The sequence below is a fragment of the Arachis hypogaea genome, chromosome 13, assembly GCF_003086295.3.
Source record: "Arachis hypogaea cultivar Tifrunner chromosome 13, arahy.Tifrunner.gnm2.J5K5, whole genome shotgun sequence".
Taxonomy (NCBI): domain Eukaryota; kingdom Viridiplantae; phylum Streptophyta; class Magnoliopsida; order Fabales; family Fabaceae; genus Arachis; species Arachis hypogaea.
Window position 1 is genome coordinate 17049518 of NC_092048.1, and position 61528 is coordinate 17111045.

At 36.0% G+C, this 61528-nt stretch overlaps 2 protein-coding genes across 7 annotated transcripts; one reads left to right on the forward strand and one right to left on the reverse strand.

Annotated features, from left to right (window-relative positions):
- Positions 1-23640: 23640 nt before the first annotated feature.
- LOC112737503 (pentatricopeptide repeat-containing protein At1g73710-like) lies at positions 23641-46849 on the reverse strand. Of its 6 annotated transcripts, none has more exons than XM_072211323.1 (9): positions 43780-46849; positions 43480-43579; positions 43311-43384; positions 42287-42593; positions 42062-42167; positions 41876-41988; positions 41701-41769; positions 41372-41459; positions 23641-24294 (listed from the first exon to the last, which is right to left on the reverse strand). In XM_072211323.1, the coding sequence occupies exon 1, from the start codon at positions 46709-46711 to the stop codon at positions 43802-43804; it is 2910 nt and encodes a 969-aa protein (XP_072067424.1). In that variant the 5' UTR covers positions 46712-46849; the 3' UTR covers positions 23641-24294; positions 41372-41459; positions 41701-41769; positions 41876-41988; positions 42062-42167; positions 42287-42593; positions 43311-43384; positions 43480-43579; positions 43780-43801. The 6 variants fall into 6 exon arrangements, with proteins under 6 accessions (XP_072067424.1, XP_072067425.1, XP_072067427.1 ...); XM_072211324.1 differs by having other exon boundaries at positions 41372-41529; XM_072211326.1 differs by lacking the exon at positions 42287-42593 and having other exon boundaries at positions 41372-41529.
- On the forward strand, positions 41328-42026 carry LOC114924961 (uncharacterized). The gene has a single exon (XM_029291196.1). The coding sequence runs from the start codon at positions 41328-41330 to the stop codon at positions 42024-42026; it is 699 nt and encodes a 232-aa protein (XP_029147029.1).
- Positions 46850-61528: the final 14679 nt, after the last annotated feature.

Consider the following 61528-nt stretch of genomic DNA (forward strand, 5'->3'; position numbering starts at 1 on the left):
GCACATGTGTGCGTTTTTTATCGTTCTGCACATGTGTGTGTTTTTTCGCAAGTTTCGCACATGTGCGTGTTTTTCGCTCTTTTCGCTCGCATCTGTGTGTGTGTGTGTGTTTTTTTTATATTTTCTTTTTCGCCCATTTCGCGCGTGTGCGTACTTTCGCTCGTTTCGCACGTGTGCGTGTCTTCGCTCGTATCGCACGGGAGTGTGTGGTTTTTTTGGTGTTTTTCGCTCGTTTCACACGTGTGTGTGTTTTTTTTGTTTTTCGCATGTTTCGCACATGTTTGTGTGTTTTTAAATTTTAATTTTTTTTTGTATTTTTCACTCGTTTCGCACGTATGCGTGTTTTTCTCTGATTTCGCACGTGTGTGTTTTTCGGCCATTTCGCACGTAAGTCTGTTTTTCGATCGTTTCGCACGTGTGTGAGGTTTTTTTGTGTTTTTCGCTCGTTTCGCACTTGTGTGTGTTTTTTGTTGTTTTTCGCTAATTTTGCACGTGTGGGTTTTTTCGGTCTTTTCCCACGTATGTGTATTTTCGCTCGTTTCGCATGTGTCTGAGGATTTTTTTCGCTGGTTTCGCACTCGTGTGTGTGTTTTTTTGTTTTTTGTTGGTTTCACACGTGTATTTTTTTCTCATTTTGCACATGTGTGCTTTTTTTGTGTTTTAAGCTCGTTTCGCACGTGTGTGTGTGTGTTTTTTTTGTGTTTTCCACTCATTTCGCCAGTGTGCGTATTTTTCGCTTGTTTCACACTTGTGTGTTTGTTTTTTTATTTCTTTTTTTGTGTTTTTCGCTTGTTTTACACGTGCGAAAAGAACGAAAAACACAAAAAAATACACGCACACGTGCGAAACGAGAGAAAAATACACATGTGCGAAACGAACGAAAAATACGCACACGTGCGAAATGCGCAAAAAACCGAAACACGTGAAAAATGAGAGAAAAACACATACGTACGAAACGAGCGAAAAACACGCACACGTGCGAAATGCGCAAAAAATAGAAACACGTGCGAAAAGAGCGAAAAGCACAGAAAACACACGCACGTGCGAAACGAGCCAAACACAAACGCGCAAGACGAGCAAAAACACAAAAAAATACAGACATGCGAAACGAGCGAAATGCACACATATGTGCGATAGGAGCGAAAAAACGCACACGTGCGAAACGAGCAAAAAACACAAAAAAACACACACACGTGCGAAACGAGCGAAAAACACACACGTGTGAAACTAACGAAAAACACAAAAATACCTCACACACATGTGAAACAAGCGAAAAACACGCACACGTGCGAAACCAGAAAAGAAAACAAAAAAATACACACGTGCGAATCGAGCGAAAAACACAAAAAGAAAACAATCACACACGTGCGAAAAGAGCGCAAAACACAAAGAAAAACACACTCACACACGTGCGAAATGAGCCAAAAACACACACGTGCAAAACGAGCGAAAACACAACAAATACACACACATGTGCGAAACGAGCAAAAAAGAGACAAAAAACACACACGTGCGAAACGAGCGAAAAATACACACGTGTGAAACTAACGAAAAACAAAAAAACACACGCACGTGAGAAATGAGCAAAAATCACACATACGTGCGAAACGAGTGTAAAACACGTACACATGTGAAACGCGCGAAAAACACAAGAAAAATACGCACACGTGCAAAACGAGCGGAGAACACGCACATGTGCGAAACCGGTGGAAAACATGCACACGTGCAAAACGTGCGAAAAACACACACGTGAGAAACTAACGAAAAACACAAAAAACACACACCCACACAGACGTGCGAAAAACACAACATAAAACCGCACACACGTGCGAAACTAGCAAAAAACACACATACGTGCGGAACGAGCGAAAAACACGCACACGTGCAAAAGGAGCGAAGAACGGAAAAAAACACACACGTGCAAAATGAGCGAAAAACACACATGTGCGTGTTTTTCGCATGTGTGTGTATGTGTTTTTTTTTTTGTATTTTTCGCTCATACACGCTCGTTTCGCACGTGTGCGCGCATTTTTTTTTGTGTTTCACTCATTTCGCCCGTGTTCATATTTTTCGCTCGGTTCACACTTGTGTGTTTGTTTTTTTATTTATTTTTTTGTGTTTTTCGCTTGTTTCACATGTGCGAGTGTGTGTGTGTGTTTTTCTTTGTGTTTTTCGCTCGTTTCGCACGTGTGTGTGTGTGTGTGTGTTTTTTTCGCTCGTTTTGTACGTGTGTGTTATTTTAATTTTTAATTTTTTGTGTGTTATTCGCTCATTTCGCATGCGTGTGTTTTTTCGTTCATTTCGCACGTGTGTGTTTTTTTATTGTTTTGCATATGTGTTTTTTTCGACTAGTTTCGCACGTGTGCGTGTTTTTCGCTCGTTTCGCACGTGTGTGATTTTCGCTCGTTTCGCTCGCATCTGTGTCTGTGTGTGTTTTTTCATTTTTTTCTTTTTCGCTCGTTTCGCACGTGTGCGTATTTTTCTCTCTTTTCATACGTGTGCGTGCTTTCACTCGTTTCGCACGGGAATGCGTGGCTTTTTTTGTGTTTTTCACTTGTTTCACACGTGTGTGTGTGTGCTTTTTTGTGTTTTTCGCTCGTTTCGCATGTGGGTTTCTGTGTTTTTTAATTTTTAATTTTTTTGTGTTTTACGCTCATTTTGCACGTATGGGTGTTTTTCGCTGATTTCGCACGTGTGGGTTTTTTCGGTCTTTTCCAACGTATGTGTATTTTTGATCGTTTAGCATGTGTATGAGGATTTTTTTTTGTTTTTTCGCTCGTTTCGCACGCGCGTGTGTTTTTTTGTTTTTTGTTAGTTTCACACATGTGTATTTTTTTCGTCTCGCACGTGTGTGTTTTTTTGTGTTTTAAGCTCGTTTCGCACGTGTGTGCGTTTTTTTTTTGTGTTTTCCACACATTTCGCCAGTGTGCGTATTTTTTGCTCGTTTCACACTTGTGTGTTTGTTTTTTTATTTCTTTTTTGTGTTTTTCGCTTGTTTTACACGTGCGAAAAGAGCGAAAAACACAAAAAAAAATACACGCACACGTGCGAAACGAGAGAAAAATACACACGTGCGAAACGAAAAAAATACTCACACGTACGAAATGCGCAAAAAACCGAAACACGTGCGAAACGAGAGAAAAACACACACGTACGAAACAAGCGAAAAACACGCACACGTGCAAAAAGCGCAAAAAACAGAAACACGTGCGAAAAGAGTGAAAAGCACAGAAAACACACGCATGTGCAAAACGAGCCAAACACACACGCGCAAGACGAGCAAAAATAAAAAAAATACACACGTGCAAAACGAGCGAAATGCACACATACGTGCGAAAGGAGCGAAAAAATCGCACACGTGCGAAACGAGCGAGAAACACAAAAAAACACACACGTGTGAAATGAGCGAAAAACACACACGTGTGAAACTATCGAAAAACACAAAAACCTCACACACGTGCGAAACAAGCGAAAAACACGCACACGTGCGAAACCAGAAAAGAAAACAAAAAAATACACACGTACGAAACGAGCGAAAAACACAAAAAAACAATCACACACGTGCGAAAAAAGCGCAAAACACAAAGAAAAACAAACACACGTGCGAAACGAGCCAAAAACCCACGCGTGCAAAATGAGTGAAAACACAAGAAATACACTCACATGTGCGAAACGAGCAAAAAACACACACGTGCGAAACGAGCGAAAAATACACACGTGTGAAACTAACGAAAAACAAAAAAAACACACGCACATGCGAAACGAGCGAAAAACACAAAAAAACCTCACACACGTGCGAAACGAGCGTAAAACACGTACACATGTGAAACGCGCGAAGAACACAAGAAAAATACTCACAGGTGCAAAACAAGCGGAAAACACGCACACGTGCGAAACCAGCGGAAAACATGCACACGTGCGAAACGAGCGAGAAACACATGTGAGAAACTAACGAAAAACACAAAAAACACACACCCACACAGACGTGCGAAACGAGCGAAAAACACAACATAAAACCGCACACACGTGCGAAACTAGCAAAAAACACACATACGTGCGGAACGAGCGAAAAACACGCACACGTGCAAAAGGAGCGAAAAACAGAAAAAACACGCACGTGCGAAATGAGCGAAAAACACACATGTGCGTGTTTTTTGCATGTGTGTGTATGTGTTTTTTTGTATTTTTCGCTCGTACACGCTCGTTTCGCACGTGTGTGCGCGTTTTTTTGTGTTTTCCACTCATTTCGCCCGTGTTCATATTTTTCGCTCGTTTCACACTTTTGTGTTTGTTTTTTTATTTATTTTTTTTGTATTTTTCGCTTGTTTCACACGTGCGAGTGTGTGTGTTTTTCTTTGTGTTTTTCGCTCGTTTCGCACGTGTGTGTGTGTTTTTTTTGCTCGTTTCGTACGTGTGTTATTTTAATTTTTAATTTTTTGTGTGTTATTCGCTCATTTCGCATGCGTGTGTTTTTTCGCTCATTTCGCACGTGTGGGTGTTTTTTATCGTTTTGCATGTGTGTGTTTTTTTCCACTAGTTTCGCACGTGCGCGTGTTTTTTGCTCGTTTCGCACGTGTGTATTTTTCGCTCGTTTCGCTCGCATCTGTGTCTGTGTGTGTTTTTTCTTTTTTTTTTCTTTTTCCCTCGTTTAGCACGTGTGCGTGTTTTTCGCTCGTTTCGTACGTGTGCGTGCTTTCGCTCGTTTCGCACGGGAGTGCGTGGTTTTTTTTTGTGTTTTTCGCTTGTATCACACGTGTGTGTGTGTGTGTGTGTGCTTTTTTGAGTTCTTCGGTCGTTTCGGACGTGGATTTCTGTGTTTTTAATTTTTAATTTTTTTGTGTTTTACGCTCGTTTCTCACGTATGCGTGTTTTTCGCTGATGTCGCACGTGTGGGTTTTTTCGGTCTTTTCCCACGTATGTGTATTTTTGCTCGTTTCGCATGTGTCTGAGGATTTTTTTGTTTTTTCGCTCGTTTCGCACGCGTGTGTGTTTTTTTGTTTTTTGTTAGTTTCACACGTGTATTTTTTTCTCGATTCGCACGTGTGTATTTTTTTTGTGTTTTAAGCTCGTTTCGCACGTGTGTGCATTTTTTTTAGTGTTTTCCACACATTTCGCCAGTGTGCATATTTTTCGCTCGTTTCACACTTGTGTGTTTGTTTTTTTATTTCTTTTTTTGTGTTTTTCGCTTGTTTTACACGTGCGAAAAGAGCGAAAAAAAACAAAAAAAATACAGGCACACGTGCGAAACGAGAGAAAAACACATACGTACGAAACGAGCGAAAAACATGCACGTGCGAAATGCGCAAAAACAGAAACACGTGCGAAAAGAGTGAAAAACACATAAAACACACGCACGTGCGAAACGAGCGAAAAGCACAGAAAACACACACACGTGCGAAACGAGCGAAAAACACAAAAAAACAATCACACACGTGCGAAAAGAGCGCAAAACACAAAGAAAAACACACACGTGCAAAACGAGCCAAAAACACATGCGTGCAAAACGAGCAAAAACACAAGAAATACACACACACAAGTGCGAAACGAGCAAAAAACACACAAAAAACATACACGTGCGAAACGACAGAAAAATACACACGTGTGAAACTAACGAAAAACAAAAAAAAACACACGCACATGCGAAACGAGCGAAAAACACAAAAAAACCTCACACACGTGCGAAACGAGCGTAAAACACGTACATATGTGAAACGCGCGAAGAACACAAGAAAAATACGCACACGTGCAAAACGAGCGGAAAACACGCACACGTGCGAAACCGGCGGAAAACATGCACACGTGCGAAACGAGCGAAAAACACACACGTGAGAAACTAACGAAAAACACAAAAAACACACACCCACACAGACGTGCGAAACGAGCAAAAAACACAACATAAAACCGCACACACGTGCGAAACTAGCAAAACACACACATACGTGCGGAACGAGCGAAAAATACGCACACGTGCAAAAGGAGCGAAGAATGAAAAAAAAACATACACATGCGAAATGAGCGAAAAACACACATGGGCGTGTTTTTCGCATGTGTGTGTATGTGTTTTTTTTTGTATTTTTCGCTCGTACACGCTCGTTTCGCACGTGTGTGCGCGTTTTTTTTGTGTTTTCCACTCATTTCGCCCGTGTTCATATTTTTCGCTCGTTTCACACTTGTGTGTTTGTTTTTTTAATTTTTTTTTGTGTTTTTCGCTTGTTTCACACGTGTGTGTGTGTGTGTTTTTCGCTTGTTTCACACGTGCGAGTGTTTGTGTTTTTTTTTGTGTTTTTCGCTCGTTTTGCACGTGTGTGTGTGTGTGTTTTTCGCTCGTTTCATACGTGTGTTATTTTTATTTTTAATTTTTTGTGTTATTCGCTCATTTCGCATGCGTGTATTTTTTTTGCTCATTTCGCACGTGTGGGTGTTTTTTATCGTTTTGCATGTGTGTGTTTTTTTCACTAGTTTCGCACGTGTGCGTGTTTTTCGCTCGTTTTGCACGTGTGTTTTTCGCTCGTTTCGCTCGCATCTGTGTCTGTGTGTGTTTTTTAATTTTTTCTTTTTCGCTCGTTTCGCACGTGTGCATGTTTTTCGCTCGTTTCGTACGTGTGCGTGCTTACGCTCGTTTCGCACGGGAGTGTGTGGTTTTTTTTTGTGTTTTTCGCTTGTTTCACACGTGTGTGTGCTTTTTTTTGTTCTTCGTTGGCTTTGCACGTGGGTTTCTGTGTTTTTTAATTTTTAATTTTTTTGTGTTTTACGCTCATTTCGCACATATGCGTGTTTTTCGCTGATTTCGCACGTGTGGGTTTTTGCGATCTTTTCCCACGTATGTGTATTTTTGCTCGTTTCGCATGTGTCTGAGGATTTTTTTGTTTTTTTGCCCGTTTCGCACGCATGTGTGTTTTTTTGTTTTTTGTAAGTTTCACACATGTGTATTTTTTTTCGTTTCGCACGTGTGTGTTTTTTTTGTGTGTTTTAAGCTCGTTTCGCACGTGTGTGCGTTTTTTTTTTGTTTTCCACACATTTCGCCAGTGTGCGTATTTTTCGCTCGTTTCACACTTATGTGCGTTTTTTTTTGTTTTCCACACATTTCGCCAGTGTGCGTATTTTTCGCTCGTTTCACACTTGTGTGTTTGTTTTTTTATTTCTTTTTTTGTGTTTTTCGCTTGTTTTGCACGTGCGAAAAGAGCGGAAAACACAAAAAATACTCGCACACGTGCGAAACGAGAGAAAAATACACACGTGCGAAATGAACAAAAAATACTCACACATACGAAATGCGCAAAAAACCGAAACCCGTGCGAAACGATAGAAAAACACATATGTACGAAACAAGCGAAAAACACGCACACGTGTGAAATGCGCAAAAAACAGAAACACGTGCGAAAAGAGCGAAAAGCACAGAAAACACACGCACGTGCGACACGAGCCAAACACACACGCGCAAGACGAGCAAAAACACAAAAAATACACACGTGCGAAACGAGCGAAATGCACACATACGTGCGAAAGGAGCAAAAAAACGCACACGTGCGAAACGAGCGAGAAACACAAAAAAACACACACACGTGCGAAACGGGCAAAAAACACCCACGTGTGTAACTAACGAAAAACACAAAAACCTCACACACGTGCGAAACCAGAAAAGAAAACAATAACACACACGTGCGAAACGAGCGAAAAACACAAAAAAACAATCACACACGTGCGAAAAGAGCGCAAAACACAAAGAAAAACACACACACGTGCGAAACGAGCCAAAAACACACGCGTGCAAAACGAGCAAAAACACAAGAAATACATACACACATGTGCGAAACGAGCAAAAAACACACAAAAAACACACACGTGCGAAATGACAGAAAAATACACACGTGTGAAACTAACGAAAAACAAAAAAAAACACACGCACATGTGCAACGAGCGAAAAACACAAAAAAACCTCACACACGTGCGAAACGAGCGTAAAACACGTACACATGTGAAACGCGCGAAGAACACAAGAAAAATACGCACACGAGCAAAACGAGCGGAAAACACGCACACGTGCGAAACTGGCGGAAAACATGCACACGTGCGAAACGAGCGAAAAACACGCACGTGAGAAACTAACGAAAAACACAAAACACACACCCACACAGACATGCGAAATGAGCGAAAAACACAACATAAAATCGCACACACGTGCGAAACTAGCAAAACACACACATATGTGCGGAACGAGCGAAAAACACGCACACGTGCAAAAGGAGCGAAGAATGAAAAAAAAACATACACGTGCGAAATGAGCGAAAAACACACATGGGCGTGTTTTTCGCATGTGTGTGTATGTTTTTTTTTGTATTTTTCGCTCGTACACGCTCATTTCGCACGTGTGTATGCGTTTTTTTTGTGTTTTCCACTCATTTCGCCCGTGTTCATATTTTTCGCTCGTTTCACACTTGTGTGTTTGTTTTTTTATTTTTTTTGTGTTTTTCGCTTGTTTCACACGTGCGAGTGTTTGTGTTTTTTTTTTGTGTTTTTCGCTCGTCTCACACGTGTGTGTGTTTTTCGCTCGTTTCATACGTGTTATTTGTATTTTTAATTTTTTGTGTTATTCGCTCATTTCGCATGCGTGTTTTTTTCGCTCATTTCGCACGTGTGGGTGTTTTTTATCGTTTTGCATGTGTGTGTTTTTTTCACTAGTTTCGTACGTGTGCGTGTTTTTCGTTCGTTTCGCACGTGTGTTTTTCGCTCGTTTCGCTCGCATCTGTGTCTGTGTGTGTTTTTTAATTTTTTCTTTTTCGCTCGTTTCGCACGTGTGCGTGTTTTTCGCTCGTTTCGTACGTGTGTGTGCTTTCGCTCGTTTCGCACGGGAGTGTGTGGTTTTTTTTGTGTTTTTCGCTTGTTTCACACGGGTGTGTGTGCTTTTTTGTGTTCTTCGCTGGTTTTGCATGTTGGTTTCTGTGTTTTTTAATTTTAATTTTTTTGTGTTTTACGCTCATTTTGCACGTATGCGTGTTTTTCGCTGATTTCGCACGTGTGGGTTTTTTCGGTCTTTTCCCACGTATGTGTATTTTTGCTCGTTTCGCATGTGTCTGAGGATTTTTTTTGTTTTTTTGCCCGTTTCGCACGCATGTGTGTTTTCTTGTTTTTTGTCAGTTTCACACATGTGTATTTTTTTCTCGTTTCGCACGTGTGTGTTTTTTTGTGTTTTAAGCTCGTTTCGCACGTGTGTGTGCGTTTTTTTTTGTTTTCCACAAATTTCGCCAGTGTGCGTATTTTTCGCTCGTTTCACACTTGTGTGTTTGTTTTTTTATTTCTTTTTTTTTTGTGTTTTTCGCTTGTTTTACACGTGCGAAAAGAGCGAAAAACACACAAAAAATACACGCACACGTGCGAAACGAGAGAAAAATACACACATACGAAATGCGCAAAAAACCGAAACCCGTGCGAAACGATAGAAAAACACATACGTACGAAACAAGCAAAAAATACGCACACGTGCGAAATGCACAAAAAATAGAAACACGTGCGAAAAGAGCGAAAAGCACAGAAAACACACGCACGTGCGAAACGAGCCAAACACACACGCGCAAGACGAGCTAAAACACAAAAAAATACACACGTGCGAAACGAGCAAAATGCACACATACGTGCGAAAGAAGCAAAAAAAACGCACACGTGCGAAACGAGCGAGAAACACAAAAAAACACACACACGTGCGAAACGGGCAAAAAACACCCAAGTGTGTAACTAACGAAAAACACAAAAAAACCTCACACACGTGCGAAACAACCGAAAAACACGCACACGTGCGAAACCAGAAAAGAAAACAAAAAAATACACACGTGCGAAACGAGCGAAAAACACAAAAAAAAAAATCACACACGTGCAAAAAGAGCGCAAAACACAAAGAAAAACACACACACGTGTGAAATGAGCCAAAAACACACGCGTGCAAAACGAGCAAAAACACAAGAAATACACACACATGTGTGAAACGAGCAAAAAACACACGTGCGAAACTAGCGAAAAATACACACGTGTGAAACTAACGAAAAAAACACACGCACATGCGAAACGAGCGAAAAACACAAAAAAACCTCACACACGTGCAAAACGAGCGTAAAACACGTACACATGTGAAACGCGCGAAGAACACAAGAAAAATACGCACACGTGCAAAACGAGCGGAAAACACGCACACGTGCGAAACCGGCGGAAAACATGCACACGTGCGAAACGAGCGGAAAATATGCACACATGCGAAACGAGCGAAAAACACACACGTGAGAAACTAACGAAAAACACAAAAAACACACACCCACACAGACGTGCGAAACGAGCGAAAAACACAACAAAAAACCGCACACACGTGCGAAACTAGCAAAAAACACACATACGTACGGAACGAGCGAAAAACACGCACACGTGCAAAAGAAGCGAAGAACGGAAAAAAACACACATGCGAAATGAGCGAAAAAGACACATGTGCGTGTTTTTCGCATGTGTGTGTATGTGTTTTTTTTTTATTTCTCGCTATTACACGCTCGTTTCGCATGTGTGTGCGCGTTTTTTTTGTGTTTTCCACTCATTTCGCCCGTGTTCATATTTTTCGCTCGTTTCACACTTGTGTGTTTGTTTTTTAATTTGTTTTATTGTGTTTTTCGCTTGTTTCACACGTGCGAGTGTGTGTTTTTCTTTGTGTTTTTCGCTCGTTTCGCACGTGTGTGTGTGTTTCTCGCTCATTTCGTACGTGTGTTATTTTAATTTTTAATTTTTTGTGTGTTATTCGCTCATTTTGCATGCGTGTGTTTTTTCGTTCATTTCGCACGTGTGGGTGTTTTTTTATCGTTTTGCATGTGTGTTTTTTTCCACTAGTTTCGCACGTGTGCGTGTTTTTTGCTAGTTTCGCACGTGTATGTTTTTCGCTCGTTTCGCTCGCATCTGTGTCTGTGTGTTTTTTCATTTTTTTCTTTTTCGCTCGTTTCGCACGTGTGCGTGTTTTTCGCTCGTTTCGTACGTGTGCGTGCTTTCGCTCGTTTCGCACGGGAGTGCTTGTTTTTTTTTTTGTGTTTTTCGCTTGTATCACACGTGTGTGTGTGTGTGCTTTTTAGAGTTCTTCGCTCGTTTTGCACGTGAATTTCTGTGTTTTTTAATTTTTAATTTTTTTGTGTTTTACGCTTATTTCTCACGTATGCGTGTTTTTCGTTGATTTCGCACGTGTGGGTTTTTTCGGTCTTTTCCCACGTATGTGTATTTTTGCTCGTTTCGCATGTGTCTGAGGATTTTTTTATTTTTTGCTCATTTTGCACGCGTGTGTTTTTTTGTTTTTTGTTAGTTTCACACGTGTATTTTTTTCTCGTTTCGCACGTGTGTATTTTTTTGTGTTTTAAGCTCTTTTCGCACGTGTGTGCGTTTTTTTTGTGTTTTCCACACATTTCGCCAGTGTGCATATTTTTCGCTCGTTTCACACTTGTGTGTTTGTTTTTTTATTTCTTTTTTTGTGTTTTTCGCTTGTTTTACACGTGTGAAAAGAGCGAAAAATACAAAAAAAATACATGCACACGTGCGAAACGAGAGAAAAATACACACGTGTGAAACTAACGAAAAACAAAAAAACACACGCACATGCGAAACGAGCAAAAATCACACATACGTGCGAAACGAGCGTAAAACACGTACACATGTGAAACGCGCGAAAAACACAAGAAAAACACGCACACGTGCAAAACGAGCAGAGAACACGCACATGTGTGAAACCGGCAGAAAACATGCACACGTGCGAAACGTGCGAAAAACACACACGTGAGAAACTAACGAAAAACACAAAAAACACACACCCACACAGACGTGCGAAACGAGCGAAAAACACAACATAAAACCGCACACACGTGCGAAACTAGCAAAAAATACACATACGTGCGGAACGAGCGAAAAACACGCACATGTGCAAAAGGAGCGAAGAACGGAAAAAAATACACGTGCAAAATGAGCGAAAAACACACATGTGCGTGTTTTTCGCATGTGTGTGTATGTGTTTTTTTTTGTATTTTTCGCTCATACACGCTTGTTTCGCACGTGTGTGCGCGTTTTTTTTTGTTTCACTCATTTCGCCCGTGTTCATATTTTTCGCTCGGTTCACACTTGTGTGTTTGTTTTTTTATTTATTTTTTTGTGTTTTTCGCTTGTTTCACATGTGCGAGTGTGTGTGAGTTTTTCTTTGTGTTTTTCGCTCGTTTTGCACGTGTGTGTGTGTGTTTTTCGCTCGTTTTGTACGTGTGTGTTATTTTAATTTTTAATTTTTTGTGTGTTATTCGCTCATTTCGCATGCGTGTGTTTTTTCGTTCATTTCGCACATGTGTGTGTTTTTTTATTGTTTTGCATATGTGTTTTTTTCGACTAGTTTCGCACGTGTGCGTGTTTTTCGCTCATTTTGCATGTGTGTGTTTTTCGCTCGTTTCGCTCGCATCTGTGTCTGTGTGTGTTTTTTCATTTTTTTCCTTTTTCACTCGTTTCGCACGTGTGCATATTTTTCGCTCGTTTCATACGTGTGCGTGCTTTCACTCGTTTCGCACGGGAATGCGTGGTTTTTTGTGTTTTTCACTCGTTTCACACGTGTGTGTGTGTGTGTGTGCTTTTTTGTGTTTTTCGCTCGTTTCGCACGTGGGTTTCTGTGTTTTTTAATTTTTAATTTTTTTTGTGTTTTACGCTCATTTCGCACGTATGGGTGTTTTTCGCTGATTTCGCACGTGTGGGTTTTTTCGGTCTTTTCCAACGTATGTGTATTCTTGATCGTTTAGCATGTGTCTGAGGATTTTTTTTATTTTTTCGCTCGTTTCGCACGCGCGTGTGTTTTTTTGTTTTTTGTTAGTTTCACACGTGTATCTTTTTCTCGTTTCGCACGTGTGTTTTTTTGTGTTTTAAGCTCGTTTCACACGCGTGTGTGCTTTTTTTTGTTTTCCACACATTTCGCCAGTGTGCGTATTTTTTGCTCGTTTCACACTTGTGTGTTTGTTTTTTATTTCTTTTTTGTGTTTTTCGCTTGTTTTACACGTGCGAAAAGAGCGAAAAACACAAAAAAAAATACACGCATACGTGCGAAACGAGAGAAAAATACACACGTGCGAAACGAGCGAAAAATACGCACACGTGTGAAATGCGCAAAAAATCGAAACACGTGCGAAACGAGAGAAAAACACATACGTACGAAACGAGCGAAAAATACGCACGTGCAAAATGTGCAAAAAATAGAAACATGTGCGAAAAGCACAGAAAACACACGCACCTGCGAAACGAGCCAAACACACACGCACCTGTGAAACGAGCCAAACACACACGCGCAAGACGAGCAAAAACACAAAAAATACACACGTGCGAAACGAGCGAAATGCACACATACGTGCGAAAGGAGCGAAAAAACACACATGTGAGAAACGAGCGAGAAACACACACGTGTAAAACTAACGAAAAACACAAAAAAACCTCAAACACGTGCGAAACAAGCGAAAAACACCTACAAGTGCGAAACCAGAAAAGAAAACAAAAAAATACACATGTGGGAAACGAGCGAAAAATGCAAAAAAACAATCACACACGTGCGAAAAGAACGCAAAACACAAAGAAAAACACACTCACACACGTGCGAAACGAGCCGAAAACACACACCTGCAAAACGAGCGAAAACACAAGAAATACACACACATGTGCGAAATGAGCAAAAACCACAAAAAACACACACGTGCGAAACGAGCGAAAAACACAAAAAACCTCACACACGTGTGAAACGAGCGTAAAACACGTACACATGTGAAATGCGCGAAGAACACAAGAAAAATACGCACACGTGCAAAACGAGCGGAAAACACGCACACGTGTGAAACCAGCGGAAAATATGCACACATGCGAAACGAGCGAAAAACACACACGTGAAAAAGTAACGAAAAACACAAAAAACACACACCCACACAGACGTGCGAAACGAGCGAAAAACACAACATAAAACCGCACACACGTGGGAAACTAGCAAAAAACACACATACGTACGGAACGAGCGAAAAACACGCACACGTGCAAAAGAAGCGAAGAACGGAAAAAAACACACGTGCGAAATGAGCGAAAAAGACACATGTGCGTGTTTTTCGCATGTGTGTGTATGTGTTTTTTTTTATTTTTCGCTCGTACACGCTCGTTTCGCACGTGTGTGCGCGTTTTTTTTGTGTTTTCCACTCATTTCGCCCGTGTTCATATTTTTCGCTCGTTTCACACTTGTGTGTTTGTTTTTTTATTTGTTTTTTTGTGTTTTACGCTTGTTTCACACGTGCGAGTGTGTGTGTTTTTCTTTGTGTTTTTCGCTCGTTTCGCACGTGTGTGTGTGTTTTTCGCTCGTTTCGTACGTGTGTTATTTTAATTTTTAATTTTTTGTGTGTTATTCGCTCAACTTGCATGCGTGTGTTTTTTCGCTCATTTCGCACGTGTGGGTGTTTTTTATCGTTTTGCATGTGTGTGTTTTTTCCACTAGTTTCGCACGTGTGCGTGTTTTTCGTTAGTTTCGCACGTGTGTGTTTTTCGCTCGTTTCGCTCGCATCTGTGTCTCTGTATGTTTTTTCATTTTTTTCCTTTTTCGCTCGTTTCGCACGTGTGCGTATTTTTCGCTCGTTTCATACGTGTGCGTGCTTTCACTCGTTTCGCACGGGAATGCGTGGTTTTTTTTGTGTTTTTCACTTGTTTCATACGTGTGTGTGTGTGTGTGCTTTTTTGTGTTTTTCGCTCGTTTCGCACGTGGGTTTTTGTGTTTTTTAATTTTTAATTTTTTTTTGTGTTTTACGCTCATTTCGCACGTATGGGTGTTTTTCACTGATTTCGCACGTGTGGGTTTTTTCGGTCTTTTCCAACGTATGTGTATTTTTGATCGTTTAGCATGTGTCTGAGGATTTTTTTTATTTTTTCGCTCGTATCGCACGCGCGTGTGTTTTTTTGTTTTTTGTTAGTTTCACACATGTGTATTTTTTTCTCGTTTCGCACGTGTGTTTTTTTGTGTTTTAAGCTCGTTTCACACGTGTGTGTGCTTTTTTTTGTTTTCCACACATTTCGCCAGTGTGCGTATTTTTTGCTCGTTTCACACTTGTGTGTTTGTTTTTTTATTTCTTTTTTGTGTTTTTCGCTTGTTTTACACGTGCGAAAAGAGCGAAAAACACACAAAAAAATACACGCACACGTGCGAAACGAGAGAAAAATACACACGTGCAAAACGAGCGAAAAATACGCACACGTGTGAAATGTGCAAAAAATCGAAACACGTGCGAAACGAGAGAAAAACACATACGTACGAAACGAGCGAAAAACACGCACGTGCGAAATGCGCAAAAAATAGAAACATGTGCGAAAAGAGCGAAAAGCACAGAAAACACACGCACCTGCGAAACGAGCCAAACACACACGCGCAAGACGAGCAAAAACACAAAAAAATACACACGTGCAAAACGAGCGAAATGCACACATACGTGCGAAAGGAGCGAAAAAACGCACATGTGAGAAACGAGCGAGAAACACAAAAAAACACACACACGTGCGAAACGAGCGAAAAACACACACGTGTAAAACTAACGAAAAACACAAAAAAACCTCAAACACGTGCGAAACAAGCGAAAAACACCCACAAGTGCGAAACCAAAAAAGAAAACAAAAAAATACACATGTGGAAAACGAGCGAAAAATGCAAAAAAACAATCACACACGTGCGAAAAGAACGCAAAACACAAAGAAAAACACACTCACACACGTGCGAAACGAGCCGAAAACACACACGTGCAAAACGAGCGAAAACACAAGAAATACACACACATGTGCAAAACGAGCAAAAAACACAAAAAACACACACGTGCGAAACGAGCGAAAAACACAAAAAAACCTCACACACGTGCGAAACGAGCGTAAAACACGTACACATGTGAAATGCGCGAAGAACACAAGAAAAATACGCACACGTGCAAAACGAGCGGAAAACACGCACACGTGCGAAACCAGCGGAAAATATGCACACATGCGAAACGAGCGAAAAACACACACGTGAGAAAGTAACGAAAAACACAAAAAACACACACCCACACAGATGTGCGAAACGAGCGAAAAACACAACATAAAACCGCACACACGTGGGAAACTAGCAAAAAACACACATACGTACGGAACGAGCGAAAAACACGCACACGTGCAAAAGAATCGAAGAACGGAAAAAAACACACGTGCGAAATGAGCGAAAAAGACACGTGCGTGTTTTTTGCATGTGTGTGTATGTGTTTTTTTTTTATTTTTCGCTCGTACACGCTCGTTTCGCACGTGTGTGCGCGTTTTTTTTGTGTTTTCCACTCATTTCGCCCGTGTTCATATTTTTCGCTCGTTTCACACTTGTGTGTTTGTTTTTTTATTTGTTTTTTTGTGTTTTACGCTTGTTTCACACGTGCGAGTGTGTGTGTTTTTCTTTGTGTTTTTCGCTCGTTTCGTACGTGTGTTATTTTAATTTTTAATTTTTTGTGTGTTATTCGCTCAACTTGCATGCGTGTGTTTTTTCGCTCATTTCGCACGTGTGGGTGTTTTTTATCGTTTTGCATGTGTGTGTTTTTTTCCACTAGTTTCGCACGTGTGCGTGTTTTTCGCTAGTTTCGCACGTGTGTTTTTCGCTCGTTTCGCTCGCATCTGTGTCTCTGTGTGTTTTTTCATTTTTTTCTTTTTCGCTCGTTTCACACGTGTGCGTGTTTTTTGCTTGTTTCGTACGTGTGCGTGCTTTCGCTCGTTTCGCACGGGAGTGCGTGGTTTCTTTTTGTGTTTTTCGCTTGTTTCACACGTGTGTGTGTGTGTGCTTTTTTGAGTTCTTCGCTCGTTTCGCACTTGGATTTCTGTGTTTTTTAATTTTTAATTTTTTTGTGTTTTACGCTCATTTCTCACGTATGTGTGTTTTTCGCTGATTTCGCACGTGTGGGTTTTTTTGGTCTTTTCCCACGTATGTGTATTTTTGCTCGTTTCGCATGTGTCTGAGGATTTTTTTGTTTTTTCGCTCGTTTCGCACGCGTGTGTGTTTTTTTGTTTTTTGTTAGTTTCACACGTGTATTTTTTTCTCGTTTCGCACGTGTGTATTTTTTTGTGTTTTAAGCTCGTTTCGCACGTGTGTGCATTTTTTTTAGTGTTTTCCACACATTTCGCCAGTGTGCATATTTTTTGCTCGTTTCACACTTGTGTGTTTGTTTTTTATTTCTTTTTTTGTGTTTTTCGCTTGTTTTACACGTGCGAAAAGAGCGAAAAATACAAAAAAAATACAGGCACACGTGCGAAACGAGAGAAAAATACACACGTGCGAAACGAGTGAAAAATACGCACACGTGTGAAATGCGCAAAAAATCGAAACACGTGCGAAACGAGAGAAAAACACATACGTACGAAATGAGCGAAAAACACGCACGTGCGAAATGCGCAAAAAATAGAAACACGTGCGAAAAGAGCGAAAAGCACATAACACACACGCACCTGCGAAACGAGCCAACCACACGCGCAAGACGAGCAAAAACACAAAAAAATACACACGTGCGAAACGAGCGAAATGCACACATACGTGCGAAAGGAGCGAAAAAAATGCACATGTGAGAAACGAGCGAGAAACACAAAAAAACACACACGTGCGAAACGAGCGAAAAACACACACGTGTAAAACTAACGAAAAACACAAAAAAACCTCAAACACGTGCGAAACAAGCGAAAAACACCCACAAGTGCGAAACCAAAAAAGAAAACAAAAAATACACACGTGGGAAACGAGCGAAAAACGCAAAAAAACAATCACAAACATGCGAAAAAAACGCAAAACACAAAGAAAAACACACTCACACACGTGCGAAACGAGCCGAAAACACACACGTGCAAAACGAGCGAAAACACAAGAAATACACACACATGTGCATAACGAGCAAAAAACACACACGTGCGAAACGAGCGAAAAATACACACGTGTGAAACTAACGAAAAACAAAAAAAAACACACGCACATGCGAAACGAGCGAAAAACACAAAAAAAACCTGACACACGTGCGAAACGAGCGTAACACACGTACACATGTGAAACGCACGAAGAACACAAGAAAAATACGCACACGTGCAAAACGAGCGGAAAACACGCCCACGTGCGAAACCAGCGAAAAACATGCACACATGCGAAACGAGCGAAAAATACACACGTGAGAAACTAACGAAAAATACAAAAAATAGACACCCATACAGACGTGCGAAACGAACGAAAAACACAACATAAAACCGCAAACACGTGCAAAACTAGCAAAAAACACACATACGTGCGGAACGAGCGAAAAACACGCACACGTGCAAAAGGAGCGAAGAACGGAAAAAACACACACGTGCGAAATGAGCGAAAAACACACATGTGCGTGTTTTTCGCATGTGTGTGTATGTGTTTTTTTTGTATTTTTCGCTCGTACACGCTCATTTCGCACGTGTGTGCGCGTTTTTTTTTGTGTTTTCCACTCATTTCACCCGTGTTCAAATTTTTCTCTCGTTTCACACTTGTGTGTTTGTTTTTTTATTTATTTTTTTGTGTTTTTTGCTTGTTTCACACGTGCGAGTGCGTGTGTTTTTCTTTGTGTTTTTCGCTCGTTTCGCATGTGTGTGTGTTTTTTTCGCTCGTTTCGTACGTGTTATTTTAATTTTTAATTTTTTGTGTTATTCGCTCATTTCGCATGCGTGTGTTTTTTTCGCTCCTTTCGCACGTGTGGGTGTTTTTTATCGTTTTGCATGTGTGCTTTTTTCCACTAGTTTCGCACGTGTGCGTGTTTTTCGCTCGTTTCGCACGTGTGTTTTTCGCTCGTTTCGCACGTGTGCGTGGTTTTTTTTTTGTGTTTTTCGCTTGTTTCACACGTGTGTGTGTGTGCTTTTTTGTGTTCTTCGCTCTTTTCGCACGTGGGTTTCTGTGTTTTTTCGCTCATTTCGCACTTATGCGTGTTTTTCGCTGATTTCGCACGTGTGGGTTTTTTCGGTCTTTTCCCACGTATGTGTATTTTTGCTCGTTTCGCATGTGTCTGAGGATTTTTTTTGTTTTTTCGCTTGTTTCGCACGCGTGTGTGTTTTTTTTTGTTTTTTGTTAGTTTCACACGTGTACTTTTTTCTCGTTTCGCACGTGTGTGTTTTTTTGTGTTTTCCACACATTTCGCCAGTGTGCGTATTTTTCGCTCGTTTCACACTTGTGTGTTTGTTTTTTTATTTCATTTTTTGTGTTTTTCGCTTGTTTTACACGTGCGAAATGAGCGAAAAATACAAAAAAAAAATACACGCACACGTGCGAAACGAGAAAAAATACACACGTGCGAAACGAACAAAAAATACTCACACGTACGAAATGCGCAAAAAACCGTAACACGTGCGAAACGAGAAAAAAACACATACGTACGAAACGAGCGAAAAACACGCACACGTGCAAAATGCGCAAAAAAATAGAAACACGTGCGAAAAGAGCGAAAAGCACAGAAAACACACGCACATGCGAAACGAGCCAAACACACACGCGCAAGACGAGCAAAAACACAAAAAAATACACACGTGCGAAATGAGCGAAATGCACACATACGTGCGAAAGGAGCGAAAAAAACGCACACGTGCGAAACGAGCGAGAAACACAAAAAAACACACACACGTGCGAAACTAACGAAAAACACAAAAAAACCTCACGTGCAAAACAAGCGAAAAACACGCACACGTGCGAAACCAGAAAAGAAAACAAAAAAATACACGCGTGCGAAACGAGCGAAAAACACACAATACAATCACACACGTGCGAAAATAGCGCAAAACACAAAGAAAAACACGCACGTGCGAAACGAGCCAAAAACACACACGTGCAAAACGAGCTAAAACACAAGAAATACACACACATGTGCGAAACGAGCAAAAAACACACAAAAAACACGTGCGAAACGAGCGAAAAATACAAAAAAAAACACACACATGCGAAACGAGCGAAAAACACGCACGTGCGAAACAAGCAGAAACAAAAAAAACACACATACGCGTGCGAAGCGAGCAAAAAACACCCACACATGCGAAACGAGCGAAAAACACATACGCGCGAAATGAGCAAAAAACACGCATATGTCCGAAATGAGCAAAAAATACAGAAAAATAGAAAATAAAAAAACACACGAGCGAAACGAGGGAAAAACAAAAAAAAATAACACACATGCGAAACGAGCGGAAAACACAAAACAACAAACACACACACATGCGAAACGAGTGAAAAACACGCACACGTACGAAACCAGCGAGAAATATGCATGTGTGCGAAACCAGAGAAAAACACAAAATAAAAAAACACACACACGTGCGAAACGATAAAAAGCACACACGTGCGAAACGAGCGAAAAACATGCACACGTGCAAAACGAGCGAAAAATACCAAAAAAACTCACGTGCGAAACGAGCGAAAAACATAAAAAAAAAATAAAAACACACGTGCGAAACGAGGGAAAAACACTCACACGTGCGAAACGAGCGAAAAACACGCGCACGTTCGGAAAGAGCGAAAACACAGAAAAAACACACATACACGTGCGAAACGAGCGAAAAGCACATACGTGAGAAAAACACAAAAAAAAAACATGCAGACGTGTGAAACGAGCGAAAAACACAAAACAAAAAACACACAAATCCACGTGCGAAATGAGCGAAAAACAAAAAAAAGCCACACGTGCGAAACGACCGAAAAACACACGCGTGCAAAACGAGCGAAAAATACACGCATGTGCGAAACGAGCAAAAAAACGCGCGTGCAAAACGAGGGAAAAACGGAAAAAAATCACACACGCGTGCAAAACGAGTGAAAACACGCACACGTGCGAAAGGAGCAAAAAACTCAAACACCCACATACGCGTGCAAAACGGGCGAAAAACACACACGTGTGAAACAAGTGAAAAACTCGCACACATGCGAAACCAGCGAAAAACACAAAAAAAAATAAAAAAATACATACACACACACACGTGCGAAACGATAAAAAACACCACATGTGCGAAACGAGCGAAAAATACACACATGTGCGAAATGAACGAAAAACATGCATACGTGCGAAACGAGCGAAAAACACAAAAATAAATAAATAAGAAAAACACCCGTACGTAACGAGCAAAAAATACACACGTGCGAAATGAGCGAAAAACACAAAAAAACACGCACGTGCGAAACGAGCGGAAAACACGCATACGTGCGAAAAGAGCAAAAACACAAAGACACATACATGTGCGAAACGAGCAAAAAATACGTGCAAAACGAGCGGAAAACACAAAAAAATACACACGTGCGAAACGAGCGAAAAACACACACGTGTGAAACTAACGAAAAACAAAAAAAAACCCCACACACGTGCGAAACGAGTGAAAAACACCAAAAATCAATAAATAAAACATGTGTCAAACAAGCGAAAAACACAAAAAAACACATGCACACATGCGAAACGAGCCAAAAACACACACGTGCAAAACGAGCGAAAAGCACAAAAAACACACGTGCAAAACGAGCAAAAAACACACACGTGTGAAGCTAACGAAAAACAAAAAAAAAACACACGTGCGAAACAAGTGCAGATCACAAAAAATAAAAAAAACACACGTGCGAAACGAGCGAAAAACACCAAAATCAATAAATAAAACACACGTGTGAAACGAGCGAAAAACACACGCACACGTGCGAAACTAACGAAAAACACGCACGTGCGAAAGAGCGAAAAACACAGAAAAACACACGTGCAAAACGAACGAAAACACAAAATGCACACACACGCGAAACAAGCGAAAAGCACAAAAAAACACACGTACAAAATGAGCAAAAAACACACACGTGTGAAGCCAACGAAAAACAAAAAAATACACGTGCGAAACGAACGAAAAACGCACACGTGCGAAAAATGCTAAGACACAAAAAAAACATGCACACGTGCGAAACGAGCCAAAAACACGCACACATGTGAAACGAGCGAAAAACACGCACACGTGCAAAACAAGCGAAAAACACAAAAAAATAAAAAATAAAAAAACACACGTGCGAGAAACGAGCAAAAAACACACGTGCGAAACGAGCGAAAAACATAAAAATAAATAAAAAAAAAAACACACGTGCGAAACAAGCAAAAACACTCACCTAAGAGAGAGAGAAAGAAAAAGAAAAGAAAAAGAGAGCGTGTGATGTCTAAAGCATATATACTAATAGATTATGTATGGTTTAATGCATGGACATATTTTTGGTGTCACGTACGCTATGCATATGTCTTTTCTTTCAAGAGGGTAATTTGTTAGCCACTATATCAGAGTAGGGTATGCAATTCTTTTCAACTTAGCAATCCATAGAAACACCTCCAAGACAATGCCATGTGATCCCTTATCACTCCTAAAAAATAATTCAGTTGGAAATTGATTTGAATGTTCCCTACTTCCCTTAGCATCCATATATACCAAATTTCTTGAGGTCTAAAGCAACACAAGTCATTTGCATCCTCAAGTATCTTAACTGAAATACTTATTTCTCATACAAGTTCTTTGAAAAATCAATACACAATATGGGTTTGCGCATTCCAAGTATTAAAAGGGCAGCAAAAACAATTTCCAAGGGGCTTGAAGTACCAAAAGGCTACCTTACGGTCTATGTTGGAGACAACATGAGGCAGTTTGTATTCCGATATCATACTTGAATCAATCTTTATTTCAAGAATTGTTGAGTCAAGTTGAAGAAGAAATATGGATACGATCATCCAATGGGTGATCTCACAATTCTGTGCAGTGAGGATAAGTTTCTAAGAATCAATTCTCGCTTGAATGAGATGTAGATCATGCTATTAATACGTAGATAAATTAGTTGAGAGATATTTGTGCAGAAAGCACTTCATTCTTTGTCTTGTGGGAACTTTCCATTTTGCTTTCAATCCTATGGAATTGTAGAAGTTTTTTTCTGAATGAGAAAGTAATTATGAACTTATGGCATGATACTGTTGCAACTTAAAACACTTGTTGCTATTGTATATCTCAATTCTCTAATGAATTTAAATTGTTCAAATGATATACTGAACTAGTGAATATAGATTATCAGTCTAACAAAATTATAAGCAAGTGAATGGTTCTTACAAAAATTGAGCTCCAAGGGGAAATTGAGATCTGAAGTTTAGAAATGCATCCTCACTGCATGGAATTGAGAGACCTCTATTTGGATTATCATAACTGAATTCTTCCTTGTTGCTCCACATAAAACACAATATATTTGTATGAGGAGATGCAAGATGATTTGTGCTGTTTGAGTACATATACTGCATATAGTTACTAATGGCTTCCTTGAGAAATAATATTTGATAAGATGGGGTCTACCGTAATATGTACAAGGGATCACAAGAAATCACATGGTATTGATAGAAATCTTTATAAATACACAAGTGAAACCTAGTTCTTGCTCTTGCAATGTACTGTGTATATCTCTTCCATTAGTTGGTAACATCTCACATGTGTCTTGGGTGCTAATAATGAAATCAATAAATGATGATCAAGATTCAGGACCTTATCTATGGGTTTGTTTATCAAAGTATTTATATAAACTTCACCTTTCAAGGGCAACATAATGTGGAACTTTCAAACTATGGGAAACATGATGCAACATTAGACTTAGTTTGCATAGATGCCTCTTAAGTCCATTTATCTATAGCTTTCAACTTCATAATAATTCATCTCACAGAAATATACTAGTTGGCTGTTACACCTTAACATGTAGGAGGCTATGATCTATTATTGGCCATTGTTTGAGACTCTAAAACAGCATCACGTGATTTCATATGCATGACCCCATCTTTTAACCCCCTTCAACAATCATTTCTCTTGCCTTCAAAAACAACACAACACAACTCCCTGACAATCTGAAGATCAATACTTGAACACCTTCTTCTTAAGAGAGCTTTCCCTTGCTCTTTCCATTCCCTACATACTACAAGAAAAATGGGGAAAGGCATCATTCTCAGCTAAGCAAGCAATTTCAAAATCTGTACAAGTCCCAAAGGGTTATCTTGCAGTGTATGTCGGAGATAATCAAAAGTGTTATGTGATTCCTATTTCATATTTGAACCAAGCTTCATTCTAAGAGTTGAGTGAAGTTGAGGAAGAGTTTGGATATGATCATCTCATGGGAGGTGGATATCATCTCATCCCATGGGAGGTCTCAATTCCTTGCAGTGAACATGTATTCCACCAACTCGCATCTCCCTTGAGTTGAGATTGATGAAGAATCTCAAAATGAAACTGATTAACATAGATTAGCATACATGTTATAACAGATTAGTATAGAGAATTAGAATGACAAATTCAAAGAGTCTGTGTTCTATACCCTTTTTTTTTGTGTAACACAAATTGACAATGAATTCAATTACTCATATCTATGACATCTTTCAATTCTCGAAGCAAGTAACAGCCTATATATATTGCATGAGAAAAACCAGATTCCAGTGTGAATGAATTTCAAGCATGAGAAAAACCAGATTTGATAAATTTCATATTGTGCTAATGGAGAAAGAAAACTCTATTGTGGAACCAGGAGATCCTTCACCATTTCAACTTCATATCATCAATTATACCATCAAACTTTAATATTCTAGAGTAAAAAATAACAGATGACATCATTTCACAACGTAAGTGTCAAGCATACCATCATATCCAATTTTATAGACTCATAGAGACTAATATCCTTCATCACAATTCAAGTTCACAAGGCCACATATATTATTACATCTCAATATTGTTGGATAGAAAAAGCCAGATATATCATACATCGCCACAATTTGATTTTGTAGTCATATAGGACAAACATATTACTCTTCCACACATTTCATTTTTCTAGGCTCACAAGAATAATGAACATGATCTCACAATTTTACCATCAAAACAAATCATTGCACAATTATTTTCAACGGACAAAATTTTAATTTGATGTACTAGTAAGTGAACAGAAAAAACATTACAAAAGAATTGAAATGACTCTGCAACTAAGTTGTCATGCTGTAAAAGTCCATCACAAATTGATAATGAATTCAATCACTCAATTATTTTCTGTTTATATATAACATCTTTCAATTCTTGAGCAGCTTATATATGCAAAGTTACTTGTAATGAGAAAAGCCAGATTTCACGGTTCAATATTCTAATAAATTTCAAAACATGAACAAGAACACATCAGAGAAAGAAAACTCTATTTTGGAGCCAAGAGATCCCTCGCCGCATTTCAACAACATTGGGGCCAAAAGATCTTTCACCATATTTCAACGTCATAAGGTCAATTAAACCATCAAACTTCAATGTTCATGGGTCAAACAAGCCCAATAACATATACCATCAAACTTCATCATATCCGATTTTTTTGGGTCATAGGGACCCTTCATCACAATTTCATTTCGTAGAGCCACACATCATTGTATCCGATTTTATCGGGTCATAGGGACTAAGATCCTTCATCACAATTCAACCTCACAAGGGCACATATATCATCATGTACGAACTAAGATCCTTCGTCACAATCCAATCTCGCAGGGCCACATATATCATCATTCCAATTTTATCGGGTCATAGGAACTAAGATCCTTCATCATAGGGTCACATATGTCATTACTTTTCAATATGATTGGACAGAAAAAGCCAACTAAATTACCCTTCCCACATTTCAGTTTTCTAGGATCATAAGCATCATCAACATTATCACACAATTTTTCCATCAACAAATCATTACACAACTTTTTCAAGGGACATCTCTTATTTGATCCACATAGTACTAAAAATCATCGCAAAAGAATTGAAACAACTCTGCAACTAAGTTTGTCATGATGTAAAAGTCAATCCTATATCATTCTGCAACAAATTCATTTCCCAAACGCTCAAACATACATTGTGCAAGGTAGAATTAAAATAAATTCAAAGTCCAGAGTCGCATCCAAATCATAAAAATAACAGAGAAAACAGCCCATGCCTAGAAGTATCAAATGGCAAAACTCAAATGTCCTTAATAACAGAAAAATAGTTGGGGAAATAAAGAAAAACCAACCTTTCCAAAACTAACTCATGATCCCCAAGATAATAAAAAATAACAGCAATAATCAAAAGCAAACCTTTTTCTTTTTTGGACATGAATATATTCCATAAGAGCAATGATTTGCACACAAAATTTTGTAAAACACAAATTGACAATGAATTCAGTCACTCAATTATTTTCTGTTTTGTCTAACATTGTCGACAAAATAATTATCTCATCTTTCAACGCTTGAGCAGCTTATGCAAAGCTACTTGCGGTAAAAAAAATCATATTTTACTGTTCACTGTTTTGATAAATTTCAAAGCATGAACAAGAAACATCAGAGAAAAAAAACAGTATTTTGGAGACGAGATCCTTCACCACATTTGGAGCCAGAAACCCTTCGCCAAATTTTAAGGTCATAGGGTCAACTTTACTATCAAACTTCAATATTCATGGGTAAAAAAAAAGCCAAATAACATCATTTTGCAACATAAGGGTCAATCATAGGGATTATACTCGGGTTATAGGGACTAAGATCCTTCACCCCAATTCAATTTCATAGGGCCACACATCATTGTATCCGATATTTTCGGGTCGGGTCATAGCGACTAAGATCCTTTGCCACAATCCAATGTCATAGGGCCACGCATCATTATATCTGAGTTTTTCGGGTCATATGGACTATGATCCTTCATCACAATTCAATTTCATAGGACCACGGATTATTGTATCCGATTTTCTTGAGTCATAGGGACTAAGATACTTTGCCACAGTTCAATTTCGTAGGGCCACGCATATCATCTTATCCAATTCTATCACATCATAAGGACTAAAATCCTTCATCAAAATGATTTTATCGGGTCATAAGGACTAAAATCCTTCATCACAATTCATAGAGCCACATATGTTACGTTTCAATATAATTGGACAGAAAAAGCCAACTATATCACCCTTCCACCCATTTCAGTTTTCTAGGATCATAAGCATCATGGACATTATCACACAATTTTATCATCAACAAATCATTACCCAACTTTTCGAGGGACATGTTATATGATCCACATAGTAAAAAAAATCATCGCAAAAGAATTGAAAAAATTCTGCAACTAAGTTTGTCATGCTGTAAAAGTCAATCATATATCATTGTGACAAATTCTTTTTCCAAAAGCCTCAAACGTACATTATGCAAGGTAGAATTGAAATAGATTCAAATTCCAGAGGAGAGAAAACAGTGCATCCAAGAACTATCAAATGGAAAAACTCAATTGTCCGTAATTCAATCACAGAAAAACCAACTTGTCCAAAACCAATTCATTCCCAAGATAATCAAGAAGTAACAACATAGTAAAAAAGCAAACCCTTTTTCTTTTCTTGCACAAAAAAAGCCATCTTTATAATGGATTCTGACGTTGAGCACCAAAATGCAAAAGATTTTCTGGGGAGGGGAAAGAGAGAAGACCCAGGGGGGGGGGAGAGAGACATCTTTACAAAGAGAACCAACAGAAAAAAAAAAAGGGGGAATCATCCCCATTACCGAAACGTGCAGATAATAAAGTTTCTTCACTCACCATTGTTGATTCATACATCCTTTAAAACCCTAATCAATCAGATTTTGCAAAAGCACCAACAATTTCCCTCGCATTTACCGTAGAAATTTTGTTAAACCGAGCCTCCGAATAGAGCCTTTATCCCATTACTCCACTCCCATTATTCAAAGTTTTCAAAGTTATAGCAGCGAAAGAAAGAACCCAGCAATTGGGAAAGAAGAAGAGAAAATAAAGAACAATAGTACCAGAGAAAACCAAATTTAAGAGGAACAAGAACCGCTTATTGGAAAATCACAACCAATGTAGGAAGTGCAATTGAGGAGTGAAGTTGAGAAGAGTTTCGCATTCTTATATAGATTGTCAGTGGCGGTGTTTTAGGTTTAGTGGACTGTGTTTAGAAATTTAATAATTACAATTATAATTTTTTAATCCTTTCTAATCCTTTTTTTTTAGTAGGCCAATGACTAATTGACTTATGCATTTATTTAATTACCGGAAGCTCTTTTTCTTTTTTTTTTTTCATTTCTTTTGAAGTTATTTACTATCACAATTAATTAATTAATTAGTGTATGTTTTCGTGTAAGGGACAGCATAATAAATAAAATTATATAAAGTTTTTTATTAAAAATTTAAACGAAAAATATATAGTAATTATTATTATAAATATTTTATAACTTAGAAATATTTAAAATAATTAGTATTTTTTAATCAATTTGAGTTAGTTGAACTATTATCTTATTTGTTTGTTTAAATAAATATTTGGAGTTTGAATTTTATTTTGTGTATAGTAATTCATTGGCTAGCAGTTGATCCTTAATGAATAGAATATCAACACGTGATGGATTAGTTCTCGACTTGCGGAGTTAGAAAATCCATAAAAAGAAATAGTATTTGTCTTTAAAGCAAAATAATTTCTCATTGATAACAATATTGAAATTTACTTGGGACAATTTTATTTATTGGTATTGTATTCATTTTTTAAGTCAAAACAATTATATTTTATTATATAATTTTCAAGTTTTCAAACTTATAGATTTATGTTGTTACAAAAGCTATTAGATTGATTAATATTTTTTTGTAATATTACGAGAACATTACCGTTGAGTATTAGTTAGTGTGAAAAAAATTCAATAACAACTTTTGTTATTCAATATATAATTCATTTTCTTGAAAAATAAATTAATATTTTCTAAATTGGTAAATACATTCTCTTTTAATTCTTACAACATTTTATTTGACAATATTTGCCATTAAAAAATAACAAATGACCACACTATCCTACAATATGATGTATAAAGTAATTTTTTATTTTAAAATTAATTATGGTTAGTGAAATAAAATTCAAAATCATTTTTTTATTTTCTTACCCAAATTTGAATTTAGAATTAATTAACAATTATCTTTTTTTTAATTTCAATAACAAAATAAGATTAGTTAGGTGCAAAATATTAGAATTTAATGATTTAGATTATTTAAATTTTAATTACCAAAAATTAAGTTAAAAATTAATTATAACTTAATAATCAATAATATATATTAGTATGTAAATAAAAATATCTAATATATTAATTATTTATTTTTTTGACAGGTCTAATGTATAATTTATTGAGAGTTGATTTATTCTTAAATTTTTTTTATAAACTTTGTAGTATGTGAAAATAGTAATCTTATTTTTTATTATTATTTAAAAAATTATTCACAATTTTTTAAAATTATATAATTAACTTATGATTATTTTTCTACTAAAAAATATTAATTTATACTATTTATATATTTTTTTAATACTAATAAGTAAGTAAATATTTGTACTATTATATTTATTATCCTAGATAATGACTTAAATTACTTATTTTGTATATTAAATAAAATAAATAATATCTTGTATCGTAAATTTATTAAATATTAAGAAAAAAAATTATGCAATAAATCATATAAATAGTCAATATAAAAAAAATTATTTATCATATATAATAATTTTTTATACATGTAGTGTCATGTATATATTAGAATTATTTGTTTTAATTATGTGAGTGATTATGGTTATTTTTATTTTTTCGTTATATTAGTAAATAATATTTAAAACTAAAAGAAAAAAAATACTTAAAAATTTTTCTTAATTTCAATAAAAAATTATCTTGTAAATATATCAAACTTTTGCGTATACTAAATGTTATAATATTTAATTGTATAATATTTGTTATAATATTGACTCAAAAAAAGCAAGATCAACCTAAACACATTGTTAGGGTCCTAAATTCAACTTAGGTTTATTACCTTAAGGTCCAATGTAAATGAAGTCCACGTATCCCCTTTCAAATCGACTTAGATTGAATCTATGTTGTTAGTTAGGTATGGTCATGGGTACTCAAAAAGAGCATAGCGGGCTCCTTTTCCATCCTTTACTCCCGTTAAAAAAGATGCCTCTATCCCCTCTTCATCTTTGCAAGTCCCTGTTTTATTTTCTCCTCGAAAAATGCAAATTTTTTCAAGTATTTATAGATATTCTTTGGACTTTTTGAAAAAACAAAAGACATTATAATAATGTGTAAGTTAATTTAAATTTTTTTAATAACCATATTTGTTCGATAAATTATGATAACAAATATGCATTGAATATATTTTGAATATAATATATGTTTTATTATTTTGTATAGAACAATATTAGTTTTAATTTTTATATTTTTTATTATTGAGTATTAAAAATAAACAGTATTTATATTATTAGTATTTTTTTTACTTTCCTCAACTCTAAGTATGATTAGACCTAAAAATTCGTCCACCCCATTAGAAACAAATGTAATCTAATTAGTTTTTTTAGGGTTAAGTATATTTTTGTCCCTAAGGTAGGGGCTGAAAATTTTTTTCGTTCCCAACATTTTTTTTGCTTACAAAATCGTCCTTAAGATTTAACTTAATTTTAAAATCGTCTTTTTTACCATAATTTTAATTTTTATTACTAAATTATCACTAATTAAAAAATATAAAAGAAAAAAGAAAAAAAAAAGAAAACGAGTTAAAGGGCTAGGGAAGGGAATCACGGTGGGGGGTTTCAGGGAAGAAGAGGGGGAAGGGAAGGTGGGAAAGAGAAGGGGAACGGAATCTCTTACCGCTGCTCCTCGTCGTTCGCTCCTCGCCGCTGCTCCTCATCGTTTGGTCCTCGCCACTGCTTATCGATCTGTGAGGGTGGACGTCGCGCGCTACTCGCCATTTTGCTTCTCCTCCTCGCTTGGTCGCCGGTCGTCACTGCTCCTCGCCGGTCGCCGCTGCTCCTCGTCCTCCTCGCTGGTCACTCGCCACTGTTGTTGTTCTTCTGCTTCTGGTTCTATTATGTTGTTGATTCTAATTCCATTTTGCTTCTGCTTCTATTTCTATTATGTTGTTGATTTCTGATTATGATTCTTTTATATTGTTGTTTTTGGTTGCTTCTGCTTCTGCTTCTTCTGCTTCTGGTTGATTACATTGTTTCATTGTTGTTGTTGCTACTCTTCTGCTTCTGCTTTTGGTTTATTACATTATTTCATTATACAGATTTGTTGATCTATTATCCATTTTTTTTAATGTTTATTACATTATTTTATTGTTGTTGCTTCTTGTTCTGTTTCTGCTTCTACTTCTGCTTCTGGTTGATTTTGGGGAAGAAGGAGAATGGTATTTTAGTCCGAAGAACGATTTTAAAACTAAGTTAAACCTTAGTGACAATTTTGTAAGCAAAAAAAAGGTTGGGGACGAAAAAAATTTTCAACCCCTATCTTAGGAACAAAAATCGTACTTAACCCCTTTTTTTATAGTGCTATACATTGGCATAATCATAGGAGAATTAACTTTAGCGAGTTAACGATAGTGTTTAGTCACTACAAGAGTATTTTTACACAAAATTAATAATCAATCATGTATGCCTTCTGATGAAAATAATATATTCAACATAGATGTTTGTTAGGTAAAAAATAAAATATTGACAAAGAAAATTCGTTACAATGGGTATATTCATTTAATAAATATTCTTCTATCCAATAATATAAAAAGTAGACTATCCACACTAAATTACTACAAGTCCAACTCTCATCAATAGTAGTAGAATGTCTAAATTGGGACATTTTCGAACTATAGTCCGTCAAACAAATAATCAATGAAATATTCATACATGCATTCTCATTTTGAGTATATTTATACATAAAAAAAAATTAACATCAAAGAAAAAAAAGGCAAAAAAGAAGAGTTAAAATAGAAAGAGCGATAAACATGATGCTTCTTATAATTTTGTTTGGCCATATATATATAAAAGACCAGAAAACCATTATTATCTAACAAAATTAATTTGTATTTATTACATTAATTTTGAATAAATAAAAAATTATCTTATTTTAATTTAGTTGTTAATTCACATAATTTAAATTTGGCTCAATACCAAGATTCAAAAACCCGATAGGATCAGTCGAACTAGGAACCTTTGACTACACTGATTCAGGTAACAGCAAAAATCATCGCTTCAAAAAACTGTTAAACTGGCAAAACCAAATCTTGGTATTGAGACAAATTCAAATCATATGAATTAAAGATTAAACTAAAATAAGATGATTTCTTACTTATTCAAATTAAATGCAATAAATCTAAATTAATTTTGTTAGATAATCATGGTCTTCTAGTCTACTATAGATAGATGATCACACAAAATTATAAGAATCATCATTTTTATCGCTCTTAGCTTGTTATTTCAACTCTTCTTTTCTTTCTTTCTTTTTTCTTTATGTATAATTTCTTTTATGTATAAATATACTCAAAATGAGAAGGCACAGATGAATGTTTCATTGATTGTTTGTTTAACAAATACTATAATCCGAAAATATCTCAATCTAGATATTCTAACACTATCGATGAAAGTTAAACCTGAAGTAATTCAAGGTGGTCAATGTATTTTTTATAGTATTGGATAGAAGAATATTTGTTAAAATAAATATACCTATTATAATGAAAATTTTTCTCAATTGTTAGATTTTTATGTCAATTTTGTGAATTCTTTGAAGGTACAAGACAATAAAATAAGTTGACTTTAATATCATTAGAAGTTAAATTTAATTGTTCAAGTAAGCACCACTAATTATGTTAATAAAGTAATTTTGTATTAATAATGGAATTTACATTTTAATTTTCTCGAGTAAATTTATTTTAAAATGTAGGAATTAGACTCAATTACGCTAAAATTTTAAAGGTAATATAGAATTTCACAACAAAATTAACCTTCATTAAGGAAATAAATTTATTTATGACTTTTTCCTAATTATAAATAATAACAAGACTTAGAAAAAAATTAATGTCATCATTCTTATTAACTAAATTATAATATTAGGTAGTTGATAGTTTTATAAGCGAAAATTATTAAGTAATAATGTAAAAATTAACAACGAACAAGCAATAAAGATTCATAAAATTTATATTATATATTACTAATTTTATAATTAAAATATGTCACATATTATATTATCATCTATTCTATTTATTATCTATTCTATTATATAAAAATCAAGTTTCTGTGCACTTAATGATGGAGCTAATGTGACATGCTTCTAAGAGTGTTTAGCAATTTATTTCTTTTAACTCATTAAATACAATTTATTACGATAAATTAACTATATCAACTAATTGATTTGATTAGATATTTAAATATTATATAATTTATTATAATTTATATCAATTTGATTTAGTAATATTTTCTAATTTATTTCTTTTAATGTTCTGTTAGTATTATTTATTTATTTTTAATTTATTAAACCAAATTCATAATACTAATTATCTGTATTAATTAATCAATTTGATTAATTTATTGATCATTAAAATAATAAATCTATGAATAAAATAAACAACTGAGATATTTTTTTATTAATAATTAAATCAAATCAAATCATATATATTGAACTAAATTCAAATAATGTGAATTAAGGGTTAAACTAAAATAAGATATTTTTTTACTTATTCAAATTGAATGCAATAAATACAAATTAATTTTTTTAAATAATCATGGCCTTCTAGTCTTCTATATATAGATAGCCACACAAAATTATAAAAATAATTATTTTTATCGTTTTTCCTATTTCAACTCTTCTTTTCTTTTATTTTTTTTATGTATAAATGTACTTAAAATTAGAAGGTATGGATGTTGGATGAGCGTTTCATTAATTGTTTGGTTGATGAATACTATAGCCCGAAAATGTCTCAATTTAAGAATTTTACTGCTACCGATGAAAGTTGAACCTGTAGTAATTTAGGGTGACCATGATCATTTTTATAGTATTGGATAAAAGAATATTTGTTAAAATGAATATATCAATTGTAATTAATTTTTTTTTGCCAATCTATTATCTTTTGCCTAACAAATAATATCCATGTTAAATATATTATTTTCATCAGAAAGCCACACATAATTGATTGATAATTCTATGTATAAAAATACTTCTGTGGTAACTAAACACAGTATTATTAATTTGCTAAAGTTAATTCTCCTATGATTATACCAATGTATAGTATTATTAGATAAAAACTTATTAGATTACATTTCTAATGAGGTGAGTGAGCTTTTAGGCCTAATCACGATTAGAATTAAGGAAGGTTAAAAAATGCTAATAATACGAATATTTTTTATTTTTAATACCCAATAATAAATATATAAATTAAAACTAATATTGTTCGTACAAGATAATAAAACGTATATTATACTCAAAACATATTTAATCTGTATTAACTATCATTGTTTATTAGTTACGTTATGACAAATCTGGTTATTAAAAAAATTAAAATTAACTTAAATATACACAATATTATTCCATGCGTTTTATTTTTATTTTATCATCATAAGTCATATATATTATAAGAGAACCTCATCTTTTTACCAACTATTCTTCCATTCATTAGTTTTTACAAAGAAAAAGATGGATGATTTTGTTATTTTTAGTTTTTTGATGTGTATGAACGACGCATAATAATATTGTGTTTGGCAAGAATATATGAAATTTTAAAAGGTTTAAATATGAGTTTGGTCATTGACGTATTCGTAGATGAATTACAGAATAGATAAAAAGATGATTAATAAAAAAATAAGTAGTTAAAACTTTTTCAATATTAACAGCCTTAGTACATTACTAGCGGTTCAACAGGCATCAGCCGCTTTTCTATTGTTTTTAAGAAATTAATTTTATTTTTTTGTTAATATATTATTTATTTTTCAAATTTATTTGATAAATATTTTTTTATTTTAATATTAATGTGATCTTATTTATATCATATTTTGTTGAAATTAAAATTACTATAAAAAATCTTTAAAATGTTAAATTATGAAAGCACACAATAAAAAGATAATATAAAATTGTCCTAATTTAAAGTTCTAGATAATATACGAAGTAAAATATTCGATAGAGTAGATTTTTATTCTCAATTATGCTTAAATATATAAAGAGTATTTTCAAAATGATAATGCTTCTATTGTATTTTCTTAAAAGTTTTGAATGTCGTCTATTAATTTATAATATTTTTAACTTAATTTTTTCAGCCACTTTTTTATTGAGTTAAAATTATTTTATATTTTTATTTTTAAAATTATAAATTTAATATCAATAATTAAAAATAAATTATAAAAAATAAAATATCTTAAATTATTTAATATCTGTAAAAAATATAAAATAATTAAATTTAAATTGAAAAAATAAGAAAAAATTATATTATTATTATGTATAATAAAATTAAGATAAAAATTTACTAACATTGTCTACAAATTAGTTATTCATATATTAAATTTATTTATTTTTTCAATCTTATTTAATTTAAAATAAATTTAAAAATTTATATTTAAAACACTTTTTATCTTTATGAATAGTTCTAATAGATAAAAAAATATCTCTTTAATCTTATATTAAACATCTTTAATTATTTTTAATTTTATTATTATTTTAAAATTATTAATTTTTATTTAGATTATATCCATTTTTTTATCATTCTTTTTACATGTATAATAACTATTATTGTCTCATCGTCACTTTGCCTTGTTTTATTTTCTTTCCTTATTTTCTTCTTTTATTAACCCCAACTGAAATCAATTACCACCATACCATTGTGATATCTCTCATTTTTGTTCATCACTTTGATTCATTCATAACTATCTATTGTGTTAACTTTTAAGTTGTTAAAAATTTGCTAAAAGAATTATTTTCTTATTTGATTTAGATATCTAGATGTATAACTATTATATAGATATTTATTTTTCATACTTTATCATTTTAAGAAAATATTTAAGATATCAAGCATTCAAAAATTTTGTATAGAATAAATAAATAAAAATAAAAAATCTATAAGTTATTTAATTTTTTTAATATATAGAATAATTAAATTTAAATTAATTTAGGTATAATACTAAAATCATTAAGTTGTTATTATGTGTAACAATGAAAATAAAAATTTATAAATTTATTTATTTCTCAATTTTATTTAATCTAAAGTAGATATAAAATTTATATTTAAATCACTCTTTTCTTTTGCATCATTTTAATGGCTAAAAAACTTTTATTTCTAATAATTTTATATTCAACATTTTAAATTATCTTTAGTTTTATTATTCTTTTAGAATTTTTATTTTTTATTTTTATTATTCTTTTTTCTTACCATTATCTATCTACATATTTATCGTTGGTTCACCGCCACTCTTATATTAGCTTGTTCTCTCTTCTTCTCCTTCTACATTCTCTTCGATCGCAATTAGTTATGACCATATATTAATTCATAATTATTACACTCAAAAATGAATACTAGTTTAAAAATAAAGTAAAAAAAAAAAAGGGTCTTGTAACAATTGTGTGAATCATTTATACTCCTATAAATATAACGAGAGAGTAAACTTAACTTTTACTGTTATGAGTATTTTTTTTATTATTTAATGCACACAAAGTCATATATTTTTATTTATGATAAAAGTTAAAAATTAAAGTTAAATGATATTATTATTTTTTTTGTTTAACAAAATTAAAATAAAGTACAAAAATAAAAATTAAAATTAAAAAAATAAATAGTTCTAAAAAAGGATAATGTCAAATTTTATGTCAGTTATGTATGAGAATGATGATTTATTTTATTATATTTATTTTTATACCAAATAATAAAAAAATTAAATTTTATGTTTGTTTTTTTGTTACTTATTTTACTTATTTATAGTTGTTTTAATTAGACTTTATACTTATTGAGTCATATTTTTTCCTAACAAAAAAATAGTTATGAAGTCATTTTTATGTTTTTATAGGAGGACATTCATTATATCATAATTTTAATAATTAATGTAAATTTTAAAAAATTGAATAAATTTATATTTATTTTGATTACATTCAAGAGTGAATGATATGTATTCTTATAGTCGAGAAATAGACTTAACTTTTTTTATAATAAGTAATTTTTTCAATAATTTAATTTATAAAAAAATCTCATATTTTTATTTATCCTACAAATTAAAAATTAAAATTAATATTCATAATTTTGATTAACAGAATTAAAATAAAATATAAAAATAAATCTTGAATAAAAATAAAAATGCAAAATTTTAAATCCCAAAATATAAAATAGTTAAGAGATAAAAAAATTACTTAAATATAATTTTTTTAAGCCACTCCATGAACTTAGATAAATAAATATTACATGCAAAATGAATCATGATATATTGACACAAAAATTATTGTGTGTAAATTTTTAAAAAAATAATAAACCTCTCTCATTAATAACAATATTGGAACTTAAATTTGAACGCTAATTGATATTATATATTGTGTAGGTACTTAGAGTATATTAAAAGAGTACGCTAATAATTTAAAGAAACAAATTATTCTGTGTAAATTTATTTTTAAGAAAAATTATACTTGTTAGAACTATTTTACTTTTATTCCTTAAAAACATATCCTAATAAAAAAATCTGTAACAATAATTTACATCTAATAGGAATATCTTAATGAGGTTACCGTAAAAAAAAATAGGTAGAAATTATTTTATTCAACCTAATTGACGAAAGAATTTTTTTTAATAATAAATCTCTCTTTAAGAGTAATATTGGAACTTAAATTTAGACACCAATTATCATTATATATTGTATAAGTATCAAGAGTATATTAAACTAAAATAGTATGATAATAATTTAAAAAGAAAAAGAGGAATGCTGGGCCAACTTTTGTGATTTGTAGCCATCAAATAGCCATCAATGATGGTTTTAATGGTGTGAGATTGGTGTGAGATTTCATCCAATGGCTTACTTTTCTTTGCTAGTTATATACTGGCTAAAATTTAACAAAGTTGCTGTCCCCTAGACTTTTCCAAAAAAAAATTATTTGTTCTACATTTAATTAAAAAAAAATTACTTTGTTTAAACTATTGTGAAATTGGAACCATTTTTATAATCTTAAGATTGAGAGTGAATAATTTTTTAAATTTTTTTGAAAGTGGAAAGTGAAGTAGTTACATCATTTAGAAAGTGAATACGTGACTGAGTCTGGAATTTTAAATTATAAAAACGATGGTAGAATAGAAAAAGAATTGGATACTAAACCTTCCGTATTTCCATTATATATTGTTATAGATTGGTACAGCTCATTATATATATATTGGTATAGATTTTATTAAAAAGTACTCCTTTATACGTAATTTTTTTATTAAATATACACATAAAAAAATTTACTTTAATAGACATACGTAATTAAAATTTAAGTACTATAATAAGTAAATTTAAGTACTATAATAAAAATTAGTGTTTCTTTTTTTTTAGTAGTATTCTTAACATAAGTAATTTTAATATTATTTCTTTTATACACATATTAAGTTTTATTTTATCTGAAATAAAATGAATCAGATTTAAATTCTATCATGGGGTAAAGTCAATTTTTTTTATTAAAAAAATAAAAAGAATTGATAGTGAACACCAGTTTGATTTTAATTACTTTTATAATTGAAAGTGGAGAAGTTACGTAACTCTCTCGTGAGTTAACGAAAAATTTACAAAACTGAATATTAATTTATAAAAATAAGGATAAAATAAAAAAATAGATTTGGATACCAAAACTCTGACCTTAAAGGAGATCAACAACAAAAAGAGAGGGAGATTAAGAAAAAAATTTCTCAGCTTTGGAGACAAGAAGAGAAATATTGGGGACAAAGGTCCAGGCTTAAATGGCTGAGATGGGGAGATAAAAATACAGCTTTTTTTTCATGCTACAACCATTCAGAGAAGGGATAGAAATAGAGTTGAAAGGTTGAAGAACAGTTCTGAGGAATGGATTCATGGAAAATCACTTTAGGGAACTGTTCACCACGGTGGGGAAAAGAAATTTTGAAAAGTGCATTAAAGGAATACCCAAAAAGGTTACAGATGAGATGAATGAAGAACTAAACAAGGAGATAAATATGCAAGAAGTTAAGGAGGCCGTGTTTAGCATGGGGAGTTTAAAGGCTCCGGGACCAGATGGTTTAAATGGTCTATTTTATCAGAAATATTGGCACATTATTCAGGAGGATGTTTTAGCAGTGGTGCAGAATTTTTTTGATGATGGGACTATTCCAAAAGATATTAATGAAACCATAGTGGTTCTCATACCTAAGGTGGATAATCCGGAAAATTTGAATCGTCTTAGACCGATAAGTTGTTGCAATTTTATTTATAAGATAATATCTAGAATTTTAGTAATCAGGTTGAAAAGGATTTTGGACATTATTGTGTCTCCAATTCAAAGTGCTTTTGTGGGAGGGAGAATGATACAGGATAATATCGTTATTGTTCAGGAAGCGTTTCATAAAATTGGAAAGAAAGGAAGAGAGGGGATGGAAGATTTAGCAATAAAATTGGATATGAATAAGGCATATGATAGGCTTGAATGGGACTTTTTGGAAGAGGTATTAAAGGCCTTTGGATTTTGTCAAAAATGGGTGAAGATGATGATGAGTTGTGTTACAGGAGCTAACTATAGGTTTAAGGTGAATGGTAAACTAACAAAAAAAAATCAAACCAGTAAACTAACAAAAAAAATCAAACCACAGAGGGGATTAAGGCAAGGGGATCCGCTTTCACCCTATTTGTTCATTATTGCGGCTGAAGTTTTTACTATCTTGATGAATAGAGCAGAGAGAGAAGGAGATATTACTGGTATGAAATTAGCTCCAAATGCTCCAAATTTAACCCATCTTTTGTTTGCTGATGATTGTATCATTTTCTCGAAAGCTAGAGAGGAGGATATATATCAACTTATTCAAATCTTAAATGTTTACACGGAAGCCTCCGGTCAAAGAATAAATTTGGATAAATCCGGAATAATATTTGGGAATCATGTTTCTATAAATACAAGAGTACAGATTGAAGAAATTCTTGGAATATCTACTTGGGATAATCCAGGAAAATATTTGGGCCTGCCTGCGAAATGGGGAAGATCTAAGATGAAAGCGCTAGAATGGATAGAGGATAAAGTTAATAAAAAAATTGAGGGATGGAAAGAGAAACTCCTTAATCAAGCTGGGAAAGAAATCCTAATTAAAGCAGTGATTCAGGCTATACCTTCATACGTCATGAATGTGGTGAAGCTGCCAAAGAGTTTTTGCAAGAAATTAGAAGGCAAAATAGCAAAATTTTGGTGGGCTGGATCAGGGAAGGAGAGAGGAACACATTGGATAAGTTGGAAAAGAATGACTAAAAGTAAGAAGGATGGAGGGTTGGGATTTAGAAATTTAGAGAATCAAAATATAGCATATTTGGCTAAGCAGGCATGGAGACTTGTAAAGAATCCTGAGGCAATATGGGCAAAAATTTTAAAAGAAATGTATTTTCCGGATGGAAATTTTTGGGAGGCAAAGGAAAAAAATGGAGACTCTTGGGTTTGGAGAAGTTTAGTGGAAGGGAAAGACTTTATTAGAAGGAATGGAAGATGGAGCATTGGAGATGGAAGTAATATTGATATATGGAAAGACAATTGGATTATCGAAGGTGGGAGTATAAAGAATTACTGGGATAATAGGATATCAATGGTTAAAGACTTATTGGTGGAAGGGGGAGGATGGAATGAAGAGTTATTACGACAGGTGTTTCCTCCTAATATAAAAGATAAGATCCTAAGCACACCTATAAGTCTCATTAATAAGGAAGACTGTTTCTTCTGGCCACATAGATTAGATGGAAATTATACTATAAAATCAGGATACTACATTGCCAAATATGAAGAGAGAGTTGGTGAGGATAATTGGGCATCCTCCAGTGATAATTTCAAGGAAGTATGGAGTGAGATATGGAAGATGCAAATACCGAATAAAATAAAAATCTTCTTATGGAAGGCCTCACACAATATTATTGCAGTTAATTATAATCTTTGGAAAAGAAAAATTACTAACAGTCCAATATGCAGGATATGCAGGAATGGTGAAGAATCAGTGGAGCATGCTATCCTATTATGTCCATGGACAAGACCTACTTGGTTTGGAGCACAGATTCAGGCAATACCGACGGATAATTCAATTCGAACATTTGCTCAATGGTTGCTGGAAACAATCAATAGAATAAAACAGGAAGGCAAAAAATGCAGGAACAACGGATAGGAAGTTTAGGATTCATGTGCTGGGCTATTTGGAAACAAAGGAATAATCATATTTTTCAAGGAGAAGAAATCAGTCCAAACAGAACAATTCAAGCAGCAAAGACAATGCAAACTGAATTTTTATCAGCAATCGAACAGGCAAAAATGAAGCACAAAGGAGCAGAAAATAGAAGGATGAGAAATATTACCTGGAGGGCTCCACCAAGGGATTGGTTGAAAATCAATGTGGATGCAAGCTTCAGAAAATCTAACAGGAAGGGAGCAATTGCAACGGTCCTTAGAGATTGGCAAGGAAAATTTATCACAGGATCAGCAACAGAAATCAGGGCTTTCTCCAGTCTTGAAGCTGAAGCATTAGCACTCAGGGAAGCATTGATAATGGCAAAAAATTTGCAGTTGGGAAAAGTTTTAATAGAGTCAGATAATTTACAATTAATACAATCAATAAAGTCAAATTCTCAGATAGGTGAAATACTAGCTTATTTAAAGGACATAGCACATCTTTTGAAAGATTTACCGGATGTCGGGATAACCTGGACTCCAAGGGAGGGAAATCATTTAGCGCATCTCATAGCAACACAAAGAGCTACAGGTATACTTTCAAGCAATTGGTCAGTGAAATTACCAGCGACAATTGAAACCCAATTGAGAAGAGAAGCAGAAAAAGTTAGAAGAATTGGAAGAAGGCCTACACATCACGAAGGTGCAATCGAGCAAAAGGGAGACCAGATGTTAACGGTACCCAATCAGGTGGTCATTGAAGCCCGGGAAGGAACCGGAGGGGAGCAACGGACAGAGGAGCAACCTGCGTTTGAACCAGAAGACAGTCTTAAACAGGTATAAAATCAAAAATGACAAAAATACGGCAAGAAGTTTACATCAGAATTGAGCAATTTAGTAGAGAGGAACTCCCAGTGAGAATTTGTGGGTTCTTTCACCCTTTGCAACAGAGCTTCCATCAGAGGCGCTGCCAGTGGAGGAGACCTGAGCAAACCGGCACAACCATACCATGCATCGAATTCAGATCTCAAAAAAAAAAAAAAAAAAAAAAAAAGAGAAGAAGAAGGAAAAAGAATGAAAGAAGATGTTGAAGAGAAGAAGACCGGTCTGAAAAGGAAGCCATAGGTGCATAGTTTTCAACTCCTTTTTCATTCAACTTCCACAAGAATTAAGACATTAAGTTACTAGCGTAGTGTAACTGTCTTTGTAAAAAAGGGGATCTGGGTTTGGGATGGGTGGGTTGTAGGGTTTGGGTAGGGTTGAAGGGCTTAGCCCAAGACCAAAAAAAAAAAAAAAAAAAGCTGAGAAAGCTTCATGACTTCATCCCATTCAGGCTTCAGCTATACAATTATCATCCAAATTCAATAGACACAAAGAATTAAATCCTTGAACAATGGAGGATGACATAGGCTGAAAAAAAAATAGAAGGCTTAAAAATTGTGTGTACTTCATACAAATGACAAAAAAGAAAAAAAAAAAAAACAGAGCAATATAAGATTAAACATTAAAGTAAAAACCAAATTACCCTTATTATTTCCATAAAAAAAATTAAAATCAATACACTTCAACATCAATTATGTATCAACTATAAAATAAATAAATTGCATAGCAGATCCAAGGGAGTAAGCTTGATAATAGAATCTACATTCAATACATCATCCACATTCTCAAATATAACTATAATTGCTATCGCAGTATTTCTGTTGAGATTGTCATAATTAACTGTTCCCCAGATGGGAAACATGATAATTAGCTTGCCTTAATAATAATAACTGTTCACCAGATGAGAAACATGATTATTAGCTTGCCTTAATAACAATAACAATAACAATAATGATAATAATAATAATAATAAACTTACACCCCACTACATGTAAAACGACAAACCGTTGAGGAGATGAGCAATAAAGGCAGATAAAATGCTAAAGAAAGAAGAATGTATCAAAAATGCTATTCCCTCCTTTAATGGGCTTCCATTCTGAGACTATGATTTAGAGAAATCTTGCAGTGTAATCGAAATGGTTCAATTTCTAATGTTTTATTCAACTGCTCTCCATAGTTCAGAAATGGGTACTCATGAGAGGATATCTAAGTGTACAGCCGTTAAGATATTTAACAAGAATATACCAGTACTCTGCTTATATTGTTTCCGATAAGATGTAGCTCTTAATAGTTGTCAATGATTGTCTAAGCAATTCAACCTGCCCAGTTAAACAGGAAACATTTAGTGGCTCCTAACTAACATGATTGGAATTTAAGCAGCAGATATAAGTTGGGGAAAGATATAGAAAGGAACCTGCTCCCAATCTACACCAGTGTTATTTAAAACTAGAATACAGATGCTTTCCAGTTTCCGATTTATATGGTGACATTAAGTTGTTAGATAAGCTGAGAACCTGCAAAGCAGGTAACTGTTCAAAAATTTTGCCAACATCCTGCAAAAACATAAATAAAAAAGATACTGAATAATAATTGCTGTCAATCAATATATTTCGCTATACAAAATAAGCAAAAAGAAATTTATATATGATCACTTATATTGTACATACATAAATTTGTCTCCCCTAATATACAACCACCTGTGGATTTAACAGACCTCAAAGAAGCTTTCATCAAAATCAATCACAATCACTTCCATTTTCACTTTCAATTTTGCTCTCAACTTCATTATTTTCTTCCAAGTTGAATGTGATTTTCATCTCTTGGCTAACTAACTCAGCTAGGTCCTTTCTATTGCAAACTTTGTAACCATCTATAATAGCCTTGAACAAAGACTTGCATGGCTTGATCTCTCCGCCTCTTAGTTGGGTAAATATCCGTTTCACGCCTTCAACCATGCCAGCTTTTCCATAACAACCTACCATATTAATCTGAGTCACAATGTCCGGCTCCAAATGCTTATCCTGCATTTTCATGTATGTGTTCAAGGCCTTGTTGATTTCTCCAGCCGAACCGTATGCATAGATTGCTACATTATATGCAAAGGAGTCAAGATCAACCTCGGATTCTATGAATGTCTGAACGGATTTAAGCGCCAAATCGTGCATACCAACTAAAGAATACAAAGCAGTGATCGCAGCTTGTCGCGCATAAGGCTTCCCCTCCTTCAGAGATGACTCCAACTGCACAACTGCTTCAATTGGAAACCCTCCCTTCTTTAATACAGTGAACAACACTTTAAAAGTTCCATCATTTGGCAAAAGCTTCTTAGATATCATATCATGTATTAGTTCACCACACTCATAAAGCTGTCCATGAGTGGCATAACATACCAGTACCTTATTATATGAAACACAATCCCTCAGTAAACCTAAAAGCCTCATCTCCTCCGCGATCTCAATGGCCTCGTCGATCCTTCCCACATCTTTATAAAGAAACATCATTGTCACGTATGAAATCCCGTCTGCCCAGCCCATTTCTCTCAAATTCTCGAAAGCCATCTTGGCTTCGGATACCAATCCGAGATCTGCAAAGAGACTGATCATACTATTGCACGCAACTAAATCAAGACCACCTTCCAAGTTCTGCATCCGTTCATAAATGGCTTTTACTCCTTCCAAGTTCCCAACCTTACAATAAGACTTTAGCAAGGATGTCAACACAACTAAATTGGCAGATAATCCGCATTCTTCCATAATGTTGAAATACCTAAGTGCCTCCTCAAGACTACCGTATTCTGCAAATCCGTTTATTAAAGATCCATACACAACCTCATTTGGTTTTACTCCGGCTCGTAGCATTTCCTGGTACACACTGACAGCATCAGAAAGCTGACTGAGACGAGCATAGCATGCAATAACAGCAGAAAAAGTCTGACAATGCGGCTTAAATGCCATCCCTTGCATTTCAACCATGAGATCTCTTGCCTGATCGACTAAATCAGCACCGGATAACATCTGAATGAGAGAATTATAAGTGCAACCATCAGGCCAAGTTCCATGATTCTTCATTCCCCTGAAGAGAGAAACAGCTTTGTCGTAAAGTTTTCCTTTGCCATACGCTTTGATCAAGACATTGTATTCTATGACATCCCTTCTCTGTCCTGGCACACCTCTTTCCCAATAAAACACATTCTCGGCTTCAAGCCAATGTCCCTTTTCAGCAAAAGCATCCATAATTGCAGCACATATACTTGATGATGGTACACCGTTCATTAGAAATTTCTGAAGCATATCATTTGCTTTGTCAAGGGCTCCTTCATTAACATACATCTTGATGATACTAGGAAGAGAGTGCTCATTGACAGAAACAGAAGATTTCTCCATTTCATCAATCAGAGTTTCCACAGCTTGAACCATATTCTTTGAACATAGCGCACCAAGAAGAGCTCTGTGAGTTACATCATCCGGAAAGAGCCCAACATCTCTAATCCTTCTATAACAACAAAGAGCAGCATCAGTATTCCCCGAATTAGCATACAAGGACAGAAGGATATTGTAAGTTTTCGTATCAGGGGATATACCCTTTTCTTCCATTTTATTAAGCAGAGATTCAGCTTCCAACAAATTACCATGACTTCCACAGATAAAGATCATAGTATTAAAAGTGATTGTATCCATTGCCACTCCGGATTTTAACATATCAGCAAAGACTTCGGCAGCATCCTTTAGCCGTCCAGCCTTGCCATACAAATCTATCAAGGTATTGAAAGTTGAAGTCAACTGGGGTTTCTGGGGACCAATCTCCTTGTTTGATGAATTCAAAATGTTTCTCCCACCCGTCTTAAACAGCTCGGTTGAAAGGAAATGCTTGAAACTAATAGGCATCGATCTAGAACCATTCGTAGCAGTAACTGATAGAGAATCCAAATCAAGATCATCTAACACAACCCTACCATCACACCAATCCTTGTAAAACCTATCTGCCCTAACAAACTCTCCCGCATCCTTCAACACCTTAACAATCGTACTCATTGTAACCTCATCAGGAAAAAAACCCCTCAACCTCATATGCTTAATCCACAGAAGTGCTTCTCTAACAAGACCTGCTTTCCCATACACATCAACAAGCATGCTATAAGTGTTATTAGTAGGCGAAACCCCGTTTTTTGCCATTTCGATCCAGAGAAGCCTCAATTGGTCCCATCTCTGAGCCTTACCAAGAACTCTAAGCACAACATTATAGTGAATCACATTGGGAACATACCCTCTCTGTGACTTAAACCACTCAAAAACCTTAACAACACGCTCCCACCTACCCTGTTCCCTAAGTATAACAGTTATCTCTTTAGGACTAGGATTCTGAGAGAAAGAATCAAGGGTCGCTTCAACATCAACAGAATACTCTAAAGATTTCAAAATTGAAGGTAAATTACCGCCATACGCCTTCTTCTTCTTGCTCTTCCGATCCTTTAGGGATGAAGATAGAGTCTTTGAATGACAATGAATGCGAGGAAAGTGCGATTTTGTAATATGGGTTGGCAAATGGCCCGAATAGTGAGGTTTTGTGAGAACCTTGACAACAAAGTTTGAAGAAATTGAAGAAGATGAAGAAGGAGGACTTACAAAAAATATGTCTGAACATGACATGTTATGCTTTCTTTCAAGTAATAAAGATGGCCGTCTTCGTGAGGGTTTAAGGTGGGAAAACGGCCACAGAAGCAAGATTTTTCGGTGGGGAAGTTCGCCTGCGGGAACTTCATAGTAGAGAACGGTTACATAATTTCATGTATTCAACAACTAAAACTCCATTTTAGTCCTGAGATTCACGTGATTACTCATTTTAGTCTTCAAGATTTAAAATTAACTATACTGGTCCTCGAGATTTAGATCCGGGCACACCAATGTAGTCCCTCAGCCCTTTCCGGTGATGACTTAGCAAAAGGAGCGCCATGGTGGCACCCTCTCTACCACGCTGGACCCTGCAACGGCTAGTTGAGGTGGCGAGGGTTGTATTTATACCCAATTTAGTCTCTAAAACCCTAATTTTCTCTCGTTTATTTGAATTACGATCTTCTTCAACTTCCGTCTTCCCTCCTCTTATCTTCTTATTCTTCTTTGTCTTCTTCTTCTTATTGTTGCTCTTCTTGTTAAATCTTTGTTATTTGTTGCTATTAGTTGCAGCACCATGGTGGGTGGTGGAAGCACCGTAGCTGAAAACTCGAATCATTCTCCTTCAAGCGATAACTGGGCCAAGTCACAAAGCTGGAACAGAAGTGTGAGGGTGTCGGAATGGTGTGGGTGTGGTTATCGTCCAATTCTGGATGGTCTGGAACAGAATCAAATTTAAACAAGCCATTTTTTGAATATCCCAATTATAATGTAAGTTAAATATATGATATTTTATTAATTTGTTCTTGCGTACTTCATTTCATCATCTTTTATTGGTTCATTTCAGACAAAGAAAAAGACTTGATGTGGTATGTTTGTTTGGGCTGACATTATTTAAGAGGAAAGTGCTGGAATAGCAGATTCTGATAGAGTCAATGGTAGAATGAAGATGAACCTAGCATGGAGGGTTGGGAGGTTGGAAAATAATGTAAGAAGTCAGAAATTCATGACCAATTTGTTGATGGTAGCTGTGTTTATGAGGGTGTCGGAATGGTGTGGGTGTGGTTATCGTCCAATTCTGGATGGTCTGGAACAGAATCAAATTCAAACAAGCCATTTTTTGGATATCCCAATTATAATGTAAGTTAAATATATGATATTTTATTAATTTGTTCTTGCCTACTTCATTTCATTATCTTTTATTGGTTCATTTCAGACAAGGAAAAAGACTTGATGTGATATGTTTGTTTGGGCTGACATTGTTTAAGAGAAAAGTGCTAGAATAGCAGACTCTGATAGAGTCAATGGTAGAATGAAGATGAACCTAGCATGGAGGGTTGGGAGGTTGAAAAATAATGTAAGAAGTCAGAAATTCATGACCAATTTGTTGATGGTAGCTGTGTTTATGATGGTAGTGTTTCTGTTAGTGATGTGTGACAAATTTTGAAGAAAAAATTATGGAAAGATTCATGTGTAATATAATGTAATGGAATATGTATTGTGTGAAAATATTTGAATGGAATGAATAAAGAGTAATTTGTGGTATTCCTATGACTTACACATGATTCAACAAAACTGAGTTATATTTAAATAGGATTACAATAAGCAAGTTAAACAGCAAACTGGATTTATATTAAATTAGTTATCAGAGTTGAACAAAAAAGATGCATAACCAAGCATAATGAGTATTAACATCAAAAGATCCACTATGATATCAAAATAACCAAGACTGATCTTAGTAGTCATTGTCTAAATTTTAACAAAACATTAAAGGTCTAATGCCACATACTAATTTTCATAACCTCCCTAAACACATCTAACTAATTTTTTCAAGTCTTTTTTCTTGGTGCTTTGAAACCGGGAGTAGACACAAACTTCATTAAACTTGCCATTCTTGATGTTGTTCCTAAGCTAGCACCCTGCAATGGATTAACTGTGACAGAACTCGGTGGTGGAGAACTTCTTCTTCTTGCCGGCAACTTTGCAGGCCTTATATTTTCAGCAACCTATATCATGTAAAAATATTCAGGTTCCAAAGTTAAAATACAGTAATAGGTTATGATATAACAATGGCATTCACATATCCATGAGTTCATTATCGTTGTCTAGATTCCTCAAACCATAGAAATTTTAGAAATTTGATATGTTTTAGAAATATAGGTAACACAATTAAAACTTTTAAAAGGTTCTAACATAAACTTGTTATTTTTTAAAATGTTTAAAAGGTTCAGCATACATTTAGTTTTTTTTTTTCTAGTAGAACTGCCTCAACTATAAGAAGATATATGTAGTTTCAATTGGACAATATAACAGCATGCTTAGTCATAGATAAAATTGTGGTGAAAATTTTTGTAGATAAATACAACAAACTTGATGGCTAAAATTGTTGTGCAGATTTTGGTTTTTATAAAAATTTACCGCATCAAAGCATTACTGCAGTAGTAGTAACTGATCACAATAATGAACAATGATTTTCTTCTAACATTTTAACGCAATTCTTTTCTTCAAAATGCATGTTGATAAATCCCCCATCAACTTGAATTTTCAGTGTAAGATTCAAAATTGTTCAGAGATGAAAACCAAAATTCATACGTGTGTGTTTTTCTCTCTTTTTGCACATGTGTGTATTTTTCGATCGTTTCGCTCGTGCGCGTGTTTTTTTGTGTTTTTCGCTCGTTTTGCACGTGTGTGTTGTTTTTTTTTGTGTTTTTCGCTCCTTTCGCACGTGTATGTGTGTGTCTGTCTGTTTTTTTTTGTGTTTTTCGCTTGTTTTGCACATATGTGTGTGTTTTTTTTGTTTTTTGCTCGGTTCGCACATGTGCGTATTTTTTGCTCGTTTCGTACGTGTGTGTGGTTTTTTTGTGTTTTTCGCTAGTTTCACATGTTTGTGTTTTTCGCTCGATCCGCATGTGTGTATTTTTTTGTGTTTTTCGCTCGTTTCGCATGTGTGCGTGCATTTTTTTCGCTCGTTTCGCACGTGTGTGTTATTTATTTATTTTTTATATTTTTCGCTCGTTTCGCACGCGGGTGTATTTTTTTTGTATTTTTCGCTCGTTTTCCACGTGTGTGTCTTTTTTGCTCGTTTCGCACGTGTGTCTATTTTTTAATTTTTTTTGTGTTTTTCGCTGGTTTTGCACGTATGCATGTTTTTCGCACATTTCTCACGTGTGTGAGTTTTTCGCTCGTTTCGCACATGTGGGTGTTTTTTATCGTTTCGCAGGTGTGTGTTTTTTTATTTTTATTTTTTTTTGTGTTTTTCACTGGTTTCGCACGTGTGCGTGATTTTCGCTCGTTTTGCCCGTGTGTGTTTTTCGCTCGTTTCGTACGCGTGTGTGGGTGTTTTTTTCATTTTTGTGTTTTTCGCTCGTTTTGCATGTGTGCGTGTTTTCGCTCGTTTTGCACGCGTGTGTGGTTTATTTTTGTGTTTTTTGCTCGTTTCACACTTGTGTGTGCGTTTTTTTTGTTTTTCGCTCGTTTCGCACGTGTGTGTATTTTTTATTTTTTTGTGTTTTTCGCACGTATGTGTGTTTTTTTCTCATTTCGCACGTGTGTGTTTTTTCGCTCGTTTTGCACAAGTTTGTTTTTCATTGTTTCGCACGTGTGTGCTTTTTTATTTTGCGCTAGTTTCGCACATGTGCGTGTTTTTCGCTCGTTTCGTACGTGTGTGTTTTTCGCTCGTTTCGCAAGCGTGTGAATGTTTTTTCATTTCTGTGTTTTTCGCTAATTTCACACGTGTGCGTGCTTTTTGCTCGTTTCGCACGTGTGCGTCTTTTTCGCTTGTTTTGCACGTGTGCGTGCTTTCGCTCGTTTCACACAGGGTGTGTGATTTTTTTGTGTTGTTCACTCGTTTTGCACGTGTGTATTTTTCACTCGTTTCGCACGTGTATGTTTTTTTTTGTGTTTTTTGCTCTAATTGCACGTGTGCGTGTTTTCATTTGTTTCGCACGTATATGTGTTTTTTGCTCGTTTCGCACGTGTGTGCATTTTTTTTGTGTTTCCACTCATTTCGCCCGTGTGCATGTTTTTCGCTCGTTTCACACCTGTGTGTTTATTTTTTTATTTATTTTTTTGTGTTTTCGCTTGTTTCACACATGCGAGTGTGTGTGTTTTTTTTGTGTTTTTCGCTGGTTTCACACGTGAGTTTTTTTTCTCGTTTCACACGTGTGTCTATTTTTTTATTTTTTGTGTTTTTTGCTCATTTCGCACGTGTGTGAGTTTTTCGCTCGTTTTGCACGTGTGTGAGTTTTTTGCTCTAATCGCACGTGCGTGTTTTTTTATTTCTATTTTTTTGTTTTTCGATGGTTTCGCACGTATGCGTGTTTTTCGCTGCTTTCGCACGTGTGGGAGTTTTTTATCGTTTCGCATGTGTGTCTTTTTTTTTGTGTTTTTCGCTCGTTTTGCACGTGTGTGTTTTTGGCTAGTTTCATACGTGTGTTTTTCTCTCTTTTTGCACGTGTGTGTATTTTTCGATCGTTTTGCTCGTGCGCGTGTTTTTTTTGTATTTTTCGCTCGTTTTGCACGTGTGTGTTGTTTTTTTTTTGTGTTTTTCGCTCCTTTTCGCACGTGTATGTGTGTGTCTGTCTGTTTTTTTTGTGTTTTTCGCTCGTTTTGCACATATGTGTGTGTTTTTTGTGTTTTTTGCTCGGTTCGCACATGTGCATATTTTTTGCTCGTTTCGTACGTGTGTGTGGTTTTTTTGTGTTTTTCGCTAGTTTCACATGTTTGTGTTTTTCGCTCGATCCGCATGTGTGTATTTTTTTGTGTTTTTCGCTCGTTCCGCATGTGTGCGTGCATTTTTTCGCTCGTTTCGCACGTGTGTGTTATTTATTTATTTTTTATATTTTTCGCTCGTTTCGCACGCGGGTGTGTTTTTTTTTTGTATTTTTCGCTCATTTTGCACGTGTGTGTCTTTTTTGCTCGTTTCGCACGTGTGTCTATTTTTTAAATGTTTTTGTGTTTTTTGCTCATTTCACACGTATGCATGTTTTTCGCACATTTCTCACGTGTGTGAGTTTTTCGCTCGTTTCGCACATGTGGGTGTTTTTTATCGTTTCGCAGGTGTGTGTTTTTTTATTTTTATTTTTTTTGTGTTTTTCACTGGTTTCGCACGTGTGCGTGTTTTTCGCTCGTTTTGTCCGTGTGTGTTTTTCACTCGTTTTGCACGCGTGTGTGGGTATTTTTTCATTTTTGTGTTTTTCGCTCATTTTGCACGTGTGCGTGTTTTTCGCTCGTTTCGCACGCGTGTGTGGTTTATTTTTGTGTTTTTTGCTCGTTTCACACTTGTGTGTGCGTTTTTTTTTGTTTTTCGCTAGTTTCGCACGTGTCTGTATTTTTTATTTTTTTGTGTTTTTCGCTCGTTTCGCACGTATGCGTGTTTTTTTCTCATTTCGCACGTGTGTGTTTTTTCGCTCGTTTTGCACAAGTGTGTTTTTCCATCGTTTCGCACGTGTGTGCTTTTTATTTTTCGCTGGTTTCGCACGTGTGGGTGTTTTTCGCTCGTTTCGTACGTGTGTGTTTTTCGCTCGTTTCGCAAGCGTGTGAATGTTTTTTCATTTCTGTGTTTTTCGCTAATTTCACACGTGTGCGTGCTTTTTGCTCATTTTGCACGTGTGCGTCTTTTTCGCTCGTTTTGCACGTGTGCGTGCTTTCGCTCGTTTCACACGGGGTGTGTGATTTTTTTAGTGTTGTTCGCTCGTTTTGCACGTGTGTATTTTTCGCTCGTTTCGCACGTGTATGTTATTTTTTGTGTATTTTGCTCTAATTGCACGTGTGCGTGTTTTCATTCGTTTCGCACGTGTATGTGTTTTTCGCTCGTTTCGCACGTGTGTGCATTTTTTTTGTGTTTTCCACTCATTTCGCCCGTGTGCATGTTTTTCGCTCGTTTCACACTTGTCTGATTATTTATTTTTTTTTTTTTGTGTTTTTCGCTTGTTTCACACATGCGAGTGTGTGTGTTTTTTTTTGTGTTTTTCGCTCGTTTCACACGTGAGTTTTTTTCTTGTTTCGCACGTGTGTCTATTTTTTTATTTTTTGTGTTTTTTGCTCATTTCGCACGTGTGAGTTTTTCGCTCGTTTTGCACGTGTGTGAGTTTTTTGCTCTAATCGCACGTGCGTGTTTTTTTTATTTCTATTTTTTTTGTTTTTCGATGGTTTCGCACGTATGCGTGTTTTTCGCTCGTTTCGCCGATGTGTGTGTTTTCGCTCGTTTTGCACTCGTGTGTGGGTGTTTTTTCATTTTTGTGTTTTTCGCTCGTTTCGCACGTGTGCGTGTTTTTCGCTCATTTCGCACGCGTGTGTTGTTTATTTTTTTGTTTTTCGCTCGTTTCACACGTGTGTGTGCTTTTTTTTCACTCGTTTTGCACGTGTGTATTTTTATTTTATTTATTTTTTTGTGTTTTTCGCTCGTTTCGCACGTATGCGTGTCTTTCGCTCATTTTTTACGTGTGTGTTTTTTCGCTCATTTTGCACAAGTGTGTGTTTTTCATCGTTTCGCACGCGTGTGTTTTTTCTTTTTCTCTGGTTTCGCACGTGTGCGTGTTTTTTGCTTGTTTCGCACGTGTGTGTTTTTCGCTCGTTTCGCTTGCGTGTGTTTTTCGTTTGTTTTTCGCACGTGTGCCTGTTTTTCGCTCGTTTTGCACGTGTGTGTTCGGTTTTTTCTTTTGTGTTTTCCACTAATTTCATCCGTGTGCGTGTTTTTCGCTTGTTTTCCACTTGTGTATTTTTTTATTTATTTTTTGTGTTTTTCGCTTGTTTCACATATGCGAGTGTTTGTGTGTTTTTTTTTGTGTTTTTTGCTCGTTTCGCACGTGTGTATGTTTTTCGCTCGTTTCGTGTGTGTTTTTTTTAATTTTTTGTGTTATTTGCTCATTTCTCACGCGTGTATTTTTCGCTCATTTCGCACATGTGTGTTTTTTATCGTTTTACACGTGTGTTTTTTTAGCTGGTTTCGCACGTGTGTGTTTTTTTAGCTGGTTTCGCAAGTGTGCGTTTTCTCCCCCCTTTTCGCACGTGTCTGAATTTTTCGCTCGTTTCGCTCGCATCTGTGTCTGTGCGTGTTTTTTCATTTTTCTTTTTCGCTCATTTCGTACGTGTGCGTGTTTTTCGCTTGTTTCGCACGTGTGCATGTTTTTCTCTCATTTCGTATGTTTACGTGCTTTCGCTCGTTTCGCACGGGAGTGTGTGATTTTTTTGTATTTTTCGCTCGTTTCACATGTGTGTGTTTTTTTTTGTTTTTTTTTTCCCGTTTCGCAGGTGTGTTTGTGTGTTTTTTAATTTTTAATTTTTTGTGTTTTTCGCTCGTTTTGCACGTATGTGTGTTTTTCCCTGATTTCGCATGTGTGTGTTTTTTTGGTCGTTTTGCACATGCGTATGTTTTCGCTCATTTCGCACGTGTGTGTGCGTTTTTTTTTGTTTTTCGTTGGTTTCGCACGTGTGTGTGTTTTTCGCTTGTTTCGCTCGTGCGTGTGTTTTTTCATTAATGTGTTTTTTGCTCGTTTCGCATGTGTGCGTGTTTTTCGATCGTTTCGCACGTGTGCGTGGTTTTGCTCGTTTTGCACGGCGTGTGGTTTTTTTTCTATTTCGCTCATTTTGCACGTGTGTTTTTTCCGCTCATTTTTCATGTGTGTGTTTTTTATCTTTTTGCACGTGCGCGTGTTTTTCATTCGTTTGGCACGTGTGTGTTTTTCGCTCGTTTTGCATGTGTGTGCGTTTTTTTTTGTGATTTCCACTCATTTTGCCCGTGTGCGTGTTTTTCGCTCGTTTCACACTTGTGTGTTTGTTTTTAATTTATTTTGTGTTTTTCGCTTGTTTCACATCTGCGAGTGTGTGTATTTTTTTATGTTTTTCGCTCGTTTTGTATGTGTGTGTTTTTCGCTCATTTCGTACGTATGTGTTTTTAAAATTTTAATTTTTTTGTGTTATTCGCTCATTTCGCACGCGTGTGTTTTTCGCTCGTTTCATACGTGTGTGTGTGTGTGTGTACGTTTTTTTTGTGTTTTTCCCTCGTTTTGCAGGTGTGTTTGTGTGTTTTTTAATTTTGAATTTTTTTGTTTTTCGCTCATTTCGCACGTATGCCTTTTTTCGCTGATTTCGTACGTGTATGTTTTTTTAGTCGTTTCGCACATGTGTATGTTTTTGCTCATTTCGAACGTGTGTGTGTCTTTTTTTCTATTTTTTGCTGGTTTCGCAACGTGTGCGTGTTTTTCGCTTGTTTCGCTCGTGCGTGTGTGTTTTTCGCTCGTTTCGCACGTGTGCGTGTTTTTTGCTCGTTTCGCACGTGTGTTTTTCGATCGTTTCGCACGTGTGTGTGCTTTTGCTCGTTTTGCACGGGGTGTGTGGTTTTTTATTTGTTTTTTGCTCATTTTGCATGTGTATTTTTCGCTCGTTTCGCACGTGTGTGCTTTTCGCTCGTTTCGCACGTGTGTGTTTTTTGTGTTTTCCACTCATTTCACCCGTGTGCGTATTTTTCGCTCGTTTCACACTCGTGTGTTTGTTTTTTATTTATATTTTTGTGATTTTTGCTTGTTTCACACGTGTGAGTGTGTGTGTGTGTGTTTTTTTGTTTTTCGCTCGTTTGCACGTGTGTGTGTGTTTTTCGCTCGTTTCGTACGTGTGTGTTTTTTTAAATTTTTAATTTTTTTCTGTTATTTGCTCATTTCGCACGCGTGTGTGTTTTTTCGCTCATTTCGCACATGTGTGCGTTTTTTATCGTTCTGCACATGTGTGCTTTTTCGCAAGTTTCGCACTTGTGCGTGTTTTTCGCTCTTTTCGCTCGCATCTGTGTGTGTGTATTTTTTTTATTTTTTCTTTTTCGCTCATTTCGCACGTGTGCGTACTTTCGCTCGTTTCGCACGTGTGCGTGTCTTCGCTCGTATCGCATGGGAGTGTGTGGTTTTTTTGGTGTTTTTCGCTCGTTTTACACGCGTGTGTGTGTGTGTGTTTTTTTTGTTTTTCGCATGTTTCGCACGTGTTTGTGTGTTTTTAAATTTTAATTTTTTTGTGTTTTTCGCTCGTTTCGCACGTATGCGTGTTTTCTCTGATTTCGCACGTGTGTGTTTTTTAGCCGTTTCGCACGTATGTCTATTTTTCGTTCGTTTCGCACGTGTGTGAGGTTTTTTTGTGTTTTTCGCTCGTTTCGCACTTGTGTGTGTTTTTTGTTGTTTTTCGCTAATTTCGCACGTGTGGGTTTTTTCGGTCTTTTACCACGTATGTGTATTTTCGCTCGTTTCGCATGTGTCTGAGGATTTTTTTCGCCGGTTTCGCACTCGTGCGTGTGTTTTTTTGTTTTTTGTTGGTTTCACACGTGTATTTTTTTCTCATTTCGCACGTGTGTGCTTTTTTTGTGTTTTAAGCTCGTTTCGCACGTGTGTGTGCGTTTTTTTGTGTTTTGCACTCATTTCGCCAGTGTGCGTGTTTTTCGCTCGTTTCACACTTGTGTGTTTGTTTTTTTATTTCTTTTTTTGTGTTTTTCGCTTGTTTTACACGTGCAAAAAGAACGAAAAACACAAAAAAATACACGCATACGTGCGAAACGAGAGAAAAATACACACGTACAAAATGAACGAAAAATACGCACACGTGCAAAATGCGCAAAAAACTGAAACACGTGGGAAACGAGAGAAAAACACATACGTACGAAACGAGCAAAAAACACGCACACGTGCGAAATGCGCAAAAAACAGAAACACGTGCGAAAAGAGCGAAAAGCACAGAAAACACACGCACGTGCGAAACGAGCCAAACACACACGCGCAAGACGAACAAAAACACAAAAAATACAGCCGTGCGAAACGAGCGAAATGCACACATACGTACGAAAGGAGCGAAAAAACGCACACATGCGAAACAAGCAAAAAACACAAAAAAACACACACGTGCGAAACGAGCGAAAAACACACACGTGGGAAACTAACGAAAAACACAAAAAAACCTCACACACATGCGAAACAACCAAAAAACACGCACACGTGCGAAACCAGAAAAGAAAACAAAAAAATACGCACGTGCGAAACGAGCGAAAAACACAAAAAAAAAAAACAATCACACACGTGCGAAAAGAGCGCAAAACACAAAGAAAAACACACTCACACACGTGCGAAACAAGCCAAAAACACACACGAGCAAAACGAGCGAAAACACAACAAATACACACACATGTGCGAAACGAGCAAAAAAGACACAAAAAAACACACACGTGCGAAACGAGCGAAAAATACACATGTGTGAAACTAACGAAAAACAAAAAAACACACGCACATGCGAAACGAGCGTAAAACACGTACACATGTGAAACGCGCGAAAAACACAAAAAAAAACACGCACACGTGCAAAACGAGTGGAAAACACGCACACGTGCGAAACCGGCGGAAAACATGCACACGTGCGAAACGTGCGAAAAACACACACGTGAGAAACTAACGAAAAACACAAAAAACACACACCCACACAGACGTGCGAAACGAGCGAAAAACACAACATAAAACCGCACACACGTGCGAAACTAGCAAAAAATACACATACGTGCGGAACGAGCGAAAAACACGCACACGTGCAAAAGGAGCGAAGAACGGAAAAAAAACACACACGTGCAAAATGAGCGAAAAACACACATGTGCGTGTTTTTCGCATGTGTGTATGTGTTTTTTTTTTTGTATTTTTCGCTCATACACGCTCGTTTCGCACGTGTGTGCGCATTTTTTTTGTGTTTTCCACTAATTTTGCCCGTGTTCATATTTTTCGCTCGTTTCACAGTTGTGTGTTTGTTTTTTTATTTATTTTTTTGTGTTTTTCGCTTGTTTCACACGTGCGAGTGTGTGTGTTTTTCTTTGTGTTTTTCGCTAGTTTCGCACGTGTGTGTGTGTGTGTTTTTTTTTCCTCGTTTTGTACGTGTCTATTATTTTAATTTTTAATTTTTGTGTGTTATTCGCTCATTTCGCATGCGTGTGTTTTTTCGTTCATTTCGCACGTGTGTGTTTTTTTATCGTTTTGCATATGTGTTTTTTTCGACTAGTTTCGCACGTGTGCTTGTTTTTCGCTCGTTTCGCACGTGTGTATTTTTCTCTCGTTTCGCTCGCATCTGTCTTTGTGTGTTTTTTCATTTTTTTTCTTTTTCGCTCGTTTCGCACGTGTGCGTGTTTTTCGCTCGTTTCGTACGTGTGCGTGCTTTCACTCGTTTCGCACGGGAGTGCGTGGTTTTTTTTGTGTTTTTCACTTGTTTCACACGTGTGTGTGTACTTTTTTGTGTTTTTCGCTCGTTTCGCACGTGGGTTTCTGTGTATTTTAATTTTTAATTTTTTTTGTGTTTTACGCTCATTTCGCACGTATGGGTGTTTTTCGCTGATTTTGCATGTGTGGGTTTTTTCGGTCTTTTCCCACGTATGTGTATTTTTGCTATTTTCGCACGTGTGTGTTTTTTTGTTTTTTGTTAGTTTCACACATGTGTATTTTTTTCTCGTTTCGCACGTGTGTGTTTTTTTGTGTTTAAGCTCGTTTCGCAAGTGTGTGTGCATTTTTTTTTGTGTTTTCCACACATTTCGCCAGTGTGCGTATTTTTTACTCGTTTCACACTTGTGTGTTTGTTTTTTTATTTCTTTTTTGTGTTTTTCGCTTGTTTTACACGTGCGAAAAGAGCGAAAAATACAAAAAAAATACACGCACACGTGCGAAACAAAAAAATACTCACACGTAAGAAATGCGCAAAAAACCGAAACACGTGCGAAACGAGAGAAAAACACACACGTACGAAACAAGCGAAAAACATGCACACGTGCAAAAAGCGCAAAAAACAGAAACACGTGCGAAAAGAGCGAAAAACACAGAAAACACACGCACGTGCAAAACGAGCCAAACACACGCGCAAGGCGAGCAAAAACACAAAAAAATACACACGTGCGAAACGAGCGAAATGCACACATACGTGCGAAAGGAGCGAAAAAACGCACACATGCGAAACGAGCGAGAAACACAAAAAAACATACACACGTGCGCAACGAGCGAAAAACACACACGTGTGAAACGAGCGAAAAACACACACGTGTGAAACTCACAAAAAACACAAAAAAACCTCACACACGTGCGAAACAAGCGAAAAACACGCACACGTGCGAAACCAGAAAAGAAAACAAAAAAATACACACGTGCGAACGAGCGGAAAACAAAAAAAAACAATCACACACGTGCGAAAAGAGCGCAAAACACAAAGAAAAACACACACACGTGCGAAACGAGCCAAAAACACACACTTGCAAAACGAGCGAAAACACAAGAAATACACACACATGTGTGAAACGAGCAAAAAACACACACGTGCGAAACGAGCGAAAAATACACACGTGTGAAACTAACGAAAAACAAAAAAAATACACGCACATGCGAAACGAGCGAAAACACAAAAAAACCTCACACACGTGCGAAACGAGCGTAAAACACGCACACATGTGAAACGCGCGAAGAACAAAAGAAAAATACGCACACGTGCAAAACAAGCGGAAAACACGCACACGTGCGAAACCGGCGGAAAACATGCACACGTGCGAAACGAACAAAAAACACACACGTGAGAAACTAACGAAAAACACAAAAAACACACACCCACACAGACGTGCGAAACGAGCGAAAAACACAACATAAAACCGCACACACGTGCGAAACTAGCAAAAAACACACATACGTGCGGAACGAGCGAAAAACACGCACACGTGCAAAAGGAGAGAAGAACAAAAAAAAACACGCACGTGCGAAATGAGCAAAAAACACACATGTGCGTGTTTTTCGCATGTGTGTGTATGTGTTTTTTTTTGTATTTTTCGCTCGTACACGCTCGTTTCGCACGTGTGTGCGCATTTTTTTGTGTTTTCCAATCATTTCGCCCGTGTTCATATTTTTCGCTCGTTTCACACTTTTGTGTTTGTTTTTTTATTTATTTTTTTTGTATTTTTCGCTTGTTTCACACGTGCGAGTGTGTGTGTTTTTCTTTGTATTTTTCGCTCGTTTCGCACGTGTGTGTGTGTGTGTGTTTTGCTCGTTTCGTACGTGTGTTATTTTAATTTTTAATTTTTTGTGTGTTATTCGCTCATTTCGCATGCGTGTGTTTTTTCGCTCATTTCGCACGTGTGGGTGTTTTTTATCGTTTTGCATGTGTGTGTTTTTTTCCACTAGTTTCGCACGTGTGCGTGTTTTTCGCTCGTTTCGCACGTGTATGTTTTTCGCTCGTTTCACTCGCATCTGTGTCTGTGTGTGTTTTTCATTTTTTCGCTCGTTTCGCACGTGTGCGTGTTTTTCGCTCGTTTCGTACGTGTGTGTGTTTTCGCTCGTTTCGCACGGGAGTGCGTGGTTTTTTTGTGTTTTTCGCTTGTTTCACGTGTGTGTGTGTGCTTTTTTGTGTTCTTCGCTCGTTTCGCACGTGGGTTTCTGTGTTTTTTAATTTTTAATTTTTTTTGTGTTTTACGTTCATTTCGCACGTATGCGTGTTTTTCCCTGATTTCGCACATGTGGGTTTTTTCGGTCTTTTCCCACGTATGTATATTTTTGCTCGTTTCGCATGTGTTTGAGGATTTTTTTGTTTTTTCGCTCGTTTCGCACGCGTGTGTGTTTTTTTGTTTTTTGTTAGTTTCACACATGTGAATTCTTTTCTCGTTTCGCACGTGTGTGTTTTCTTTGTGTTTTAAGCTCGTTTCGCACGTGTGTGTGCATTTTTTTTGTGTTTTCCACACATTTCGCCAGTGTGCGTATTTTTCGCTCGTTTCACACTTGTGTGTTTGTTTTTTTATTTCTTTTTGTGTTTTTCGCTTGTTTTACACGTGGGAAAAGAGCGAAAAACACAAAAAAAATACACGCACACATGCGAAACGAGAGAAAAATACACACGTGCGAAATGAACAAAAAATACTCACACGTACGAAATGCGCAAAAAACCGAAACACGTGCGAAACGATAGAAAAACACATACGTACGAAACGAGCGAAAAATACGCACACGTGCAAAATGCGCAAAAAACAAAAACACGTGCAAAAAGAGCGAAAAGCACAGAAAACACACGCACGTGCGAAACGAGCCAAACACACACGCGCAAGACAAGCAAAAACACAAAAAATGCACACGTGCGAAACGAGCGAAATGCACACATACGTGCGAAAGGAGCGAAAAAATGCACACGTGCGAAACGAGCGAGAAACGCAAAAAAAACACACACACGTGCGAAACGAGCAAAAAACACACACATGTGAAACTAACGAAAAACACAAAAACCTCACACACGTGCAAAACAAGCGAAAAACACGCACACGTGCGAAACCAGAAAAGAAAACAAAAAAATACACACGTGCGAAACGAGCGAAAAACCCAAAAAAAAATCACACGTGCGAAAAGAGCGCAAAACACAAAGAAAAACACACACGTGCGAAACGAGCCAAAAACACACGCGTGCAAAACGAGCGAAAACACAAGAAATACACATACACATGTGCGAAACGAGCAAAAAATACACAAAAAATACACACGTGCGAAACGATAGAAAAATACACACGTGTGAAACTAACGAAAAACAAAAAAAAACACACGCACATGCGAAACGAGCGAAAAACACAAAAAAACCTCACACACGTGCGAAACGAGCGTAAAACACGTACACATGTGAAACGCGCAAAGAACACAAGAAAAATACGCACACGTGCAAAACGAGCGGAAAACACGCACACGTGCGAAACCGGCGGAAAACATGCACACGTTCGAAACGAGCGAAAAACACACACGTGAGAAACTAACGAAAAACACAAAAAACACACACCCACACAGACGTGCTAAACGAGCGAAAAACACGCACACGTGCAAAAGGAGCGAAGAATAGAAAAAAACACGCAC

Bases quoted from the DNA above. Each gene is read 5' to 3' on its own strand.
- LOC114924961 (XM_029291196.1), top strand. From the start codon at position 41,328: ATGAAGCACAAAGGAGCAGAAAATAGAAGGATGAGAAATATTACCTGG.
- LOC112737503 (XM_072211326.1), bottom strand. From the start codon at position 46,711: ATGTCATGTTCAGACATATTTTTTGTAAGTCCTCCTTCTTCATCTTCT.